The 72,089-nt window shown below is 37.2% G+C and overlaps 5 protein-coding genes across 7 annotated transcripts; 2 read left to right on the top strand and 3 right to left on the bottom strand.

The window, feature by feature from the left end:
• Positions 1-7,571: 7,571 nt before the first annotated feature.
• LOC138906577 (uncharacterized) lies at positions 7,572-7,991 on the top strand. The gene is made up of 2 exons (XM_070195671.1): positions 7,572-7,639; positions 7,742-7,991. Exons 1-2 carry the CDS (start codon positions 7,572-7,574, stop codon positions 7,989-7,991), a joined length of 318 nt encoding a protein of 105 aa, XP_070051772.1.
• An 800-nt stretch (positions 7,992-8,791) lies between these two features.
• Positions 8,792-9,256, top strand: LOC138906572 (uncharacterized). The gene has a single exon (XM_070195669.1). It carries the CDS (start codon positions 8,792-8,794, stop codon positions 9,254-9,256), a length of 465 nt encoding a protein of 154 aa, XP_070051770.1.
• Positions 9,257-15,849: 6,593 nt separating this feature from the next.
• On the bottom strand, positions 15,850-17,367 carry LOC138906570 (uncharacterized). The gene is made up of 4 exons (XM_070195664.1): positions 16,968-17,367; positions 16,796-16,853; positions 16,418-16,643; positions 15,850-16,098 (listed from the first exon to the last, which is right to left on the bottom strand). The coding sequence occupies exons 1-4, from the start codon at positions 17,365-17,367 to the stop codon at positions 15,850-15,852; spliced, it is 933 nt and encodes a 310-aa protein (XP_070051765.1).
• Positions 17,368-27,133: 9,766 nt separating this feature from the next.
• Positions 27,134-27,720, bottom strand: LOC104102744 (putative lipid-binding protein At4g00165). The gene has a single exon (XM_009610553.4). It carries the CDS (start codon positions 27,649-27,651, stop codon positions 27,250-27,252), a length of 402 nt encoding a protein of 133 aa, XP_009608848.1. The 5' UTR covers positions 27,652-27,720; the 3' UTR covers positions 27,134-27,249.
• Positions 27,721-63,328: 35,608 nt separating this feature from the next.
• On the bottom strand, positions 63,329-71,304 carry LOC104093465 (vesicle-associated protein 1-3). 3 transcript variants are annotated; one of them, XM_009599215.4, is made up of 8 exons: positions 70,922-71,304; positions 70,566-70,636; positions 70,392-70,473; positions 70,087-70,202; positions 69,852-70,013; positions 69,724-69,771; positions 66,248-66,325; positions 63,329-63,756 (listed from the first exon to the last, which is right to left on the bottom strand). In XM_009599215.4, the coding sequence occupies exons 1-8, from the start codon at positions 70,977-70,979 to the stop codon at positions 63,643-63,645; spliced, it is 729 nt and encodes a 242-aa protein (XP_009597510.1). In that variant the 5' UTR covers positions 70,980-71,304; the 3' UTR covers positions 63,329-63,642. The 3 variants fall into 3 exon arrangements, with proteins under 3 accessions (XP_009597510.1, XP_009597509.1, XP_009597511.1); XM_009599214.4 differs by having other exon boundaries at positions 70,338-70,473; positions 70,922-71,241; XM_009599216.4 differs by lacking the exon at positions 66,248-66,325 and having other exon boundaries at positions 70,338-70,473; positions 70,922-71,248.
• Positions 71,305-72,089: the final 785 nt, after the last annotated feature.

The following is a 72,089-nucleotide window of genomic DNA, read 5'->3' as shown; positions in this document are numbered from 1 at the left end:
GTGGGTCTTGGTTGCGTTCTTATGCAAGATGGAAAAGTTATTGCTTATGCTTCCAGGCAGTTAAAGAATCACGAAAAGAACTACCCCACTCACGACTTGGAACTTGCAGCAGTGGTGTTTGCATTAAAGATATGGCGACACTACCTTTATGGCAAGCATTCTGAAGTGTTTACAGATCACATAAGCCTCCAGTACATTTTCAAGCAAAAAGAATTAAATTTGAGACAAAGAAGGTGGCTCGAGCTATTGAAAGATTATGACATCAATATCCTTTATCACCTGGGAAAAGCTAATGTGGTAGCAGATGCACTTAGTAGGAAGTCAATGGGTGTCTTGGCCTATCTTGCAGTACAAAGGCGATCTTTGTGTTGAGAAATTCAAAAACTAGCAAATAATGGGATTAGATTGGATGAGACCGAAGAAGGAGGTATAAATGCTTATGCCTTAGCGCAATCCTACCTTGTTGCGCATGTTAAGGCTAAGCAAGACAAAGATCCGTACTTAGTGAAGTTAAAAGAAGGCGTCAAAATCAAAGAAATCATTGTTTTCACTCTAGGAAGTGACGGAGTGTTAAAGTTGAATGATCGGTTATGTGTGCCTGATGTAGATGGTCTTAGAAAGGCCATAATGGAAGAAGCTCACAGCTCGAGGTACTCTATCCACCCAGGTGCTACCAAAATGTATCTGGACTTGAAAGGGTTGTATTGGTGGAAAGGCATGAAGAAGCAAGTAGCAGATCATATGGCTAAATGTTTGAATTGCCAGCAAGTCAAAGCCGAGCATCAGAGGCCTGGTGGCCTAGCTCAAGATATAGAAATACCACAGTGGAAATGGAAGATGATTAATATGGATTTCGTAGTAGGTCTACCTCGCACGTTTCGTAAGCATGATTTAATTTGGGTTATTGTAGACCGACTGACAAAGTCCGCGCATTTCCTACCAGTAAAGACGACAGATTCCGCAGAGCAGTATGCGCAGTTGTACGTCAAAGAAATAGTCCGATTGTATGGTACTCTAGTTTCAATCATATCTGATAGAGGCCCTAAGTTCACGTCGTATTTTTGGAAGGCATTTCAGAAAAGATTAGGTACCAAGGTCAATTTGAGCACCGCTTTCCATCCACAGACCGATGGCCAGGCAGAAAGGACCATTCAGACACTCGAAGATATGATGCGGGCATGTGTTATAGATTTTGGAGGTAATTGGGATGATCAGTTGCCACTTATAGAATTTTCTTACAATAACAGCTATCAGGCCAGCATTGGTATGGCTCCTTATGAAGCGTTGTATGGGCGAAGATGTAGGTCTCCAGTGGGTTGGTTTGAACCAGTAGAGGTTCCATTGATTGGTCCAAAGTTTGTTTGTGAGGCCTTAGAGAAAGTCCAGCTAATCAGAGAAAGACTGAAAGCGGCTCAGAATCGTCAAAAGTCCTATTCTGACAAGAGACATCATGACTTAGAGTTCATGGTTGGTGACAAGGTATTTTTGAAAATTTCACCAATGAAAGGAGTTATGAGGTTTGGTAGGAAGGGGAAACTTAGTCCTAGATTTATTGGGCCTTATGAGATTATAGAAAAGAAGGGAAACGTGGCTTATGAGCTAGCGTTGCCCGTTGAGTTGTCCTATGTTCATCCTATTTTTCATGTGTCTATGCTTAGAAAGTACATTCATAATGAGTCGCATATAATACCTGCCGATACCATAGAAATTAACGAAGGCTTGACTTATGAAGAGGTACCTATAGAAATTCTCGATAGGCAAGTAAGAAAGTTGAGAACAAAAGATATAGCATCGATAAAAGTTTTGTGGAGTAATCATGATTCAAAAGAGGCTACGTGGGAGGTCGAGGAAGATATGAGGAAGAAATATCCATATATATTTGAGGAAAAAGGTATGTGAACCTAAGTTTGGCTTGGCATATATATTTTATTTATTAAATAAAAGTTAGCATGTGTTTATGTCCTTGCTAGATTACACTTAGTTGTTGAAGTAATTTAGTTTCTATCAGAGTATATTTAGTTATTTAATAATTTAGTGCCATGCCAGAGTATATTTAATTCATTAAAGTTATTTACTTTTTGCTGAAGTGTTAGTGCTTTATGTTTTGGTTGGTTATTGTGGTACCTCCTTGTCGGAGTGTGAGTAATTAGTTTATGAGCTGTGTATGGTGCTTACGAATGGCTTGTTATGGTATATTTGGTTGTTGTTGGTGTAGTCGTGGTATTGGTGACAAGGATATTTTTAGATAGTCCAATTTACAAGGGAAACTCTACCGAAATTTTTGAAAATTTAGGGAGTTAGCCAAAATTTTGAGTCCCTTGGAAGAGTGAGTAGTGCTAAGAAAAGTTAAAAAGTTCAAGGAGTTAAAGAATGATTGTTAGCTTAAGAATAGAGCCCTAGCAACATTCGAGGACGAATGTTTTTAAGGAGAAAAGATTGTAACACTTCTCAAATCTATAAAAGATTCAAGATCCGCTAAATATAGATTTTTATTTTTTTTTATCTTGCCTAAAGTGCATAAAAATTATACTTCTATTACAGATTTAAACCCTTGTGATTGATTTTTGAGTTTCTTCTCTATTTATAAAGAATTGAATATACAATTACGGGATTATTAATAATTTTAATGTTAGTAATTTTTAAAAGTGGGTATTATTAATTATTAGTTAAGGCAAAACAAAACAAAAAGAGAAAAATAATAAATAAATAAAAAAGGCTTAAAGCCTTGGAATGGTAAGAAACGTATTTCTTTTAAAAGGGGCAAAAGGCTTGAAAGCCTTAATCAAAACACAACAAAAAACTCTAAAGGTTGAAAAGCCTTATAGGAACAAGACAGAAAGCGTAAACTCACGCAAGCCTCATACGAAAAAGAGAAACAAAACGAGAAACAGAGGCAGCAAGACTATCTACGCAGGCAACAAAAATTTTAGGGTTCTTCACAAATCACTAATTCTTGAACTCAGGTATATAAAATTTTCTATTGTCAATTATCCTAAAGTAGTAGTAGGTAAGAATTGAATAGTTAATTACCTTCTTCCTCTGTATCAATAGTAAGTTCCATGTTTAGGTTAAAAAATTGAAATTAATTCAAATGCACTGGTTGTTGTAGAATCAATTATTTGACAGGTATAAATTGGACTGGGGCCTACGTATTGGCTCAAGGATTTTTGAGGTGAGTTGATATAACCCTTTACTAAAGTGGTTTAACTCACAAAAGCACGCATACAAGGTGTTTGATGAATTGCTTAAAAGAGTTTATATATACTTAATTGGAGCGAGTGAGTACCTATTAACTTAGAATTGTTCTAGCTAAAGTTTAGAATATTTATTATGATATATGTATATAATTTTTTAGATTTTTGTGTTATTCTTATATGCCATTTTCATGTTGAAAATTCTTGAAGGAGCAAGAATCTTTAGGTATACTTTTAAATATTTATTTCATTCTTATGCCATGCTTTACATTTAAGGATACCAATATGAGTATGTATAGGATATTTCAGAAAAGATTTAGACTTGAAAAGTCACAAGAAGAAGTTTTAGAAATAAAAGATTTTTGGGAGTATCCTCTATTCTAAGAAGGGGTCATCGTCCAGGCCGAGGGTCCTGATCAAGGCGTTGACTTCCTGAAACTACTTGTGCCAAAGTAGGGAGCACACGAGCCGAGGGACTCGTTGCTGAGAATTTGCGAAGCTAAGGTATGGTACATGAGCGCTGAGAACCATGAAACGAGTGGCACCTCGTGGATTGGTCCTATTCGATCAGGTTGGGATCGAACCCGTGCCGATCACACGGTGACTGAGACAGACTTAAGTCAGGATAGTTGGAACTCTCGAACTATAAAGTGAAGTATTTTTTTTTAAGAAAGAAAATGAAAAGAATTTGTTTTAGAATATTCATAAACTGCTATTATGCAATTATTTTAGAATTGTTCTTATAAGCTTTATGTTTTACATGCATTTAGAATCTTTGTTCGTAATGTATATGTTATTAAAGTTTCGTCCAGAGGCGGATCCAGAATTTAAATTTTATTGGTTCAACTTTTAAAGTTATGGGTTCATATCTATTATTTTTATAATTTTAATAAATTTTTACATATAAATTTTTACTCACCGTCAAAAGTTATGAGTTCAATTGAACCTGGTAGTAATATACTACATCCGCCCCTGGTTTCGTCCCCTGTCGTTGAGACTCACTGAGTACAATGGATGGTACTGACGTTCTCTTTTGGGAACCTACGTTGGTCTGCAGTACAACGTAGGAACCGATTTTTGCAGGCGAGCAGGCTACGGGTTAGGACTTCCCTCACTTCCAGTGCTATTGGTGAGCTCCGCTTTTGTTCGTGGAGTACTCCTTAGAGTCATCTTTATTTAGCTATTTCTTTGTTCACTTAGAGAACTGGCCAGGAAATCTCATGTCCCTGAGCAGTGCGTCAGTTTATCAGTAGAGGCTTCATAGACACAGTCGGTGGGTTAAGATTTAGATATTTTTGATAATAACTTAGCAGTATTTCAGTAGTTACTACGAATAAAATTTTGGAGTTGATTTATTTTAAATATTTAAATTAATCAAAAGTATTTGGTTAAAGTATTGCCTTGTTGCATATAAAGTTTGAAGTTATAACAGATTTGATAAGCACAGATGGTTCGCTCGGTCATGTTTAGTGATCGGGTGCAGTCACGGCTTGTTCAGAAAATGGGTCGTGACATTGCCCATAAACATTATTAAGAAATTTCATTGGTTGTTGGCTGTGTTTGACATTACCGATAGAGTTCTATATATTTATGATTCTATGGTCTCTTCACGTAATCACAAACTTATTGAATCTGTTGTCTTCAAGTTTGCTATTGTGATCCTCCTCTATGTAAAACTCCTCAAATCTATTAAAGTTTCAAGACTCGCTAAATATAGATTTTTTTTAATATTGCCTTAAGTGCATAAAAATTATACTTCTATTTTGGATTTAAACCCTTGTGATTGACTTTTGAGTTACTTCTCTATTTATAAATAATTGGATATACAAATAGGGGAATATTAATAATTTTAATATTATTAATTATTAAAAGTAGGTATAATTAAATACTAGTTAAGTCAAAACCAAAAAAAATAAAAGACAAAAAAAAAAAGCACGTGACAAGCCTTAGCCCATAAAGGGTTGTGGAAGGAAAAAGGATTAAACAAAGGGCTTATACAAAGAAACAGAATGTTGTTCTGTTCACGCAGCAAACACAAAGCTACGAAACTTATACACGTAGGCAACGAAAACAATTCTAGGGTTCTTTATGAATCCCTAATTCTTGAACTCAGGTATATAAATTCCCTATTGTCAATTACCCTACAGTAGTAGGTAAGAATTGGATAGTTAATTTCTTTTTTTCTTAGTATCAACAGTAAATTCCATGTTTAGGTGTGATACTTTAAAATTAATTAAAATGCACTGGTTGTTGTAGAATTGATTATTTGACGGGTATAAATTGAACTGAGGTCTACGTATTGGCTCGAAGAGTTTTGAGGTGAGTTGATATAACCCTTTACTAAAGTGGTTTAACTCACAAAAGCATGCATACAAGATGTTTGATGAATTGCTTGAAAGAGTTAATATGTATTTAATCGGAGCGAGTGAGTACTTATTAACTTAGAATTGTTCTAGCTAAAGTTTAGATGATTTATTATGATATATGTGTATAAATTTTCATATTTTTGTGCTATTCTTATATGCCATTTTCATGTTGAAAATTCATGAAGAAGCAAGAATCTTTAGAAATACTTTTGAATGTTTATTTCATTCTTATGCCATGCTTTACATGTAAGGACACTGGTATGAGTATGTATAGGATGTTCCAAAAAAGATTTAGACTTGAAAAGTCACAAGAAGAAGTTTTAGAAAAAAAAGATTTTGGGAGTATAATCTATTCTGAGAAGGGGTCATCCTCCAGGCTGAGGGTCCTGACCAAGGCGTTGACTTCCTGAAAGTACTTGTGCCAAAGTAGGGAGCACACGAGCTAAGGGTCTCGTTGTTGAGAATTTACTTACCCAGGCAAAGGTATGATACATGAGCGTTGAGAACCATGAAGCGAGTAGCACCTCGTGGATTGGACCTATTCGATCAGGTTGGGATCGAACCCGTGACGATCACACGGTGACTAAGACAGAAATAAGTCGGGATAGTTGGAGCTCCTGAAGTATAAAGTGAAGTATTATTTTTTTTTTATAAGAAAGAAAAAGAAAGGAATTTCTTTTAAAATATTCATAAACTGCTGCTATGCAATTATTTTAGAATTGTTCTTAGAAGCTTTATGTTTTTCATGCATTCAGAATCTTTATTGGTAATGTATATTTTATTAAAGTTTCGTCCCTTGTCGTCGAGACTCATTAAGTATAATGGATGGTACTGACATTCTCTTTTGGAAACCTACGTTGGTCTGCGGTACAACGTAGGAATCGGTTTTACAGGCAAGCAGGCTACAGGTTAGGACTTCCCTCTCTTCCAGTGCTATTGGTGACCTCCGCTTTTGTTCGTGGAGTATTCCTTTGAGTAATCTTTATTTAGTTATTTTCAAGTTTACTTGGAGAACTAGCCAGACAATCTCATGTCTTGAGCAGTGCATCAGTTTATCTGTAGAGACTTCATAGACATAGTCGGTGGGTTAAGATTCAGATATTTTTGATAATAACTTAGTAGTATTTCATTAGTTACTATGAACAAAGTTTGGGAGTTGGTTATTTTAGATATTCAAATTAATTAAAAGTATTTTGTTAAAATATTGCCTTGTTCCATATAAAGTTTGAGGTTATAATAATTTTAATAAGTGCAGATGGTTCGCTCAGTTAAATTTAGCGACCGGGTGCCGGTCACGGCTTGTCCACAAAAAGGGTCGTGATAAATTTGGTATCATAGTATCAGGTTTATGGAGTCCTAGGGGTCTATGAAGCCGTTTCAGTAGAGTCTTATTTATGGATATGAAGTGCGCCAGACTTATAAATAGGAGGCTACCAACATTTAGGAAAAGTCTCATTTTTTTCTTACTTTAGATCGTGCAGTAGAGCCTACCTCTAAGAAATTATCTAATATATTCGTTTCTCCAAAACTCGCAGAAATGGCTCGTACTCGCAACTCTAAAACTGACACTCAGGATGCTACTCAAGAAACTATTGCTACTATTATGGCTCAAGGTAGAACTAAGAAGGCTTCAACTCAGAAAAGGAAGGGTAAATCCACAAAGGGGGTTCAAGTACACCGGGTTGAACATGAAGAAGGGGTGGAGCATGATGAGCCAGTACCTCAGGATCCAGTGTCGCCCCCAACAGCAGCTCCGGCTTAGACAACTATATCTCCAGAGGTGGGTCAGATGTTTAATGCTGTCAACAGTGCTATGGAGATGTTTAAAGCCTTCATGGCCAACCAGAATGAGAGAAGAGATGAGATTCCACCTCAATCAAATAGACAGAACAATTCTGAGTTCTCAAGAGTGGATGAATTTTTAAAGCCGAGTCCTTCATTGTTCCGTGGTACTATAGTTGATGAAGATCCAATGTTGTGGCTGGAGGGTGTCAAGAAATCCCTCTGAGCGATGAAGGCATTTGATGATGAAGATGTGGAGCTGGTTGCTTACCAACTTAGAGATGTGGCCGGCGCTTGGTTTGAGATGTGGGAAAAGGAAGGAGATGAAGATAATGGCCCTCCTACTTGGGAATAATTTTAAGAGGCCTTCATGGCTAATTTTATTTCTGGATAGGATAGGGAAGCTAAGGCTACAGAGTTCGAGCATCTCAAGCAAGGGAATAAAAGTGTGCAAGAGTACTACATGGAATTCATAAGTTTGGCTAAGCATGCTCCTCACATGGTTAAGACAGAAAAAGCAAAGATTCACAGGTTTGTTGGCGGTTTGGCTTACCACATTAAGGATACGACATCAGCTGCAGCGGTAGGAATGACAGCTTTCTCCTCTGTTGTGGGATTTGCCAAGCACTTAGAAAAAGACAGACAATAAAGGAGAGAAGAAAAAGAGCATAACAAGAAAGCCAGGATAGCGAGCGGGTTTAATGGTACATCCAGTGGAGGTGGAAGGGGTTCCTCCAATAAGGAGTCATTAGCACCAGCTCAGTCTAGTTATCAGTCAGGTGGTGGACCTTCCTTCAGACGTACTCAGAGTTATGGAAACCAGTCTCACCAGAATCAAAATTTTAGGTCATCATCCTCACATAGCCAGAGTCATGCTGAGTAACATTCACAATAACAAGGTCTTTGTGGAATATGTAAGCGGCAACATTCAGGTCAGTGCAAGCTCGGGTTTCACAGTTGCTATCATTGTGGAGACAGTGGTTATATAAAGGCAAACTACCCAAAGTTGCGACGTAATTTCAGTGGGGGATCAGCTCATATTTCTAGTTCCTCAGCTACTACAGTTGCACCACCTCAGGCTTGTGGTTCTCATAATCAGGCCGGGCTAGGAGCAGGCAGAGGTGCAGATCGAGTTACTCAGGGAGGGGGGGACAACCCCGTTTGTTTGCTACACTTGATCGTTAGTGTGTAGAGGCATCTGCAGAAGTTATTACAGGTATACTTTTAGTCTGCTCACATAATGCTTATACCATAATTGATCCAGGCTCAACGTTTTCATACGTGACTCCATACTTTGCAATTAACCTCGGGCTAGAACCTGAATAACTTAGTGAGCCATTCCTAGTATCTACTCTAATTGGTGAGTCAGTGGAAGCCATAAGAGTCTATAGAAGTTGTATAGTTTCAGTCCAAGGTCGCAGCACCGAGGCCAATCTCATAGAGTTAGAAATGGTGGATTTCGATGTGATCATGGGTATGGATTGGTTGTCTTCCTGCTATGCCATGTTAGATTGTCGTGCCAAGATAGTCAGGTTCCAATTTCCAAATGAAGAAGTCTTAGAGTGGAAGGGTAGTTCAGCATCGCTTGTAGGTAAGTTTATTTCTTACCTTAAAGCACAACAAATGATTAGCAAGGGGTGTCTTGTCTATTTGGCTCACATCATTAATGCAGAATCAGAACCACCAGCTCTTCAGTCTGTGCCAGTTGTTAGAGAATTTCCAAAAGTTTTCCCAGATGACCTTTTCGGACTTCCTCCTGAAAGAATCATAGACTTTGGCATCGATCTCATGATAGGCACTCAGTCCACATCTATACCTCCTTATAGGATGGCTCCAATAGAACTTAATGAGTTGAGAGAGCAATTGAAAGACCTTCTTGATAAGGGCTTCATCAGGCTGAGTGTTTCACCGTAGGGTGCCCCAGTCCTGTTTGTCAAGAAAAAAGATGGGTCTCTCAGAATGTGCGTCGACTGTCGGCAGTTGAATAAAGTTACCATTAAGAACAAATACCCACTGCCAAGAATTGATGATTTATTTGATCAACTTCAGGGTGCAAAGTACTTTTCAAAGATAAACATGAGGTCAGGGTACCATCAGTTGAGAATCAGAGAAGAGGATATATCTAAAATAGCCTTTAGAACTCGCTACGGGCACTATGAATTTCTAGTAATGTCCTTCGGGTTGACAAATGCTCTAGCTGCTTTCATGGACCTCATGAACAGAGTTTTCAAGCCATTCCTTGATACCTTTATTATCGTGTTTATAGAAGATATTTTGGTATACTCTAAGAGCAAGGATGAGCATGCAGAACACCTCAGGATAGCCGTGCAGACCTTGAAGGAGAATGAGATTTATTCCAAGTTTTCAAAATATGAATTCTAGTTGTAGTCAGTGGCATTATTAGGCCACGTGGTATCTAGTAAAGGTATAAAAGTAGACCCTCAGAAGACATAAGCAGTCAAGAACTAGCCAAGGCCGACAACGCCAACCGAAATCAGGAGTTTTTTTAGATTAGCTGGCTACTATAGAAGGTTTGTAAAAGGATTTTCCTCACTGGCAGCTCCATTAACTAGGTTGACTCATAAAGCTGTTAAGTTCCAGTGGTGAGACGCTTATGAGCAAAGTTTTCAAGAGTTAAAGAAGAGGTTGACCATTGCACCTGTGCTAACCTTGCCGACAGGTTTGGATGGGTTCATAGTGTATTAGGATGTCTCTAGAGTTGGTCTTGGGTATGTTCTTATGCAAGATGGAAAAGTTATTGCTTATGCTTCCAGGCAGTTAAAGAATCATGAGAAGAACTACCTCACACATGACTTGGAGCTTACATCAGTGGTGTTTGCATTAAAGATATGGCGACACTACCTATATGGCGAGTATTGTGAAGTATTTATAGATCACAAAAGCCTCAGTACATTTTCAAGCATAAAGAGTTAAATCTGAGACTAAGAATGTGGCTCGAGCTATTGAAGGATTATTACATCAATATACTTTATCACCTAGGCAAAGCTAATTGGTAGAAGATGTACTTAGTAGGAAGTCAATGGGTGTCCTGGCCCATCCTGCAGTACAAAGGCAAACTTTGGGTCGAGAAATTCAAAAACTTACAAATGATGGAATTAGATTGGATGAGACCGAAGAAGGAGGTATAACTGCTTATGTCTTAGTGCAATCATCTCTTGTTGTGCATGTTAAGGTTAAGAAAGACCAAGATCCGTACTTAGTAAAGTTAAAAGAAGGAGTCAAAAACAAATAAATCACTACTTTCACTCTAGGAAGTGATGGAGTTTTGAAGTTGAATGATCGGTTATGTGTGCCTGATGTAGATGGGCTTAGGAAGGCCATAATGGAAGAAGCTCACAGTTCAAGGTACTCTATCCACTCAGGTGCTACCAAAATGTATCTGAACTTGAAAGAGTTATATTGGTGGAAAGGCATGAAGAAGCAAGTAGCAGATCATGTGGCCAAATGTTTGAATTGCCAGCAAGTCAAAGCTGAGTATTAGAGGCCTGGTGGCCTAGCTCAAGATATAGAGATACCACAGTGGAAATGGGAGATGATTAATAAGGATTTCGTAGTAGTTCTGCCTCGCACATACCATAAGCATGATTTAATTTGGGTTATTGTAGACCGACTGACAAAGTCCATGCATTTCCTACCATTAAAGACGACAGATTCCGCAGAGCAGTATGCGCAGTTGCACATCAAAGAAATAGTCCGATTGTATGGTACTCCAGTTTCAATCATATATGACCGAGGCCCTCAGTTCACGGCGCATTTTTGGCATGCATTTCAGAAAAGATTAGGTACTAAGGTCAATTTGAGCACCGCTTTCCATCCACAGACCGATGGTCAGGCAGAAAAGTCCATTCAGACTCTCGAAGATATGTTGCGAGCATGTGTTATAGATTTTGGAGGTAATTGGGATGATCACTTGCCATTGATAGAATTTGCTTACAATAATAGCTGTCAGGCCATCATTGGTATGGCTCCTTATGAAGCGTTGTATGGGCGAAGATGTAGGTCTCCAGTGGGTTGGTTTGAACCAGCAGAGGTGTCGTTGATTGGTTCAGAGTTTGTTTGTGAGGCCTTAGAGAAAGTCCAGCTAATCAGAGAAAAACTAAAAGCGGCTCAGAGTCGTCAAAAGTCTTATTCTGACAAAAGGCATCGTGACTTAGAGTTCATGGTTGGTGATAAGGTTTTTTTAAAAGTTTCACCAATGAAAGGAGTTATGAGGTTTGGTAATAAAGGGAAACTTAGTCCTAGATTTATCGTACCTTATGAACTTATAGAAAATAAGGGAAACGTGGCTTATGAGCTAGCGTTGCCCGTTGAGTTGTCCCATATTCATCCTGTCTTTCATGTGTCTATGCTTAGAAAACATATTCATGATGAGTCGTATATAATACGTACCGACGCCATAGAAATTAAAGAAGGCTTGACTTATGAAGAGGTACCTATAGAAATTCTCTATAGGCAAGTAAGAAAGTTGAGAACAAAGGTTACGTGGGAGGTCGAGGAAGATATGAGGAAGAAGTATCCCTATTTATTTGAGGAACAAGGTATGTGAACCTAGGTTTGGCATGACATTTATATTTTATTTATTAAGTTAGCAAGTATTTATGTCCTTACTAGATTATACTTAGTTGTTGAAGTAATTTAGTTTCTGTCAGAGTATATTTAGTTATTAAATAATTTAGTACCATGCTAGAGTACATTTAATTCATTAAAGTGATTTACTTTTGCTGAAGTTTTGTGCTTTAGATTTTGGTTGGTTATTGTAGTACCTCCTTACCAGAGTGTGAATAATTAGTTTATGAGCTGTTATGGTATATTTGGTTGATGTTGGTGTAGTTGTGGTATTGGTGACAAAGATAGTTTTTTGGATAGTTCAATTTACAGGGGAGACTTTGCCGAAAGTTTTGAAAATTTAGGGAGTTAGCCAAAATTTAGAGTCCCTTGGGAAAGTGAGTAGTGCTAAGAAAACTTAAGAAGCTCAAGGACTTAAAGAATGATTGTTAGCTTAAGAATAAGGCCCTAGCAACATTCAGAGTACGGATGTTTTTAAGGAGGGAAGATTGTAACACTCCTCAAATCTATAAAAGTTTAAAGACACGCTAAATATAGAATTTTATTTTTTAATCTTGCCTTAAGTGCATAAAAATTATACTTCTATTACGGATTTAAACCCTTATGATTGAATTTTGAATTACTTCTCTATTTATAAATAATTGGATATACAATTAGGGGAATATTAATAATTTTAATATTATTAATTATTAAAAGTGGATATAATTAAATGGTAGTTAAGTCAAAACCAAAAAAGAAAAGAAAAGGGGGGGGGGGGGTAAGAAAGCACGTGACAAGCCTTAACCCATAAAGGGTCGTGGAAGGCAAAAGGATTAAGCAAAGGGCTTATACAAAGAAACAGAACGTTGTTCTGTTCACGCAGCAAACACAAGGCTACAAAACTTACACACGCAGGCAACAAAAAAGATTCTAGGGTTCTTTACGAATCACTAATTCTTGAACTCAGGTATATAAATTCCCTATTGTCAATTATCCTATAGTAGTAATAGGTAAGATTTGAACAGTTAATTCCCTTCTTTCTTTGTATCAACAGTAAATTCCATGTTTACGTGTGAAACTTTAAAATTGATTAAAATGCACTGGTTGTTGTAGAATTGATTGTTTGACGGGTATAAATTGGACTGAGGTCTACGTATTGGCTCGAGGAGTTTTGAGGTGAGTTGATATAACCCTTTACTAAAGTGGTTTAACTCATAAAAGTACGCACACAAGGTCTTTGATGAATTGCTTAAAAGAGTTAATATGTACTTAATCGGAGCGAGTGAGTACTTATTAACTTAGAATTGTTCTAGCTAAAGTTTAGATGATTTATTATGATATATGTGCATAAAATTTTAGATTTTTGTGTTATTCTTATATGTCATTTTCATGTTAAAAATTCATAAAGAAGCAAGAATCTTTAGAAATACTTTTGAATGATTATTTCATTCTTATGCCAAGCTTTATATGTAAAGATATCAGTATGAGTATGTATAGGATATTTCAAAAAAGATTTAGACTTGAAAAGTCACAAGAAGAAGTTTTAGAAAGAAAAGAATTTGGGAGTATCCTCTATTCTGAGAAGGGGTCATCGTACATGCTGAGGGTCCTAACCAAGGCGTTGACTTCCTGAAACTACTTGTGCCAAAGTAGGGAGCACACAAGCTAAAGGTCTCGTTGCTGAGAATTTACTTAGCCAGGCTAAGGTATGATACATGAGCGCTGAGAACCATGAAGCGAGTGGCACCTCGTGGATTGGGCCTATTCGGTCAGCTTAGGATCGAACCCGTGCCGATCATACGGTGACTAAGACAGAAATAAGTCAGGATAGTTGGAACTACCGAAGTATAAAGTGAAGTATTATTTTTTTTTATAAGAAAGAAAAAGAAAAAAAATTCTTTTAGAATATTCATAAACTACTACTATGCAATTATTTTAGAATTGTTCTTAGAAGCTTTATATTTTTCATGCATTTAGAATCTTTATTGGTAATGTATATTTTATTAAAGTTTCGTCCCCTGTCGTCGAGACTCACTGAGTACAATGGATGGTACTGACGTTCTCTTTTGGGAACCTACGTTGGTTTGCGGTACAACGTAGGAACCGATTTTGCAGGCGAGCAGGCTATAGGTTAGTACTTTCCTCTCTTCCAGTGCTATTGGTGAGCTCCGCTTTTGTTCGTGGAGTATTCATTTGAGTCATCTTTATTTAGTTATTTTTTTGTTTACTTCGAGAACTAGCGTGCAATCTCATGTCCTGAGCAGTACGTCAGCTTATCAGTAGAGGCTTCATAGACACAATTAGTGGGTTAAGATTCAGATGTTTTTAATAATAACTTAGCAATATTTCAGTAGTTACTACGAACAAAGTTTAGGAGTTGGTTATTTTAGATATTTAAATTAATTAAAATTATTTGGTTAAAATATTGCCTTGTTGCATATAAAGTTTGAGGTTATAATAGTTTTAATAAGTGTAGATGGTTCGCTCGGTTAAATTTAGCGATCGGGTACCGGTCACGGCTTGTTCAGAAAATGGGTCGTGACGCTCTACTTGTCATCCACCGGATTCTATGGCAAGTGTCCAGACATCAACTACAAGAACACAACACAAAGGCATACATTGAAAAAGGTGCTATTGACCTTCTTGACATTTAGTGGTTGGTCGGTGAGATACCCCGGCAAAAAAAGGGATCACTGTATGTGCTGCTTTTCCTTCAATTTAACCAATTGAATTTTACATTGAATGCTAAAGATTTTCCCCTAATATTTATTGTAGTGATTGTGGTGTATATGTGACAGCATTTAAAGAATATGTCAACATTGGACAACTCTCGATTTCAAAGAAAGACTTTTCTGATATTGATCAACACCGTAGACGCTATAGAGCGCTCTTTTGGGATTATGCTAGGAAAAAGCAAGAACTTGATGCAATTAGTGAAAGTGAGGTGACTGAGAGATTAGCAAGAAGAAAAGGTGCACCAGCTGTGAGGGATAGAATAAGAGTCCGGACCAAAAAGAATTAGTTGCCCTTTTCAGTAGCTAAATTGTAGTGAAAGTGTTTAGTTGTAGCTGGATTGTATTAAAGTTGTAGAAAAATTATTTTTAGTAAGAACAATTCAGCTACAGTTTATTTGTATCATATTTGTGCTAAAGTTGTTTTAGCTTTTATTTTGTTATTTTGTCCAGAATTCTACTACTTACAAATAAAAATATCTGTAGCATGTTTTTTTGTTAAAAGTTAGTACTTGATCTCCATATTGGTACTCTATAATATATGTTTTCTTTTGTCTTCTTTTACCATATTAGTTTATACTTAACATATTATGTGAACATATTTTACTCTAAATGTAAGGTATCAAACGTTTAGCTTTACAATTAAAGGAAATTTCAAGCAACGATACACTAATACTCTCAGATAATAATTTCTTTACATCATAACTATAATTATATCTACAACTACTATACAAAAATACAGATGCATTCAAATTTAGCGGTATTATTAGAAAAAGCTTAAAATTAATAAATAAACCCAGTTATTGAACAAAACAACTACAAACCAATGACATTAAGAGTTAAAATCTGTTTACCAAACATTCATTATATGAGACAATCTTTATTCAAATTAGCAACACAATTACACCACAACTATAATTGTCCAGAACAAAACAAATACAATTGAATATGTCTTAAATGAGAGATTATCATCAACAATACTCAGTAAAAAAAAAAATCTTTATACTACATCAATTCTTATTTCCTTTTGGGAGCATTCCTACAAGATCTTTTGTTATGCCCTTCTTGTCCGCAGTTTCCACATGAAACTTTGTACTTCTTTGCATTTATTTCATTATAAGGTTTGTATCTTTATTTTTGAGGTCTCCCTGGCTGCCTTTTCCCAGTAGGTGACAGTACAACTTCTTCTGCTATATGTTGTGGCATATCTCATTTGCTTTCATCAGGTAGAGGGTCTATTGGTATTTCATAAGTCTGCAGAAGGCTATCCCTCGTGTAATAAGGAGAACAATAGTTTTTATAAGACTCGTTCCTGTGCCTCAAATCCAGCAAAGCATGTGGACAAGGAAGTTCATCAAGCTGAAATTGTCCACAACTACATCTCTTATTTTGAAGGCAAACAATGAAGTATTTCACACCATCTATCACAGTATGAATATAATCTGTTGAAGCCTTCACCTATATTTTTATTACAAACATACAACAAGTTGTCAGCACTTGATAAATGACAAAATAACTATAATTGTACAACAACATATCTACAATTATTAGTATATATTTAGTTTGATAAAATAAATTATATGACGTTATGGACCATAACTTACTCTCATTTTCTGCGATAATGTCATGTTGTCATCCAACTCTTTGTTGTATTTTTTCCAAGGTATGTGAACGTACCCTTTGCATTTAATAATTTTTTATTAGTCCAACGTTCAAGAAGAGTCCTCATGTACTCTAGTAGTTGAACTACAGGCAGCTCTCTTGCATCTTTGGTTACCGCATTCAAGGACTCTGTAATATTTGATGTCATCGTCCATGTTTTGTTCACCGTAGCATGTACCCGAGACCATTTGTAATAACCAATATCGTATAGGTATGCTTTAACACATGTGTCGATCTCTTTAATTTTCGATATTCTTTCATTAAATTCATTAAGCGTGTATAATCGTGTCGTGGCAAAGTATAATTCGCTTAACTCTAGATGACCTTTCTTGAACTTTGACCTTACATTTGTCCAAATATGCCATATGCAAGCATAATGTGACATGCCGGTATAAACCGTAGATGTTTCCTTCAATATACTCTCATTTCGTTCTAAAACAACACACATATTTGATTTTCACCATATGCATGTTTGAATTGCTTAAAAAAATACCTCCATGATGCATTATTTTCTGAATCAACAACGGCGTATGCTAGTGTTAATATGCCACCTATCACATATGTATCAAAAAGAAATTCAATTTCAGTAATAAAACTTGAAAATATCAAAAATACATTTTTAGAAACAACTTTAATACAATATTTTTATAATTAATGTATAATACGTGTTGCATCCATTGTGCTAGCTGTTAGCATGATTCCCCTATATGCCAACTTCAAGAAGGTGCCATCGACTACTACAACTGGACTACAACGCTCCCAACCATTAATGGATGTACTAAGAGCAACAAATGCATTTAAGAAACAGTCATCTTCAGTCTTCTGCAATTTTACTACCGACCTTGGATAAGTCTTCTCCAAAATATACAAATAACTCGGCAATCGACTGTAGGAATCAACAGGATGACCTCTCGAAAATTTTAAAGTCTTTTCCTTTGCTCTCCAAGCTTGCATGTATGTTAAGTTCATACCATGTTCCGATAACATGTCAGCTTGTATGTATTTTGGTGTGTATATTGTCTTAGGATCCGCATATTTTGGCATGACCATGCTGCCAACTACCATGGAAGTATCTTTACGTTGTATATATGTGTTATCCATCAACGAGCATGTGTGCAAGTTGTTGAATTTTCGAACCTTGAACAATACTGATTCATTTATGCTTGTGGACTTGAAGCGCCACGTACAATTATCACCAACACATACGAGGCAGTAGTTACACTTTAATTGTTTTAGAGACATAACAATTGAACTACATTTGTTATGTAGTATCGTTGTAGATAATTTTTAGTAAAATTGTAGAATACTTGGAATTGCAAAACATCAGGACTAAAAAAATAGAGCAAACCTGCAATTCTGCTCGTATTCGACATACTGCATTCCAGATCGAAATCCCTTATTGTTATACACAACGGATACATTCCTAAGTTTTTGTTTTTCTTTTTCGTCTCCATATATACTCGAACTTCCATATCGTTCTGAATTTCCATTGGAGGACAACGTTCGTTGACAGTGTATTTGATCTCGATGATTTTTACAGAAGTATCGATCATTAGATGCTCTGCAATTGCGACATTCAATTGACTATAATTTGAATCTTCATTGACTACAATTCCTTCAACATCAAAATCTATGTATCTCCCAAAGCTATCCTACCGACCATTGAGCTAAAGCATTATCGCCAATTTTGATATTATATCGCCAAATTCAATTCAATTATAGAGAAAATAATTATGCAATCCTATGAAAATTTTAGAATGTAGCTATATATTCAGAGCTGATTGTCATTACTTAATGTTAATCTGCAATTGCTTTCTTCATAAGCTTTTTTTTGAATCTCTTGCCTTGTTTATGGAAAACCAGAGAAAATCTGCGTAAAAGAAGGATTCTGCAGATTTGTTGCCTTGTTTATGGGGCGATGATTGCGCCTAAATTCCGTAACTGAAATATACGCTGTCCTAAAATCGCGCGTCTAAAAATGGAAGTCTACCGAAGAAAGGAGTCTATTTTAAACGAATGTATATTTTTTGTAGATAAAACGTGTTTAGGTCGGGTAAATTCCAAAACTCAAAAAATTTTGGTAATAAGGTTTCATATAGTATATAGGAAATAAAAAATCTCTATTTATTAAACATGCTCGTGATGATTTATGGGCTTGTTCGATGTGGCCCAACTTGATAGCTAGACCCATTACAAGAGAGTGCTCCACACACAAATATATATTTGAAAATATTTTTTTATATATATATTTAACATAATCTTATCATTTTCCCTCTAATAGTTATTATAGGAAAAGTTTACACCCCATAACTAACTTATACACTATATTTATCATACATAAGTACATTTTGAAAAAATTACCAATCATAACTACTATTTGTTTATAGCAAATTCATCCACATATCTCATCAAACTTTTTATTCTCTCTCCCCACGCCAATAATGCTAAGGCTCCCGATCTATAACCTTCATGTGTTATCGGCATTGGAGGTCCAAAATCCTATCGTTCTCCCTCTCCCTTGCTCCAACAAAACTTCGTCCTCTCCGACGAACGGCTATCACTAGCCATTTAGGATTGGAGGTCCAAAATTTTGCCATGCTCCCTCTCCCTTACTCTAGCAAAGCTTCGTCCTCTCTAGAGAACGATTATCACTGGCCAATGTTTGGCTACAATGAAGGATCTCTCAGATCTGGCTAGATTTTCGAATGATAAATACAAAGTCAATACAATATATTCTTAGATCTTGCCGGTTTTTCATTTGTCTCTAGTGACGCGAAGCCTGGAAGCCTCATTCTCTTATCTGACCGATTTTTTGTTCGTCGCTATTTTGTGTATATTACAGTACGTGCTTGGCCGGAAGACACAATTTCCAACGAGCTTTCTTCTTTTGTCTGCCTGTATACATTTAGAATGTAGCTGTATTTGAATGTACGTATTTGCCTTTATTTATCAATGTTGTTTCCTTTTGATACAATGTATGATTGAGCTATTTGATAATTGTATTATGATTTTCACACATTGAATGTATTTTTCTAGCCTATATCCAGTCTCTCATAGGTTGTATTAATGGTATCCAGTCTCTCATGGGTTGTACGTATCCCTCAATGTATGGATCATATATGTATTCTGGTTTCACATATGGAATGTATTTTTCATTGTTTATATTCTTGTACACGTCCCTGGATTTATGTATTTCGCCTTGGTTGTATTACTTGCGCGAACGAATACAGTTGATACATGTTGTATTAGTCGTGCGAACGAATACAATTGACACAGTCTGTATTCGTTGCGTGAACGAATACAGTGAATACAAACACTTGGCAAAGGAAAATTTGCTACGAATGATTAATATTGAAACATTAGCTACGAATTATAATTAGCTATTAAACTGTAGTGCTTTCCAAAAGCTCCTCCTATTATAGTTATGTCCTTAGCGACCGGCTTGTCGAAAAATTAATAATCATGTGTAATGTAGGCCTATAATTCGTGGTCTCTTAATTAGTCTAAATAATCGTCCATTTCATGGGGAAAAAAGAACATGCCACGTGTGAATTGCAGATATCAAGTTGATATCATGATATATGACAATCGTAAAATTTAGAAGGCCGAATATATTCCAAAAATCTAGTGACGTTCGAAAATGATCAATTAGCGCCCCCCTAAATTTTTTTGGGCACGTGTCACTAGTCCTACCCCCTCCCCACAAAAAAAAAAGAAAAAGAAATGATAAGAGTGGGAAAAAAACATGAGACTTAGGGTGTGTTTGGTACGAAGGAAAATATTTTCTTGGAAAATGAGTGATTTTATCACTTATTTTTTCCTTGTTTGTTTTTTGGGTGAACACTTTTTTCCGAAAAATACTCTTTTTGTTGCAATAAAAGAAAATACTTTTTGCTACATTATTTTGTTGAAATGAAAAAAAATATTTCTTCTATATCATGAAAAGAAAGTATTTTTTTTGTTTTAAAAAAAAAAAATCGTGAAAAAAAAATACGTATTTGTTGAAATTAAAAAAATACTATAAAAGAAAGTACTATTAATAATATTTTTATTTAGGGTGGGGGTGGGGTGGAGGTGGAGTTGGGGTGTAGGGGTGGTTTGGTAGGGGATGGGGAATGGTGGAATGTTGGAAAAAAGTTTTGGAAAATATTTTCCTCCAATTAAAAGAAAATGAGTTCACGAGAAAAATATTTTTCAAAGCATTTAAGCCAACCAAATATACAAAAATTAAAAAAAAATTTCTTTCCTTCGTACCAAACACACCCTCATATTAAAACACAGGAAGTTGCGCCAGTAAGATGCAATATCATATACTTAACTTCTCGTTAGGCCAAGCAAACACCTGCTATGATTTGTTTTTTTCCAGAAACTCCTAGTATGATCATCTTTTAGTCAAGTATAAATTTAGACATATATGCATGTAATTAATGTATGTGCGGTTGTTGCATATATATGAAGCGAACAGTTAGCTGGAATTGTACATGTTTAAATACTCCCTCCATTTCACAATAAATGATTTTTTGGTTGTTTTCATACTGATTAAGAAATTTATCTTTTAACATTAATTAATAATGAAATTGACCATATTAATCTTTACTATTTCTTTTCATAAACACTCCTAATACATACTCCAACACTATTTACTCTAAGGACAATATTAAAAAAAAATTTAATTCATTTTTGATATATAAAAAAATTAAATTTTTTGGACCACAGAAATCATTTATTGTTAACAAGAGCAAGTATGTTGGTAGTTGGTTCCAATGCACTTATAGTGGAAATGATGAAGATCGAGAGAAACAAATTCATCTAATCTAAAGCTAGCTCTACCAAATCCCAAGAAATGGCTTTGTCGCCAATCTTGTGGCTCTCTTCATCATCTCTTACTTTTTTCAAAGATTATATTGAACTTAGCCCGTATCATAAAAATCTCTAATATATAAAAGTAGTGAAGTTAAAAAACTCATTGCAGCATTCCAAGAACTACATATGATGAGCAAAAATTAATTTCATTTTGGTACTCATTAGTACCACCAACATTCTTTCACCAACCAAAGTAGCAATTGTACTATTGTTAGCGAGAAAAAGAGCATGCATCAATATTAGTACTAGTATTTGGTAGTATTTGCTTGGTCCACTTTAATTATTTTTTTAGCTATCTTTATGCATATTAAGAAATACAATTTTTAACATTAATTAATAATAAAATTAATTATATAAACCTTAATTTGTTCATTGAAAATATAACAAATACTTCGAGACTCTTTACTCTAAAAATAAATTTTGGAAAAAAATAATTAATTTCTTTTTTATATCTGAAAAAATTAAATATTATGGACCACAAAAAAATGACAAAAAATTAATTATAGTGGACGGAAGAAAATATTAAAGATGACGTGAAAATACTAAAAAAAGAAATTGAAGGGGTTGCCGTGGAGACAACGGAGTTTAGAAGACCAAGAATAATGCTTGGCTTTAACAAGACACACGAGTTTGAGCCTCTCTTGTCAACGCCTTAATTTTGTACCCATTTCCCCCATCCCTTAATTCCCCACACTCCTACTATTGTCCCGCCGTCGCTCTATTGAGTACCAACCAGCCACTAGGCCATCACCCCTCAAAATTCCTATTTATATACGCTCTCGTTTCAATTTAAAAAGAATGTCTTTATCCATTTTAAAAAGAATGTCTTTTTATTTTAAATAAGTTTTTAATTAAAACATTATCATTTTACTAGAGCAACAAATTTAAAGGGTATTTCTAATATGTTATACATATTTTTAATTTAAGGAAGTCTTCTTTACAGTCAAACTAAATTCAATAATTAAAATGAAACGGAAAGTGTAAGAATTTAAGCTGATACTCATACTCACCATGTTTTAAGCTCCTATGTAGTATGAAAAAACCACTTGTAACGTGTGTGTGTGTGAATTATGTGATTAAGAAGTTAGAAGAACACAAAAGAAAACAAACAAATAGATGAAACAAACATTTGGTGGTGGGGATCGATTTGTGGACTTGCGCGGTGAAGGGGTTTTGGAATGGCGGCCTAAGTGGGGCTGTGTACACGTGGCAAGTTGGGTCAGCAAATGTTGGTCCACGTGGGATGTTCGACCGTTAACGTTGGTTAGGGCACTCTCTTGTGTCCCTTCCAAGACTAACAATGGAGGTCTAGGACATGCAACAATGTCTCTCTTGTGTTACCCCCAACTCCCCTGCCCTCTCAATCAAAATTAAATACATATATAGAACAAAATGGTTCTTTGATGACAATCTCCAAAAGTATATATGTACGTATATTCGTTCAAAAAGATAATGAAATATGAGCGAGAAACATTGTGTTTCATATATATATATATATATATATATATATATATATATATATATATATATATATATATATGATGACTCAATAACTTTTGTTCAGACCTTATATATATACTTAATAATCTAATAAATATCTAAAGATATTTGACCGTTAAACTCAATTATTATAGTATATTAACTTGAAATCGGTGTAAAAATTAATAAACTTCAAATTGTGAATCTATTTATATACCTAAGTAGAATTGTTGTCCTGCTAAAATCTTGATGTCACAAAATACATCTCGATCAATATTCTAACATCCTTTCTAAGGCATGAACTTGGTGACACATATTTGTATAAAGGCGATATTGGTTAACATGCATGATGGTTGACTATCATCAATCTAAAAAGGTTTCTTACTTTTGGCCATTAACCTTTTAAATAGTAGAATAATATTTGGTAAGATTTTCAAGGTAAAAGATGGTGGAACCAAGCGAGAAACCAGGAGCCATTAACCATGTAAAAGAATCACAAAACCGTAGTTTTAACTTCACACGAGGACAAGGCCAATGAATTTACCTCGGTGGATACAAATTGGACAGGCTCTTGCTTTCTTGTATCTTTAGTTTTCTCAACTTTCTAGCTCATCGATCTCTTTCTTTAGGAGTATTTACTTTCCTTAATTAAATCTTTATTTATTATTACTTACATTTCTTTTATACAATTCAATGAAATATAAAATCTCTCTTTTGACTCTATTTCTTCCTTGATATATATAGTATAAATTCTTAGCTCAAGGTTCTGACTTTTGTTTCCTTTCCTTTAGTGGGAGGTTTTATGTCTTTGGATCCCAATTGATAGATATATGAAAGAGACATATTAGAGGCCACCCATATCTTTATTTTGCCATCTTACTCCTATCTCCCTTACATTTGCATGTTCTGCTATCAAATCCCTTTAATTTCTTCCAAAATCAGCATTTAATGCTCATTTGTCTTGCTTAAAGTATTTATATTATTACACAATCTTCATTCAGATCCAGCCAACAACAATTTTCATCTTCTTTGAATCAGTCTTTCAAATATTAAGAGCTGACGGGAAATTAAAGTTCATACATTCCTTTCAAATGTCAATTACCAAAGTCATTTTCCTCATAATTTTCCTTCTATTCCATGCATGTAATGCTCGCTCACTTGGTGTCCTGAACAAGGTTTGTTTTATTTCTATCTATTTTCATAATCTTTTTAACTTTCTTCTCTAAGACATATGCATTAATAACGATAACAACAACAACTACACGTCAATCGCGAAGAAGATGAGTTTCGATATATGAATTTTCACTGTCTATGTCCCTTTGTGGACATAGATGATTATTCTCTAAGACATTTGCGTATCATTTATATCTTGACAAAGTTGAAAATAAAATTGTTACTCAGGTTTTTTTATTTTTTTTAAAATTTTCTTGCAGAATGAGGAGAAATCAAGTGTTGCTAGGGTTTTCAATACTCCATCGGATGTAAAAGCAAAACCCTTAACAGCAGAGCCAAAAAGTAGTGTCAAGGAAAATGAAAAAGATCAACTGAAAGGCAGTATAAGTAGTAGTAAAAGTTATGGTGTTTCAGTTTCTTGGAGGGTTCATCATCAAAAAAGGGAAGATCCACCACCTGAGTTTAACTTGGATTATTTACCAGCAAGAACTCACCCTCCTGTTCACAATTAATTGAGTGGATGATCAACATTTTCTGAGTCTAACATATGAGTATGCATTTTGGAGGAAGTTTTATCTGAAAACCAGATGAGTATTAACTTGACAGCCTTTTCAAGTTCTTGGGTTCTCTTTATACAATTTGATGGCTGATATATAATTGTCCCCCTGAACTTTTATAACTATTCCATATTAATTAGAGTACCACTTTGCATGCAGACTATGTTCTATGTAATGTATATTCTCCTTATAATGCAAAATTCGAGCAGGACTTCAATTATCTCTTATTCAACTATATATGCTCCAATAGCTCCTTCTTGATTTCTTTTATTTTGTTTTTGGAACCCTTAAACTATAGGCTTTAACAGTCTTATCTATGATTTTAAAGTAATTTCACATAGTTTACCCAAGAAAAAACTAAGGAATTAATAGCGATAGTGTACATTATTTGATCATTTGCCCAGCCCTAGACATATTGAAATCATTATACGTCCCTTTGCCCTTTATTCTATCTTTCCTTTTTCTTTTGGGGTGTTCATGATGGATTTATTCATAAATTGCTAAGGAAAAAAAGAATGTGACATATTCTTCAATTCTTGATATGTCAAATATTTTACTACTGGAATATATTGTAATGCATGAATGACAGATATGGAGTGGAGGTTACAATTAATACAATTATAGTAATGCACTTTCAGTTGGAATATTCTAACTGCTGATCCTATATAGATTCTGCTGACACATTTAATTCAGAAGTATATATAAAATACTTCCATATTTAAGGGCTTTTGAGGTCAATGGATTATGCATGATTTACATTGATCTTCTTAAACCTCTTTAGTGATTTTCTTTCCATTAAAATCTACCATTTTGGGGGTTGGTCATAGATCTCTACCCGTGTATGGATCATCAAAAAAGAATATGTGAAGGAAGATATAAATCTTAGCCTTCAAAATGAAGTGAAGAATAATAAAGATTCATTCTTGTACAAAAGAGTGATCTCCACAAGACTAGCTAAGTAGTCTGTTACGGTTTGATTCCCTGAAGCAATGCTGGAAAACAAAAGTACGATGGTTTTTTAATTTAGTGATCTGATCTTCTCAATTTCTTGTCTAACACTTGCCATGTTTTTGAAACATCACCATTTAACATGCCTTTTAGTATTATGACCATTGAATCAGAAATTGCCTGAGGTTCAGCCACATATTACTATACATCACCCAAAATGAAGTGCATATGCCATAACAAGCTGATCCCTATACATATTACTATACATCACCCAAAATGAAGTGCATATGCCATAACAAGCTGATCCCTATCTCCTCTCAAAATGTCTCTACCACCCGTCAGTGGCGGAGGTAGAACCCCATATACGCGTTCGGCGAATTTAATAGCTTTTGTTCAAACAACCGTTTCTTAAAATTCATTAAATATGTACAAAATTATATTTAGAATCCAGTTATTAACACTTAAAGTCGTTCTAAAATCCAAAACCCATAAAGTTTAAATTTTGGCTCCGCCTCAGCCACCATCACTGCATAGATTGCTTTTGTTGCACCCATCAGGTTAAACTTGAAGTGAGAAAGAGCATGTTTATACCATCTTACCAGTTTGGACGGATCAGTTGTTAGTACTATATGATCCTTAGAGTTGCAGTTTGGATCAATTTCTTCTGTGCGTATAACAACTTATTACATGTTTGTTACAACACTTGTTCGACACAATATGTTAAGGCAAATAAATGAAGGGTCCATATAACTTGATGTAACCTCCAACATCCGTATGCAGAGAAACCCGTTGCGGTTTTTAGCGTATACATTTGCATATTCATGCATGAGAGTTAAGGAAAAAAATTATGAGATGAAGGAATCACATATTTTCATGTCTTGAATCCATCGCTAGCCATGAATATGCAGAGATTCTGTGTTTAGCTCAAAGAACAAGTAAAGGATGTTCCAATATTTATGAGGAGTCACTTTTTGAATACAGAGTACTGTACGTTGAGAGCATATCCTTAGCAAACATTCTCGTATATTTGTATCGACATCACTTTTCGTGTGTTAATTCGATTAACAGCGGGCAGAATGCGCTCTTAAACATGAATTGTTGCATAGTTTTTAACCAGTGAAGTGTGTTCTTGTTGAATTTGCTCTATGCGGAATGGTGCAATTTTTTTTGCTGATATGTCCAGGCCAATGGTGCAGACACTTATTCCACTACCAATTTCAAGTCAATGCCATCAAAATATTGTCACATGTCAGAGTAGTTCATAACTCTGATTATCTTGAATAAAAAGACGAAGGAGAACATCTTATGCGGGTTGGAGAAGCAGAGCGATCGATTGCTTATGCACTTGTTCTGAATAAGAATTTTAACTTATACGACGTGCTAACAGTTAATAACTTTTTACATATCAACATAACTTTACCTGTTTTGCTTGTATTTTGTTTTTTCCCTTTACACAGTAAGAGTACATTTTCCTTGTTTATCTCTGGCTTTCTCTTTCTCTTTAATGAATTGTTGTTTCTAGCTGTTGAGAAACCAAGATAAAAAAAGAAAGCAGTTTCGCGCACTAAGCTATCACTATGCGCATGGTTCGAGGAAGAGTCGTATCACAAGGGTCTATTATATTGTACACAATCACCCTGCACCTCCACTATGTTGATATACCTAGCTCCGCAAATGAAACTGAATCAGTTATCCGACGTCGTTTCATGAAAAGCATTCTTCATATGTTTAATTTAAAGGATTTATATATACGTTAGACTGATATTGCTTGGAAAAAAAATACCAAGTAAATAACATTTTAAGACAGAAAGTAAAGCCACAAGAACAACATAATTGATGCTAGATTCGAACCCATTTACAAGCTGAATTGTCACAATAGATAGGGTAGAGTGCTTGCGCAAAATTCTGCGTACGCCACTTTAAACCGTCAAGCACATTTAAAGCCTTTAGGCACTTTCTTTCCACAAGAATTAAGAACCAAACTGATGGCAATGGGAATTTTGAGGTTAAGGGCCCCCAAAGCATTGACCTTAATGGCAGTGCATAAGCACAAAGCAGCTTCAACATCTGCTATCCCTTCCAAAAGAGCACAACATTGACTACTTGGTTTTGCCCCAATTACCTCATGAATCAGCCCTAGCCAATCTCCACACACACCAAATTTTAGTGTATCTTTAGGGCACTTAGCTGGGGCTTTTGTTGGGGATGGAGTCACTGGCTTACTCTTTGGAGTTGGAGGGCATGGTACATTATGAGATGAAACACAAGTGAAAAACACTATTACATTCAACAAAATAAAAACAGAAAATGCCTTAGAACCTACTATCATTTTTTGAGTAACTAGCTTAGCTTGTACAAATATTTTGAAGAAATATTTATGTACCAGCTTTAGGTTCACTTGGGAATTTATAGAATTCAACTTGTAGGATAGGCCATCCTAACTAGTGGTCAGTTCTGGTTCTATGGATATTTTTATGAATTGAAGATAAGGAATGAATTGGAAGTGAATAAAGTTCACAATTATAGGTTGTTTGGTCATTTTTGGCCAATCATAGCCATGTGCATGTAGGATTACAACCTACAACTAGTCCCTCCACCTATCTTTGGTTTTATCCCTCTTAACTTAGCTTGTTAGTTGGTGGATGAAAGTGAAATCATTTGTACTTCACATGATAGAAATTTAGTCGCTAGCTAGTGCTACTATTGTGTGTTCTCTAAAGCGATTCAATGTAGAGAAGTTTTGTTGGCGAAAATTATCGAGAATTAGTGAATGCTATTAGGCTACAAGCTAGACTACAGTTTATTAATTAAATCATCTTGTGCTTAGATTCCAATATATATGTCTTGCCCCATCGCCAATGTGATTTAATGTGACTCTGCCTCTTTCATTTGGAATTGGTTAATAAGAAGGCAAAAGTATTTGAGTAATAGCTAGGGATGTTATCTTATAAATATCTTACAAGTGTAAGGTTCGATTCTTACCGGTCCTTCTCTTTACTTTTCTCCTAACTCAAACTTATCTAACCCTTAGAGAAAAAAAGAAGGGGATAAGTATAGAGGTAGACCTACATCCCGGGTTGGGTGCCCTGGCACTCGCCATCTCGGAAAATATTGCGCACGTGCATTTAGAAATGTTTTAAAACAAATAAGTGTTATAAAAGTTAAATGGGACACGCGTTCATAAGGTTTTTGCGGCTCTACTGGTTGAACAAAGCCTGCCAATGCTCTTCAATCTCTGTATTCTGGGTTGGAATCCGTAGGCTTCATCCTTATTTCTTTTTTTCATCTGTAATTTGATATTGTTATAAGGATTACATTGCTCCTATGACCTCAAAATGATTATTGTTTTTCAACTGTGCCATTTGTGTCATTTCTCTATCTAATATGGCTAAATTTTCATGACATTTGCCATAATATAATATCAATTATAACAAAATTTGTGGATCATGACATTTGTCATGACATAATATTCATTATTAGGCCAAAGATTTCTTGCTATAAATAGAGGAGTTTCTCTTCATTTGCAAACACACCAATTCAAGAGCTTTTCACTATTGTCTTTCTTTCTCCTCCTTTATTTCATTATAGAGTATTTTGTAAGAGAGTGATTGTTGGGAAACACTTGTGTGAACCCTTTCTTTGGAGTAATCTTGTGAGGTTATTCTCTTGGGGTATTTGGGATTAATTAGAGTATTAACTCTAATTTTGTACTCTCTTTTGTACTCTTGTTGGTATAGTGAAATTGCTCCTCTCCGTTTGTAGACGTAGGTCATCTTGACCGAACCACGTTAAATTTGTGTCTTCTTTATATTCTTTAATTGCTGTTATTATCAATTTTCATTGTCTTTGTTATTGTCATTATACCGTTGTTTGGCTAAATTTCGCACTACCCGGGTTCCCGATCCTAACAAATTGGTATTAGAGCCAGATCTAACCGGGTTAGTTTAAATAGCCAAAATGACTCTAACAAAGTCTTATGTTGAGAAATTTGACCGAAGTGCAAACTTCGGAATGTGGAAATTAAAGATGGAAGCTATCCTAATTCAAGATGGCTTAGATTTGGCACTGCAAGGAAAGAAGAAAATGCCAGATAAAATGGCGGACGAGGAGTTTGCCATCATAGACAAAAAGGCAAAAGCAAGTATTATTTTAAATCTTTCAAATGAGGTTTTGCGTGAAGTTGCAGCAGAAAGCTCAGCCAAAGGCATATGGAAAAAGCTTAAAACCCTATATATGAAAAGAACAGTAGAAAATAGACTTTACCTAAAGCAAAAACACTACACTTTTCGTATGGCTGAAGGTACCTCTATACTTACTCATCTTGATACTTTTGATTCTCTTCTTATGGATTTAAGTAATATAGATACTGAAATCAAAGATGATGATCAAGTTGTGTTATTGCTTATTTCCTTACCCCAGTCGTTTAAACATATAAGAGATACTATGCTTTATGGAAAAGATAATATCTCTTATAAAGATATCAAATCTATTTTGAAATTAAAAGAACAAATAGATAGAGATATTACTGGAAAAACTAGTGGGAACCAAGGGAAAGGCTTATTCATAAGAGGTAGATCCAATAAGAAAGATTCAAGCAGTGAGAAACCTAAATCAAGGTCAAAATCCAGATACAGAAATATCATGTGCAAATATTGTCATAAGAAATGTCACATTATTTTTGAATGCTTTAAATTGAAAAACAAAGAAAAACATACAGAAAAGAAAAATGAGCAATAAAATACTGACACTGTCGAAGCAAGTGTAGTTGTTGATGAGACTGAGAAAACTATTTTTTTAGCAACTAATAATAGTTTCAAATCTAACGATGAGTGAATTTTAGATTCGGGTTGTTCTTATCATATGTGTCCCAGTCAGGATTTATTTACCACATATGAATCTATTGGAGGTAGAGTTGTCTTGATGGGCAACAATACTGCCTGTAAAGTTATTGGAAAAGGTACAGTCCGAATCAAAATGCACGATGGTGTGGTGAGAACTCTCACCGATGTTAGACATGTTCCTGACTTGAAGAAAAATCTCATCTCTTTGGGCACTCTAGAATCTCTTGGGTGCAAGTACACAGGTGAATGTGGAGTTCTAAAAATTTCTCATGGTGTTCTTATGATCATGAAAGCAAACAGATCTGGTATGTTGTATACTCTTTTGGGATCTACTATTACAGGTGCTGCTGCAGTTTCAATATAAGATAAATCAGATTCTGACATCACTAAATTGTGGCATATGCGATTGGGGCAAATGAGTGAAAAAGGTCTTTCCATCCTCAGCAAAAGAGGTCTCTTATGTGGCCAAAGTACCGAAAATATGGAGTTCTGTGAACACTGTGTGTTCGGGAAGCATAAAAGAGTCAGCTTCAAATCTCTAGCAATTCATAGAACAAAAGGTACTTTCAATTACATTCATTCAGATCTTTGGGGTCTTTCACGTACCCCATCAAAAGGTGGTGCCAGATATGTGTTAACTTTCATTGATGATTATTCAAGAAAAGTTTGGATTTATTTCCTGAAAAATAAAAGTGATGTTTTCTTAAATTTCAAACATTGAAAAATTTTGATTGAGAAGCAAACAGGAAAACAGGTTAAGCGGCTTAGAAAAGATAATGGCTTGGAATTTTGTAATGATGAATTCAACAAATTTTACAAAAATGAAGAAATTGCTCGACATCGTACTGTGAGAAACACCTCGGCAAAATGGTGTGGTAGAAAGGATGAATAGAACTCTTTTGGAAAGAGCTCGTTGCATGATTTCAAATGCTGGGTTGACAAACGCCTTTTGGGCAGAAGCTATCTCTACAGCTTTTTATATTGTCAACCGAGCTCCTTCTGTACCTTTGAACTTTAAGACTCCAGAGGAAGTGTGATCAGGTACTCCTGCTAATTATTTTGATTTAAAGATATTTGGTTGCCCTGCATACATGCATGTAAATGATGGAAAATTAGAGCCAAGGGCTAAAAAGTGCATTTTCCTTGGGTATGCATCTGGGGTGAAAGGATACCGACTATGGTATTCTGATCCCATGGCACCAAAATTTATAATTAACAGAGATGTAACCTTTGATGAATCTTCTATGTTACATTCTAGAAAAGAGTCTTCTAGTTCTTGTGATACAGATAAAGGAAAGTGTACACAGAACCAGGTAGAGATTGAGATTGGCATTCCTTCTGAGCCAAGCTCATCAACTTTGGAGCAAAATACAGTTGAAACTCCTGAAGTTGAGACAGAAGCTGAAATTCCTAAAGTTGAGACTCCTGAAGTTGAACCAGAAGAAGAGGAGTATTCTATAGCCAAACATAGACCAAGAAGAGAAGATAAACAACCATTAAGGTTTGGAGATTATGTTACATTTGCTTTTTCAGTTGCACAGGAAACTGAAGAAATTAGAGAACCATCAAAATATTCAAAAGCAGTTTCTGGTGCTGACTTAGCCAAGTGGCTGATTGCAATGAATGAAGAAATTGAGTCTCTCCATAAGAATGGTACTTGGTCTCTTATGAATCCGCCATCAAGAAAACGAATTGTTGGTTGCAAATGGGTCTTCAAGAAAAAAGATGGCATTTCAGGGGTTGAAGATGCGAGGTATAAGGCACGATTAGTTGCAAAGGGCTATAGTTAGGTATAAGGAGTTGATTTTAATAATATTTTCTCATCTGTTGTTAAACATAGCTCTATTCGTGTCTTGCTTGCCTTCGTTGCCATGTATGATTTGGCATTAGAATAACTTGATGTTAAGACAGCTTTCTGACATGACGAACTTGAGAAACAAATATACATGCATCAACTCGAAGGATTTGAAATTGAAGGAAAAGAAGATCATATTTGCTTGTTGAAGAAATTCTTGTTCGGATTAAAGCAGTCTCCAAGACAATGGTATAAAAGATTTGATTCCTTTATGTTTAATCATGGTTATTCGAGAAGCATGTATGATAGTTGTGTTTACTTCCTGAAGTTAAATAATGGTTCATTTGTGTACCTATTATTATATATTGATGACATGCTCATTGCTGCTAAGGATTTAACAGAAATTCACAATTGAAAAAGTCAGCTGAAAAGTGAATTTGAGATGAAAGATTTGGGAGCAGCTAAGAAAATCCTTGGCATGGAGATCAAAAGAGATCGAAAAGCCAACAGGCTATTTCTGACCCAGAAGAAGTACTTGAAGAAAGTCTTGGAGAGGTTTGGCATGAAAGATGCTAAACCAGTTAGTACCCCTCTTGCTGCTCATTTTAAGTTATCAGCTGCTCAGTCCCCGCAGTCAGAGGAAGAAGAGAGGTACATGGCACAAGTTCCTTATTCCAGTGCAGTCGGCAGTATTATGTATATAATAGTTTGTACACGTCCAAATATTTCACAAACAATAAGCATGGTAAGCCGGTATATGGCTTGCCCTGGTAAATCACATTGGCATGCTGTGAAATGGATTCTCAGATACTTGCGAGGTACTTCAAATACATGTTTGGAGTTTGGGAGAAATACTAACACTTTGGTTGGTTTTGTAGACTCAGATTATGCAAGTGATTTTAACAAAAGAAGATCACTTACAGGCTATGTATTTTGCATCGGTGGTTGCGCTATTAGTTGGAAAGCTACATTACAACATGTAGTAGCTTTATCTACTACCGAAGCAGAATATATGGCAGTGACCGAGGCGATCAAAGAAGCTTTATGGTTGAAGGGTCTATTTGCGAAATTACTTTATACCAATGTGGTATTACTATTTTCTGTGATAGTCAAAGTGCCATTCACTTGACTAAAGATCAAATGTATCATGAGATTACGAAGCACATTGATATAAAATATTTTTTCATCCGAGAAACCATTGGTGAAGAAAAGTCTCTGTTCAGAAGATCAACACTAGAGACAATCCTGCTGACATGTTCACAAAACCTTTGCCTGAACTTGATTGACATTTACGAAGAATGATTTTGCCCATTGGGGTTTTTGTAGAGAAGGTGGAGCAAATTTACTACATATAAGCCGAAATTAGGCCAACGTGGAGATTTGTAATATGGCCAAATTTTCATGACATTTGCCATGACATAATATCCATTATAACAAAATTTATGGATCATGACATTTGTCATGACATAATATCCATTACTAGGCCAAGGATTTCTTACTATTAATAGAGGAGTTTCTCTTCATTTGCAAACATACCAATTCAAGAGCTTTTCACTCTTGTGTGAACCCTTTTTTTGGAGTGATCTTGTGAGGTTATTCTCTTGGGGTATTTGGGATTAATTAGAGTATTTTGTACTCTCTTTTGTACTCTTGTTGGTTTAGTGAAATTGCTCATCTCCGCTTGTGGACGTAGGTCACCTTGACCGAACCACGTTAAATTTGTGTCTTCTTTATATTCTTTAATTGCCGTTATTATCAACTTCCATTGTCTTTGTTATTGTCATTATACCGTTGTTTGGCTAAATTCCGTACTACCCGGGTACCCGATCCTAACACTCTAATATTTAGTACTCCCTAATGTTCTATACTAACATACATTACAGATTTTAATTTCTAAATTACTAATGTCTATATATTAATTACTGTTGCCAATGCTTATTTTTGGTTTTCCAATGTTGTCTGGACATATGAATGAAATAAAATAATGCTTACCAATCCACCGGCCACAAAGTAGAAATAAATAAATTATTTTTAATGCTAATCTTAATTTTAAAAAAAGCGTAAAAATAAAATTCGGAAAAAATTGATTTAAACTTTTCAACTCAACCTCATTATCACGGTGGCTTCAGCCCCTTTCTTATCTTATTACGTTAGTTATGAGTAAATCAACATATACATGTTGAAAAGTCAAACAATTCACTTCTTTAAGATACACGAAGAGTTGGAAAGTCTGAATCTTGGAGAAGGGGTTATAAGTGCCATTATATTATGGACAATAGTTTAATAAAATTTAAGAAAAATAACTTGGAAGGCAAGATATATACAACTTTGAAGCAGTTGCAGGTATCCTCAAAGGTTAAGCTCCATTCATAACCAGTAAAAGTCACATAGACAGCTGAAAAACTTTGGTTAATTTTTAAAAATGAAAAATGGGCTTTGGAAGAGGCTTTATATTCTTTCTGGGCTTTCTTTGTGGAGTTTATGTTGCCCAAAACTATAAAGTTCCGAGAATGTGTGAGTGGGTCCATTCCGGTTGTGTCAAAGGCCCGGGAGCTTGAGCCCGAGAATTGTAGTCCTAATGAAGGTGGCCCAGCCCATGAATGCTGGTTCAGGGCCACGGATCATGAGAGAACATATCATAGGCCCGAGAATTTCAGTCCTAATGAAGATGGCCCGGCCCATTATTAAAGAACCTATCATAGGCCCGAGAATTTCTATGGTAATGAAGCTGGCGAAGAACACAACAATGAAGAGTGATTCGTTATTTATGTCGGGGGAGTGAGAAATCTTTCTAATTTTTCTTTCCTTTTATTTGTTTTATCAGCAAAACTATTTGTTTGTAATTCAGTCAAAGATTTGTATATTAGTTTGTATTTAAGTGCTTGTAACTATATACGAAATACAAATATTGTTATCCTTCCTTAACGGATATTGGAATAATTGAGTGGTCAAATTAGCTTTTTAATGCTACTGTACTGTTCTCCTATATTTGCTAATTCTCTAATATAATGAAACGCTCAAAGAAAATCATGTTAAGCGGAATACTTTAATGTTTTGCAATGTTTGGTTACAATTTAAACTCTGCTCTCATTTTTGTGTTTGGGTTTACTAAATCACTTAGCTAACTATTATTGGCAAGTAAAATAAGACAGAAGGAGCAACTTCACCCGAAAAAATCATAGTTGTAGTTAATCAACTCTTAGCTGTGAAAGAACATATGGACACTATAATGTAGTAGCAATTTTTTTTTATCAAGTCAGAGTAATTCTTTTAATACAAAAAGTTAATTTAATATTTCCTATTTGAAATAAATAAAAAAAAAATCTAATATCTCCATCTTCATAGTGGTACGACTTGCTTGAAAAAAGGGAAGTTGACTCTTCTTGGAGAAGGGGTAAGTACTTACAATTATTTTGAGAACAATTTTTTAAAAAAAAAATTAAGAAAATTTAACTTGAAGGATAAGATATCCAACAAATTAATAGTTGCACACTATAAAAGTCGTCACCTCTTGCCCCTATCAAATCAAAAGAGAAGTCTTTTTTCAACATATTGTAAACTTTCTTATAGTACATATATATAGGAATTAGGAAGTAAGGCAGAAGTGGAGATGGGCCTTTTCGGATTCAAGTTCGGGTCTCTCTGCCCAAAATCGATGAGTGGGCCCAATCTGGATATGTTAGGGTTAGGGAGCTTGAGAGAGCCTACCGTAAGACACAGAATTTCGATCCAAACGAAGCCCATAAAGATTTCCAGCCCAACTAAACCAGACATCATTTTTTTCATTTGTTTTTTATTTTTATTGAATTTATTGTCAACAATCTCATAGCAGTATTTTACTTTTTCCTTATTTTTTTCTTTACCAGGTTCTCAAATGTGTTTTCTTTTATTTAGTCCATCACCGCAGATGTATTAAATTGTTTTTTTTTAATTTAATGATGAAGTGCTTACTCTCAATTTTGGAATATTGAGATGGAATATGTTTTCAAAAGCTATATTTTATTGATGTAACGTCCCAAATGGGGGGAAATAGTAGAATACGGAAAAAAAATCATTATTTTCCATTCAAGCATTTGACTAAAGTAAAAGTACAGTAGAAAACACATAAAAAAGGGAAAAGCGAGTAAATAACATAAGCAAGCAGGATACAAAAAGAGGGGACAAAGATTGGCAGCTAAAACTTTATTTAAATGGGTAAGTAATGGAGTTTTAAATAAATTGAGGGACGTCCCAAACAAAAGATACGAACTATAGTTAATTGAGGTGCCAAGCGAATAGTTAAACTTGTTCAAAGAATGATGTGCGTCCTTAAAAACTAAGAGACATATAAGAATTTAACATATATCTACCGACAATGGAAACGAATTTATATGATTAGTACAATTTAATATTGTATACGGTAAAAACCAGTTAGTCCTTCGTACGAACTGGTTTAACTGATAATACATTGGATCAGAGAAGCGTCTTCATAGTATCAGGTTGAGGTCCGAAGTTAGGTCTCGAAGCTTCGAGCCCGAAGGACCAATCAACGTCGAGCTCGATGTTATTATCAAGCTCGAATCCAAGTCGAACTATGATGCAAAGTAAAGTTATCGAGCTTATGATTCAGAGACCGACCAACACTGACCCCGAATCAATATAGGAATCCGAGTCAGAATCGAGCTCGAGTCAAGATCGAGAGCTCGAGTCAAGACCGAAAACTCAAGTCAATATCGAGCTCACAGACAAGAGCAGCTGCAATCCCACTAGAGGAGAGAATCCTGGCAGGAATTATGGAAAAACTAATTTATCATGGGTCTCACACTATATATTTTTAATTATATCTAAAAGTAGGATCCTCCACTATAAAGAGCATGGCTACATTTCTGTAAAAGATAGTCCTTTGCTTACATTGTAATTCAAGCACCATACTCTCTTATATTCAAGAGTTATTCTTTTAAACTTCATAAATTGATTCATCTTGCTTAGTCCTAAAATCATCTTCTTTCCAACCTTGTTTATTTTGCATTCTTTACAATCCATATTTGATATTTCTATTTATCCTTACGATTTGTATCAAGATATACCACATATCTTTAGAACTACGTACAAATTCAACTCTATCCGTTTTTCGGTAAAGCAAAAGAGAAAATCCCACTCCAAGGTAAAGCACGCATTCATAAAGGACGAGGTAACTAAACTTCTCAGAATAGGGTCCATTCGGGAGGTAAAATATCCCGAATGGTTAGCCAATGTAATTGTAGTCCCTAAAAAAAGGAACAAACTTAGAATGTGTGTAGATTACAGGGATTTAAACAAGGTATGCCCCCAAAGATTCTTTTCCACTACCTAACATCGATCGCATGATCGATGTCACGGCCGGCCACGAGATCCTTCTTTTCTCGATGCCTATTTCGGGTATAATCAAATCCAAATGAACCCGAAAGACCAGGAAGAGACTTCATTTGTCACCAAATATGGAACATATTGTAATAATGTGATGCCCTTCGGGCTAAAAAATGCAGGAGCTACTTACCAACGCCTAGTATCAAATCGGGGGATCGAGATTAACCCCGATAAAATCAAGGCCATCAAAGACATCGCCATCGTGGACAACGTAAAAGCCGTGCAGAGGCTAACGGGACGAATTGCTGCCTTAGGCTGATTCATTTCGAGGTCGTCAGATCGAAGTCATAAATTTTTCTCTCTACTAAAAAAGAAGAACGATTTCGCTTGGACCCTGGAATGCCAACAGGCATTAGAGGAATTAAAACGATATCTATCGGGCCCACCACTGCTTCATACTCCAAAAATAGACGAAAAACTTTGCTTGTACTTGGAAGTATCGAAAATCGCGATAAGTGGTGTCCTAGTTCGAGAAGAGCAAGGTACGCAATTTCCCATTTATTTTGTAAGTCGAACCTTAGGAGAAGCAGAAACTAGATATCCACACTTAGAAAAATTGGCACTTACACTGATAAGCGCCTCTAGAAAGTTAAGACCGTACTTTCAATGTCACCCCATATATGCGTATTGAACACTTACCCACTTCGTAATATTTTGCACAAGCCCGAACTATCAGGCCGATTGGCCAAATGGGCCGTCAAACTCAGTGGGTACGATATCGAATATCAACCCCGTACGGCCATCAAGTCTCAAATTTTAGCGAACTTCATGGCCTATTTCACGCCGACCCTCGTACCCGAAGTTGAAAAGAACTCTTATTGAAATCGGGTACATCATCGGGGGTATGGACCCTTTTCACAGACGGGGCTTCGAACGTGAAGGGGTCCGGGCTAGGCATCATTTTAAAGCCGCCCACGAGTAACACCATTAGGCAATCTATCAAAACTACTAGGTTGACTAACAACGAGGCCAAGTATGAGGCCATGATTGCAGATCTCGAGCTAGCTAAAAACTTGGGAGCAGAAGTCGTTGAAGCCAAATGTGTCTCTTTACTGGTGGTAAATCAAGTAAACAAAATCTTTAAAGTTCGAGAAGATAGAATGCAAAGGTATTTGGACAAACTGGAGGTCACTTTGCACCATTTCAAAGAATGGACTTTACAGCATGTTCCACGAGAACAAAACAGTGAGGCTGATGCACTTAAAAATTTTGGATCATCGATCGAGGAAGGCGAGATAAGCTCGGGGACTGTCATTCAACTCCCGAGATCTGTGATCGAAGAAGTTCATGCCGAGATAAATTCTACAAGCTTAACCTGGGATTGGAGGAATAAGTATATTGAATACTTAAAGAATGGAAAGCTCCCATCAGACCCTAAAATTTCGAGGGCCCTACGAATCAAAGTTGCTCGATACACATTAACTGCAGATGGAACGTTATACCGAAGGACATTCGATGGACCATTGGCAGTATGCTTAGGTCAGGAGACACCGACTACGTCCTACGTGAGCTGCACGAGGGCACTTATGAAAATCACTCTGGTGCCGATTCATTAGTCCAAAAAATAATCAGGGCAGAGTACTATTGGATCGATATGGACAAAGATGCAAAGGAGTTTGTTCGAAAATGTGACAAATGTCAAAGGTTTGCACCAATGATCCATCAACCCGGAGAGCAACTTCACTCAGTCATATCCCCATGGCCATTCATGAAATGGGGAATGGATATCGTCGGCCCTCTGCCATCGGCCCCAGGTAAAGCTAAATTTATTTTATTTATGATTGACTATTTCTCTAAATGGGTTGAAGCACAGGCGTTCGTGAAAGTAAGAGAGAAAGAGGTTATAGACTTTATCTGGGATCATATCATATATCGATTCGGGATACCCGCTGAAAGTGACGAAATTCCTCGAAGACCACAACAAAACTATCATTCAAAACCTTTGAGCCCATTTAGTCCTTCGTACGAACTAGTTTAAATGGTAATACATTGGATCGGAGAAGCGTCTTCATAGTATCAGGTTGAGGTCTGAAGTTAGGTCACCAAGCTTTAAGCCCGAAGGACCAATCAACGTCGAGCTCGATGTTATTATCAAGCTCGAATCCAAGTCGAACTATGATGAAAAGTAAAGTTATCGAGCTTATGATTCAGAGACCGACCAACACTGACCCGGAATCAATATAGGGATCCGAGTCAAAATCGAGCTCGAGTCAAGACCGAAAACTCGAGTCAATATCGAGCTCACAGACAAGAGCCGTTGCAATCCCACTAGAGGAGAGAATCCTGGCAGAATTATGAAAAAACTAATTTATCATGGGTCTCCCACTATGTATTTTTAATTATATCTAAAAGTAGGATCCTCCACTATAAATAGGATGGCTACATTTCTGTAAAGGACAATTATTTGCTTACATTGTAATTCAAGCACCATACTCTTCTATATTCAAGAGTTATTCTTTTAAGCTTCATAAATTGGTTCATCTTGCTTAGTCCGAAAAATCATCTTCTTCTAACCTTGTTTATTTTGCATTCTTTGCAATCCATATTTGATATTTCTATTTATCCTTACGATTTGTATCAAGATATACCACATATCCTTAGAACTACGTACAAATTCAACTCTATCCGATTTTTGGGTAAACAAATATATTGTATGATTAGTGAAATTTAACATGTTAAGTTTGCTTGTGTTATAATTTAAGTTATTAATTTCATTGTATGAATAGTTCATCTTTAATTATATTTTACAAGACATGCATGAAAGCGTAATAAATCTTACCATATATGATCTAATATAACTTAAATCCCATAACATAACCGGAATATAAGAGGATTGGAAGTGTTACATTAAATATCAATTTGATTAGACCGCCAACAAGAAATAACTTGAGCAGTTTCAGCTTTATGTATATATAGTTTAATTTGATACCTTGCTGATCTTTGAATAAATATTAATCATTCCAAGACTTGGTTGTACTGTGTTAATATATATTCTTTAAATGTAGAAGATTATACTTACTTCAGTAACAATATTCTTTTTTAAAATAGTTAATTGCACAAATCACGAAACAGTTTGATTCTCTAGACCCATCTGCCGCCTTGAAGATCGAAGGGCATGATGGTAGGCAAGAAACTCGTGTTTTAGCCGTAGTATTGCACTCTAATTACTGTATTTTATGCGTGTTTGAACTTAAATGATAGTGAATTATACTTATTACGTGTTTTATGCCTTGTAGGAAATGATTCTGAGCTATTTAGGTAATTTGGAGCGAAATCGAACAAGTTGGAGCTTTGAAGTCTGAGTAGAAGCCCAAGAAATTAAGCCGGAATCACGTCGAGGGTTGAGGACCAAGTCCGGATATCAAAAAGTGAACAACTGAATTTACTCTGAGAATAAGACACTACCGCGCCGCATGGGGCGCGGCGAGGCGAGGCGCGGCAGTGCAAAAGTGGTCTGCGAGTAAAGTGCAAGCTCTCTGGATTTCCTCACTAGAGCGCCGCATGGGGCGGCGCGGCATGTGCCGCGGCTGTACAAAATTGTCAGAGTGATTTCCAAGTTCGGCTAGGAAAGGGTAGTTTTGTCCGGACTTGTTTCTATACGGTATAAATACACTAAAAATACGATTTTAAAGGGAATTTTGACCTACGAAAGATTGGAGAACCAACCAAGGCAAGAAGACTCAAGAATTCATCAATATTACAACCTGCAATCGGTGCAATACAGGAGTTTGTATCGAAATCATTAGAATTGATGTTTTCTTTGTTCTTAAACTTATTTGAGATGTATTACTCCATTGTTATGGAGTAATTTTCTTTAGGGTGTTGACAAATACGATGTTCGACAACTTGATCAGGAATTCGATTCTTGATAATTGTTAGAATTAATTGATGGAGCTTTAATTTGTATTGTGAGTTATTTATTATTTTGCTTAATCAAAAGAGTATTGAGCAATAATTTTATATTGTGTTTTGCGCTCGTCAGGGCGCAGTCGAATTTTCTACTTCTGACTATGGTGAAAATTAATCTCGAGTTGAGCTTTATTAATGGTCAAAGGCAAAAATACGACTTCCCCTTAATGTAGAGAGCATAATAATATATCAAAAATCTAACATCCTACAAAGTTACTTAATTTCGAATAATACATGACAAATTTAACATGTGTTTACCCGTAAAATGGTACAGTTTAATTTATATGTGGTTTCTAGACAAGTGAACTAATTTGATCCTGAAATAATGCAATAATTGAAGAAATTTATAATACTTAGTCTTAAAATGTAGGTAAAACAGCAGAGATGACAGTTCCGGAAATAAGATTTTCGGGCACAGCAATGATGAGATCAAAAAGAGAAAAAGTAAGATTGTATTAAGCTTTGTATATGTTAGTTTACAGATATGTATAGTGCAGTCTTGTCCCACATTCGAAGATGAGTAATATCTCCTTGTAGTGTATAGTTATAAATAGGGACCTCTTGTATTGTGTTTATTATCCAATATCAATAACATATTTTCTCTCGTGCCTTCTCACATGGTATCAGAGCATTAGTGAGAAAAGATCGATGCGCGTCATTCCAGCGTTAACCGGGAAAAAATAACTTAGTCATCGTGTAATTTTTCCGGCGACCTAAGGCTTGTCTAAGTGAAAGTCACTTTCTGTCGGTGTTGTGCTAAAACCAACACCACCACGAGGTAGATCACCCTCTGACGACCAACCCTTGAAATTTTATCCGGCAGAAAAGCCGCCACGCTCCTTTACGCACCGGCAACAACAAATTTGCTGACGAGGGTTCCGGCCATTTTTCACAAAGCTTCTTCAGGACATTGCGCTCTCCTCAAAATTCCAAGCCTAACCATATAATTCAAATCAAATTCCGATCACTTTTATATTTTTCCAGCGTGAACAGTGACCTTTCCGGCCATTTTTTTTGAAAACATTTCTTCAGGACAGCTTGCTCGCAAAGGAATTCCAAGTCTATCCATCCTGGTTACGACAAATTCCGACAACTTTGAAATTTTCTGGCGAGCTATAGTGTTTCAGGCGTGAAAAGTGTTTCCGACGCAGAACAGTGTTCTGTTTTCCTGCTGTAAACAGTGTTTTTTAAGCTATTTCTTCAGTTTTCTCACATGAGTTAACCCTACTACTACAAATTATAGCGACATGGGAACCGATGCTTTGAATAGTCGGATGGTTTCTTTAGTAGATTATATTGAGTTCCTTCAGTATAAAGCATGTAAGCAGACATCTTCTGAGATAGCTTCTATTGTTCAAACAAGTAATAGCGTGACTTGTTTCTCCCAATCTTCATCTTCTGAGTCTTGGGTCATTGATTCAGGTGTATCAGATCATATTTCTGGTAACAAATCTCTTTTCACTACTATTTCGTATTCTCAATCTCTTTCAAAAGTCACAATGGCCAATGGGTCTCAAATTATGGCAACTGCAATAGGTCAAGAAAGCCCACTTCCTTCCTTACCTTTAGATTCAGTCCTTTATGTTCCCAATAGTCCTTTTAATCTTATAGTTGTTAGTCGTTTAGCCAAATCACTTAAATGCATTGTTTTATTTCTTGATGACCATGTTTTTATACAGGAACGCAGTACGGGACGGATCATTGGTACCAGGCGTGAATCAAACGGACTTTATTACCTTATCCTTGCTAAATCACATGGACTCACATCTTGTCTTCCTTCTACAACTTGTCATGTTACTGATTCACCAGATTTATTACATAAACGGTTGGGACATCCCAGTTTGTCAAAACTTCAGAAAATGGTATCTGGTTTATCTCACTTGTCAGCTCTAGAGTGTGAGTCATGTCAGCTCGGTAAGCATACCCGCTCCCATTTCCCTCGGCGTCTTGATAATCGAGCAGAGTCACCTTTTACTTTAGTCCATTCAGATGTTTGGGGTCCTAGTCGGGTCAGTTCCACCTTGGGATTCTGCTACTTTGTCAGTTTCATTGATGATTATTCCAGATGCACTTGGATATTTTTGATAAAAATTTGATCTGAGCTATTTTCTATTTTCCAGACCTTCCACGCTGAAATTAAAATCAATTTGGGGTTTCTATTTACACATTTCGTAGTGATAATGCCCGAAAGTATTTGTCTTTCCTATTTCAGCAGTTTATGAAATTTTATGGGATTATTCATCAAACATCTTGTCCGTACACATCTCAACAAAATGGGGTAGCTGAAAGAAAGAATAAACATCTTATTGAAACTGCTCATACCCTACTCATACAATCTCATGCTCCGTTGCGTTTTTGGGGGGATGCAGTTCTTACATCTTGCTATCTTATTAATCGTATGTCATCTTCAGCTATCCAGAACCAAGTTTCATTCTCTGTCATGTTTCCCCACTTACCTTTGTTCTCTCTTCCACCCCGTATCTTTGAAAGCACTTGTTTTGTCCATAACCTTATTCCAGGAACAGATAAGTCAGCTCATCGTGCTCTTAAGTGCGAATTTTTGGGTTTCTCGAGAACGCAAAAGGGGTATCGATGCTACTCTCCTGACCTCCAGTGGTACCTTATGTCCGCTGATGTTACCTTCGTTGAAACCTAATCGTACTTCACAGGTTCAGGTCATCACTTAGATATTTCTGAGGTACTACCAGTTTCATCTTTTGGAGATTCAGTCACTCCAGCTCCACCACCTACAGCTCCAGTATAGCTCCACCACCTATAGCTCCAGTTCCACCACCTACAACTCCAGTTGTAGCTCCACCACCTATAGCTCCAGTTCCTCCGCATAATCCAGTTCAACCTTCTGCAGCTCCACTACTCTTGACTTATCATCATCGTCCACATCCAGCATCAGGCCTAGGTGATTCACGCCCCGCATCATATTCTGCACCTACTATGGACTTGTCTCCTCTTAGTCAACAAATTGCACTCTGGAAAGGTGTAAGATCCACACTTAATCCTAATACCCGCTATGTTGGTTTAAGTTATCATCATCTGTCGTCACTTCATTATGTATTTATATCTTTTTTGTCCACTATTTCTATCCCTAAGTCTACAGGTGAGGCACTATCTCATCCAGGATGGCGACATGCTATGATTGACGAGATATCTGCTTTACATGCGAGTGGCACTTGGGAGCTTATTCCTCTTCCTGCAGGTAAGTCTACTGTTGGTTGTCGTCGGGTTTATGCAATCAAAGTCGGCTCGGATGGCCAGGTTGATCGACTTAAGGCTTGTCTTATTGCAAAAGGATATACTCAGATTTTTGGGCTTGATTATAGTGATACTTTCTCTCCCGTGGCTAAAGTAGCATCTGTTCGTCTCTTTTTATCCATGGTTGTTGTACGTCATTGGCCTCTTTATCAATTGGACATTAAGAATGATTTTCTCCATGGTGATCTTGAGGAATAAGCTTATATGGAGCAACCACCTGGTTTTGTTGCTCAGGGGGATTTTAATAGTTGTGTGTGCAAATTGCGCATGTCACTATATGGTTTGAAATATCCCCCCCCTTCCCCTCGAGCTTGATTTGGTAAGTTCAGCACAATTATTCGGGAATTCGGCATGACTCATAGTGAGGCTGATCACTCTGTGTTTTATCGGCATTCTGCTCCTAATCTGTGTATTTATCTAGTGGTTTATGTTGATGATATTGTTATTACTGGTAATGATTAGGATGGTATTACTAATCTAAAGCAACATCTCTTTCAGCACTTCCAAAATAAGGATATGGGAAGATTGAAGTATTTTCTAGGTATTGAGGTCGCTCAGTCTAGCTCATGTATTGTTATTTCACAGTGGAAATATGCCTTAGACATTCTTGAGTAGATTGGAATGATGGGTTGCAGACCTATTGACTCTCCTATGGATTCGAATGCTAAGCTTCTGCCTGGACAGGGGGAGCCTCTTAAAGACCCTACGAGATATAGAAGGTTGGTTGACAAATTGAATTACCTCATAGTGACTAGACCTGACATTTCTTTTCCGGTGAGTGTTGTAAGTCAGTTTATGAATTCTCCCTGTGATAGTTACTAGGATGCAGTTGTTCGCATTTTTCGATATATAAAGTCAGCTCCAGGCAAAGGATTACTATTCGAGGATCGAGGCCACGAGCATATTGTTGGGTACACAGATGCTGATTGGGCAGGATCACCTTTTGATAGACGTTCTACGTCTGGATATTATGTTTTAGTAGGAGGTAATTTGGTCTCGTGGAAGAGCAAGAAACAGAATATAGTTTCTCGATCTAGCGCCGAAGCCGAATATCGGGCCAGGGCTATGGCGACATTTGAGTTAGTTTGGGTTAAGCAGTTGCTTAAGGAGTTAAAGTTCGGAGAAATCAGCAAGATGGAAGTGTTAACCAAGCTGCTCTTCATATTGCGTCAAATCCGGTGTTCCATGAGAGGACTAAATACATTGAGATCGACTGTCACTTTGTCAGAGAAAAAAATACTTTCAGGAGATATTGTTACAAAGTTTGTAAAGTCGAATGATCAACTAGCAGATATTTTCACTAAGTCTCTTACTGGTTCTTGTATTAGTTACATATGTAACAAGCTCGGTACATATGATGTGTATGCACCGGCTTGAGGGGGAGTGTTAGTTTACAGATATGTATAGTGTAGTCTTGTCCCACATTGGAAGAGGAGAAATATATCCTTGTAGTGTATAACTATAAATAGGGACCTCTTGTATTGTATTTATTATCCAATATCAGTAACATATTTTCTCCCGTGCCTTCTCACAGTATCGAATGTGGTGTAAGTTTTGCCAGAAAATTTTGTATCCTTTACAATGATAATTGGGCTCACTATTTATAGTTGTGTCTAGGGAAGGAGGTCCTGGGATCGTGCCCTCCTTTAATATCAATTATGAGGGTCATTGATGAAGATATAACGGTGAATATAAATATTAAATTCTCTGTAACGGGTCGTTGCTCTTAATGCTGGAGAATATTTCTTATTAAATGCTACCGGGCGCAGAGCATTTAATATGCCTTTATGAACGTTATCCCTTCCGATGATAAGCGGAATGGCTGCGTTCGGTCTTTGGCCATCCCCATCTAGGGTTCCACGTGTCTTTCCTTTAGATGACTACGTGTCATATCATATTTCACCCTATACAGGTAGTCCCCCTACTTTCTGGTGACATAACTTTATGTTACCGGAAAGTTAGTAGAAACACTCTTTTGGCGGGAATTACTATAACTCCCTCTAAAGGCTTCTGATGGTTGATTAGACGCACGTCTCTCCACATTTAATGCCCCGAACATACATCATCCTACGATTCAGCACAACTTTTGCCGATTATTGAGGTAATCATGGTCATGAATTTAGCCGCCAAAATTTTACTTAAAACGCATCATTCTTTTCCTTTGCACTTCATAATTTCTCGAACTTCTAATTTGCATCTTTGTTCTCCATCCTTTCTCTAATTCTCTTCAAACAAAAACCTTTTCCTTCTTCTTACACCATTGATTGGGATTGTGAAGCGGACGATGCAATTATAATTACCCAATGTGAGTCGGGGTCGATTTCACAGAGAGCTTATATATATCTACACTAGGTGTATGACGTGCCCAAATTGCACTTCCACATAATTGGTTTCTTCTTCCTACTTCTAAAAAGTATACTATTGTTTGTAAATGAAAAGCTAAGGAACGATATTTTTGGTATTGTTGTTTTTCAAGTTGATAAAAGATCTAGGGTCGTGACTTCCACCTAGGTGGTTACCTAACGGATTGTGGGCTTTAGGGCATGTTTGATTGATCGGGGTGTAATATAGCAATCACACGCAATTACCCACTCTATACCTGTCGATACTTTGAGTGGTTTTGCCCAATTTGGCTTTCTCAAGTCCAAATGGGTAATTCACAAAATTAATGATAGATGCTCAAGTCGGGTCTTACTATCTCTAGATTTGACCCCTTAATTGGGGCCATCAATTTCTTGAGTTCACCCCAATTTCTTGTCAGCCAAGTTTTCCTAGACTTAGTCTTTCTTTCTTAAGTAGAGACTAGGTCAATTAGGCCTGAATCAATGTCTGCAACCATTAATTCTTAAATTCAAGCAAGAACTAGGCTAAATATCATACACCCAATCACAAACAAGTCCCAAATTAAACACTCATTAGGTACCCACACTAGGGTTGGATCACAACCCTAGCTAAGAATTTAGCTACTCATAAGCAAAATTGAAGAAACTAAAGAATAAACTAAGATTAAACTCATAATAGATGATTAAGGGAAGAAAATCTAATGTTAAAATGATAAATTATTACAAAGTTACCCAAAACAGTAATGAAAAAATGGCTATCTACTTTTAGGTGTTCAAACTTGACCTAAATTTGACAAAAAGATCTATTTATACCCAGCTAAAATTATCAGACAAAATTGCCCCTGCGAAGGTTGTGCGGCCGCACAATTCTATGTGTGGTCCACACTTTGAAGCTGGCTTGACAAGATGGATTTCTGCAGCCGCACAATTCTAGGGTGCGGCCGCACTTCTTCAGATTTTGCGGACCGCACATTTATGAGTGAGGCCGCACTTTTGCATTCTGTGGCCGCACAATAATAGTGCAGTCTGCACTTCTTCAGGGATCCAAAACACCATCTCTATGAACTTCTTCTTCTGCGGCCGCACAATAATTGTGCGGTCCGCACTTTGCGAAGGGAATTTGTCAGTGGTTCTTCATAGTTTGCGGACAAACACAGTATTGTGCGGTCCGCACAGTGCTATTTTCTGCTTTATTTTGGTCCTTGTCCAATTTTACTCCTTCTTGAGTTGATTTTCATCTCTTTGGCTCATTTCCCAATATTCCCGCAAGAAAGCACATTTTATTAGTTCTCGGGAATACCTTTAAGCATTTTTTAGCTAAAACGAAAGTAAAAGAGTGCAAATAAGTGGTCAAAATCCCTACTTATCAACTCCCCCAAACTTAAGCTTTTGCTTGTCCTCAAGCAATTAAGGTAATTCCCACCCCCACAAGGAAAGAGCTATTTCAGCTAGCCTAAGTTGAATCAAACACACATCAATTGGGACCAACGATTACCCACACACTCATGAATCATCAACAAGCCTATGCTTTGAATGTTAAAGCACAAATATCTCTAATGTGACGCTTGAGCATCAAGAGTTGACTTTATTCATCAAGGAAGTTCGCACTATCATGTAGGTCATTATGGATCCCAAACCCCTCCTCCTATACTCTCTGTAAGCTCATCTCACTCAAGAATGAAGCACTCAATGCAATGATTCGAGAAAGGTTCGCTCATCACTCTCAAAAGAATGTCACAAGTCCGGCTCTAAGTACCATATGTTTTCCCCTCATGTAGATCACCACTAATGTAAGCTTACTCAACCTGAAATCATGTAGGGCTTTTTCGGTATGTAATGAAGGCTTTTGGACTAAGGAGGGAAATATTGTAATCTTTGAGTCATTTTCTTTTTCCTTAGGGGAACTAGAGAGACTTGACATCACTCTTTCTTGGTCATGCTATTCATATTCTCCTTCTTTGTTTTCTCCACGCTTTGCACTTTTGCTTTCTTTTGAATCTTTTTAACCATTTCACATTATTCACTTTCTTTTTGTGTTTTTCTTTTGTTCTTTCTTTCTTTTTCTTTGCCTTTCCTCTTCTTCATTTACTTTCTCTTTTTGTGCATTGATACCTTCTTCAAACTCCTCGTCTCTCCCCCAAACTTATGTTTTTGCCATTTGTTTCTCATGAGTGCTAAAGAAAGCTCGGATGCCAAGAGAGGGTCACTATAAAATGGGTACAAGCTTGTAACATGGTTATAGAATGAAAAGGCTTTAGGCTCAAAAGGGTTGACTAAGAATAATATCATTGGTGGGTCATGGAAGGTTTCAAAATGAGTCAAGGAGAGCCTACAATCACTTCTCAAGCCAAGCTAACTTAGAATTCCGCCTAAAAACATATTCGGGGCAAGTTCTAGACCATTCGCACGGGTACTTGAACTTTTAACAAAATACCTCACCTCTCACACAACCGGTTTGTTAAAGAGAATAGAGTCGAGGTCCCACAACAACCGCATTCAAGATTGAAAATCACTAATGGTTTAACTAAACCTCCCGATGATTGCCTAAGTCAAAAAAAGAGTCACAAGGTCACTAACTAGAGCCTTTTTCTTTCCAAAAACTTATTTTTAACCATAAGCGTGTAGTTAAGTGTGTTGGTACCAAGTGAATCATGCTTGATCATTATTTATTCATTAATACTATTGTTTCTACCTAAACATCAAGAACGGACTCGATCCCTTAAGAAGGCTGTCACGCCATCCATCGTTGGGAAGAGCCACCCGGTTCACACAAAACCCAGCTTTGGAAAGAACCGTGGCATTAAGAAAACCAAAGGCTTATAGTTCACTTAAACATATAAAGAAGCTAACAAATCAAAAAGAAACTATTAAAGTAAATAAGAAGCTATACTATTAAGAAAACAAAATGAAGAAGCTATGAAATAAACTACTGAAAGTAAGGCAAATGAATATACAAACCGAGGGGAATAGAATATATATACATCAAAAGAGAAGGAGGAATATATACATAATGAAAGAGAAGAGAAAGATAAAAGAAAAAGAGTATTAAATTTATTACAAGCCAATGTCATCAAATCAGACCATAATAGACCAACAAAAATTGATGTCGCCCAAATTCACACCACTGATTGGGATTGTGAAGCGGTCGATGCAATTATAATTACCCAACGTGAGTCGGGTCGATTCCACAGAGAGCTTATATTGGATTAGGTGTATATATAGACAAGGTGTATGACGTGCCCAAATTGTACTTCCACATAATTGGTTGTTTCTTCCTACTACTAAAAAGTATACTATTGTTTGTAAATGAAAACCTAAGGAATGATATTTTTGGTATTGTTGTTTTTCAAGTTGATAAAAGATCTAGGGTCGTGACTTCCACCTAGGTGGTTACCTAACGGATTGTGGAATTTAGGTCATGTTTGATTGATCGGGGTGTAATAAAGCAATCACACGCAATTACCCACTCTATACCTGTCGATACTTTGAGTGGTTTTACCCAATTTGGCTTTCTCAAGTCCACATGGGTAATTCACAAAACTAATGATAGATGCTCAAGTCGGGTCGTACTATCTCTAGATTTGACCCTTTAATTGGGGCTATCAATTTCTTGAGTTCACCCCAATTTCTTTTTAGCCAAGTTTTTCTAGACTTAGTTTCTCTTTCTCAAGTAGAGACTAGGTCAATTAGGCCTGAATCAATGTTTGCAACTATTAATTATTAAATTCAAGCAAGAACTAGGCTAAATATCATACACCCAATCATAAACAAGTCCCAAATTAAACACCCATTAGGTACCCACACTAGGGTTGGGTCAATACCCTGGCTAAGAATTTAGCTACTCATAGGAAAAATTGAAGAAACTAAAGAAGAAACTAAGATTAAACTCATAATAGATGATTAAGGGAAGAAAATCTAATGTTAAAATGAAAAAATATTACAAAATTACCCAAAACAGTAAGGAACAAACGGCTATCTACTTTCAGTTGTTCAAACTTGACCTAAATTTGACAAAAAGTTCCATTTATACCCAGCTGAAATTATCGAAGAAAATTGCTCCTGCAGAGGTTGTGCGACCACGCAATTCTGTCTGCGGTCCGCACTTTGAAGCTAGCTTGACAGGATAGACTTCTGCGGCCGCACAATTCTTGGGTGCGGCCGCACTTCTTCAGATTTTGTGGACCGCACATTTCTGAGTGCGACCGCACTCTTAGACTTGAGCTGGACATGGGAGATTTCTGTGGACCACACATTTATGAGTGCGGCCATACTTTTGTATTCTGTGGCCGCACAATAATAGTGCGATACGCACTTCTTCAGGGACCCAAAACACCATCTCTCTGAACCTCGTCTTCTGCGGCCACACAATAATTGTGCGGTCCGCACTTTGCGAAGAGAATTTGTCAGTGGTTCTTCATAGTCTGCGGCCACACACAGTATTGTGTGGTCCGCACTTTGCTATTTTATGCTTTGTTTTGGTCATTGTCCAATTTTACTCCTTCTTGAGTTGATTTTCATCTCTTTGGCTCATTTCCCAATATTCCTGCAAGAAAGCACATTTCATTAGTTCTCGGGAATATATTTAAGTATTTTTGAGCTAAAACGAAAGTAAAAGAGTATAAATAAGTGGTCAAAATCCCTACTTATCAGTGGAGAGCTTGATTCCGTGATTGTAGAGTTTTGCCTTCACTACCGGGTGTGTTTGGCATAGGTAAGTCCTTCAGTGTGGAGGATGGTCGCCTGCCTTCGACGCTTGTGCCAGGAGACTAGAGAGAAGCTCATATGATGAATCTCTATTCTGCCATAATCTTCCGCGGGGGAATGATAAACCTCTACAAGTGTGGCCACCATGTTTTGCTGTCTAGCATGGATGATGACAACGATCGTGGGTGGATGGAACGGTTCGTTGCAATCGCCACCAACGACATCATTTTAGCAACGGCCTCATCCTTTCCAGCTACTTGGAGCCACACTCATAAGCTATTTGTTTAGTATTTCCTTTTACTAAATAATTTTCTATAGCCATATTAATCCTCCATCCTTCGTTTATTTCAGAAACTCGATGGATCCCACTGGTGATGGAAGGCTTTGACTGGTGGGTTCAAAAGATCTTGACGTCATGACATCTGAAACTCGTTTATGGAAAGAACTGGCCCTTAAATACGGGTGGAAGGCCAAAAATCATGGTGACTTTAACTTACCTTGCTTTCATTTTTTTTGTATATGGAGAACTTGGCTGAACCCTTCTAACTTGTTCACGAAATTAGGTCTACCTGCGGGCTCTGTTGTTGTCCCCGAGGAGGACGTCTTGGCTGATCCTGCTGATGCAGCGAGGCTATTTCAAGAGGCACTTACTCGAACAGGTATTTCCGAGCCTGTTTCGGGCACAAACACTTCTTTACGGAGTCCCCGGCCGGAGGATAAATAACCTAAGAGAAAACGTTCCTCTGCGGCTGGAGAAAAGAATAAGAGGGCAAAGATTTAGCCCCCGAGGCATCTCCGGCGACGATGGTGACTGGTCCTCCTTCCGGGCCGATCATAGTCATAGACACCGTGATGATTGATGATGATGAAGAAACTAGTGATGAGGGAGCATCTCTACATAGAAGACAACTATCCTCATCATCTCAACAGGATGCTCGACCTGTTGAGAGAGTTACACTAACCAAGGACGATGCCTCGGCACTTTGGGGAGAGTTTGATTTGGTAGATAATGTAAACTTCCATTTTTGGGCCTCAATTTTTGTGCTCGGTACTGCGGGGCTGAGTATCGGGTCCTTGTCATCTTTGGTTGGCGAGCATGTAACAACCAGCACTGTATTTGATGCAGCTGCTTCTCACTTTTCCACTCCATCAGCTTCATCTACATCTTCACCAATACCAGCAACTGCTACGTCACTTCCATCTTCATCCACTCTTACACCAGCAGTTCCTACATCGCCTCCACCGGTCGTACCTGATCATGAAGAGGGTGTTCCTCTTCCACAGTCCCCAGTTCATGGGAATTTGGGGGGAAATTATGCTACCCCTTCTGAAGATCCACAAAGGAGGAGGAACGTTACTCTTTCGATCTCTACCGGATGCAACTTGCTATGCCGGCCGGTGGAGCTTGCTAATTATCTTAAGCCTTTGGCTTCAGAGAAAGTCTGGAAAAAGATTCAGGCACTCTCGGGAGAGTGTTTGTTGAACAATGCCTTGCATAACGCCGCAGCGGTACGTTCCTTTCTTCCTTTGTTATTTCTTCTACTTTTGTATGAATGTATTCTAAGTTTTACTTTTTCTTGTTTTGTAGGCCAACTTTCTTGCTTCTGAGGGCCTTCAGAGGTTGATTCGTGAGAAGGATGAACTTACTCCTGAACGGAATCAGCTTTTAGTGGAACGGGAACAAACTGTTCTCCGCCTCTCAGAACTAAAAACCAAAGATACTGAGGTCGTTGTTTTGAAGGCTTGTTTGCAGCAAAGCGAGCAAGAAGTGGTAGCCCTTAGCCAAGAAATTGGCCCGCTGAGGGTTGGATTTGATGAAGCCAAGGCCAAATGGAATAAAGTCCAGGACGTTGTTCATGCTGCAACCGAGCACAAGGCTGCCTCCGCTGAAAGAGTGATTAACTTAGAGGCAGCCTTAAACTCCAAAAATGGAAGAGCTTGCTGCTTTGGGGGCGAAACACGCCCAACTAGAAGAGAAGTACAGGAAAACTATCGAGCATAATAGGCTCTTTAGTTTAACTGTCCGCGACCTTGATGTCAGCCTCAAATTTTCTAGGTCCGCCCGGGAAAACATTTCTGCCGAGGTAACCCAACTCAAAGAAGAACTCAAGCGCCGAGAGGCTTCCCTCGTTTTTGAAAAAACTTACACCATATACAACATGAGGAGAAAACCCTTGAAAGAGGCCAAAGCTGGATTCATTGACTTTGATGCCGAAATTGCTAAGGCACGCGAGCTTGAGTTAGCTGCTAAAAGTGGACTCCCATCGAGGTCTGATGTACCTGGCCTTTCTGGTTCTGGTTCTGAGTTTTCAGGAACTGAAGAAGAATCGGAAGATGATGATGTCGAAGTCCAAACTCATGAAAATGTTGAGCCACCGGTGGACCCACCTTCTTCTCCCGGGGATGCGGACACTTCTCTTTCTCTTGGTTTCGGAGGCACTGCAGTTTAGCTTTTATTTTCTTTTTCCCTTTTTGTACTTTTACCGTTTTGGCACGTTCTTGTAAATAAAGACATATTTTTGCTCAAGTATTGTTTGATTCTTAATTTCATTTGAATATCCATACAAGTCTTTAACCTTTGCATTTGCTTAAGAATTCTGTGCACGTTTTTCTGTTTGCATTTTTCTATGTATAGTCTCGGATGCATTTTCCTTGAATCACTTTGGTTCTGAGCATTATCCCTTTTACGTGAGGGTTTTTATAAGTATTTGCGCAAGTTTACTTTTGCGTCTTTTCATGTATGTCTTCGAGTGCATTTTTCCTCGAAGGCTTTTTGATTTTGGGCATAAATTCTTCTGAAACCAATCCTTTAACGTGAGGGTTTTCATAAGAGAAGTCCCTCTTATGTTTATGGTACTCTTGAAGAGAATATCTCTTGTTCATTATGGCCTTAACATTTGAAGTACTTGTTTTACTTTCAAATGACAAAGTTAGTTCATCGTTCACACAAGAAACAAGATAAAAGTAAAAGGATTTCTTTTCATATAATTCCTTCTATTTTCAAAAGTACACAAGCATTTATTATGCTAAAAAATTGCCATTACTTGTGGCTAGCATTTATTATGCTAAAAAATGCCATTAATTATGGCTAGCATTTATTATGCTAAAAAGAAATTGCCATTACTTGTGGCTATCTTGTACTACTTGTTTCTACAGGGCTGGTTTCGCAGTCCCTAGTCTCGATGATGCATTTGATTTTCGAATTTTTGTTTCCCGGTTGACATGGAAGTCAATGTTGTCGTATCCTCATATCATTCCCCCTCCCCCCCTCCCCCCAGTGTTCGAATGCGAAGAATGTGAATTGGAATACTGGAAGTCTTGTGTCTTCAAAGATCACACCAATGAATAGCTAGATAATCCTTAACTTGGAAACATACCTAACTTCCCCTTAGGAATCCATGCTATCGAGTGAAAGAATATCTAACAATCCTCTAGCGGTTTGTGCTCGTGAATGGTCGAGTAACCTCTGTTCGATAGCAAACTTAACTTTTCAGTGGAAATTTGCTATCGAACCAAAGATTATCTAACCGTCCCCGAGTGGAAGCTTGTTTGTTTGTATTGCTATCAAAGGTCTTATTGTTATTGTCTTCGTAGTATGCTTTCTATCGCTACCTCATTAAAACCTTGCCAGAAAAATCCAATTGGGACAAAAACTGAATGAAGGGAAAAAGAGTGCAACACATACTTTCCGCTTGAGTAATGTTCATCAGCAATAATATCTTTAGAGGTGTGTCGCGTTCCAGTTGCTAGGCAACTTGTCTCCATTCTGGTTCTCCAACTCGTATGAACCTTTCCCAGTGATAGCTGAAATCCGATAGGGACCTTTCAACGTTGGACCTAGCTTCCCCGCATTGAGATCCCGGGTATTTTGGGTTACTTTCCTTAGAACCAAATCTCCTACTTTGAAATAATGGAGGTTGGCTCATCGATTATAATATCGCTCCATTCTCTTCTTTTGAGCTTCCATTCTTACACGCGCCAAGTCCCTGCATTCCTCGAGTAGTTCCAAGTTGATTAACATTGCTTCATTGTTAGATTCTTCATCTGCCCGAAAATATCTCAAAGTGGGTTCGCCCACTTCCACCGGGATTAGGGCTTCAGCATCGTATACAAGATAAAAAGGAGTTTCTCATGTGCTCGATTTGGCCGTTGTTTGGTAGGCCCATAGAACTTCGGACAATTCTTCGGGCCATTTGCCTTTTGCTGCTTCCAACCTTTTCTTGAGATCTTGAATAATCACTTTGTTTGTTGACTCCTCTTGACCGTTTGCGCTCGGATGATAAGGAGAAGATGTGATCCTCTTTATCTTCAAAACTTCGAGGAACTTTGTAACTTTTGCACCGATAAACTATGGCCCATTGTCGCATGCTATATCTTTTGGTATTCTAAACCTGCAAATTATATTTTACCACAGGAAATCCACCATTTCGTGTTCCACCATCTTCTGATAAGGACCTGCTTTCACCCATTTAGAAAAATAGTCAGTCAGAATTAAAATAAACCTTACCTTTCCGGGAGCCGATGGCAGCGGTCCGATAATGTCCATCCCCTATTTCATGAACAGCCATGGGGACAGAATCGAATGTAAGGGTTATGCCGGTTGGTGTACTAGTGGTGCGTAGCGTTGGCACTTATCACATTTTCGTACAAAGTCTTTAGCGTCTTGTTCCATGCGAGGCTAGTAATATCCAGCCCGTACCAACTTCAGCACCAAAGAATCTGCGCCCGAGTGATTGTCGCATATCCCTTAGTGGACTTCTCTTATGACATAGTTAGATTCTGATGCTCCTAAGCACCGGGCCAGCGGGCCTTGGAAGGATTTTTTATACAATTGGCCTATCTTGAAGCTATAACATGCAGCTTTGGCGTGTAACGCCCGTGATGCTTTAGGGTCTTCTGGCAACTTCCCGTGCTCGAGATAGTCGATTGTTTCATTTTCTCATGTCCCAGACCAGACTAGTCAAATTTACCTCATAGTAACCATCTGTATCTAGGACTGAGTTCATCAGTTGCACTACCATCCCGGACTCCAATCCCTTTATTTCCGTCGATGATCCTAAGTTAGCTAATGCATCCGCTTCTGCGTTATCCTCCCTCGGGATATGAGTAATTGACCATTCCTAGAATTGTACCAAAAGGGCCTGGACCTTTACCATGTACTATTGTATACGTTCTTCTTTGGTATCAAAGATCCCGTAGACCTGATTTACCACTATCTGCGAGTCACATTTGATTTCGATAACCTCAGAATCAAGTCCTCGGGCTAATTCGAGCCCTGTAATCAAATCTTCGTACTCTACTTCATTGTTAGTTAAATGGATCGTTTTGATGGCTTGCCTTATGGTTTCCCCCGAAAGCTTGATTAAGATTATTCCGAGTCCGGGCCTTTTTACGTTGGAAGTTACGTCCGTAAATAAGGTCCAAACCCTCGATGTCGATTCTGACACCATTACTATCTCCATGGTTGCTAGAGGTGGTATTTCCGTACTAAAATCGACCACGAATTCAGCCAAGAATTGTGACTTAATTGCAGTCCTTGGTTTATATTTTGTGTCGAACTCACTCATTTTAATGGCCCATTTGGCCAATCTTCCTGAGAGCTCAGGCTTATGGAGGATGTTCTGCAAAGGGAAAGTAGTCACCACAGTTATCGGGTGGCATTGGAAGTAGTGCCACAGCTTCCGAGCGGCGACTACGAGAGCTAAGGCCAGTTTTTCCAAATGTGGGTAGCGAATTTCTGCTCACGTTAAAATTTTGCTAATGTAATAGTAAATGAGAAATTGCGTACCTTCGTCCTCCCGGACTAAAACTGCAATTACCGCAACTTATGAAACCGCGAGGTAGACTAGCAATATTTCATCTTATTTTAGTTTTGAGAGCAATGGAGGGCTTGATAAGTACTTCTTCAGGTCCCTCAGAGCCTGATGGCACTCCGGTGTCCATTCGAATTTTTTTTTCTTTTTGAGCAGTGTGAAGAAATGATGACATTTTTTCGACCACCGGGAAATGAACCTGCTCAAAGCTGCTAATCTTACTGAGAGCCTTTGGACTTCTTTTACGTTCAACAATTGTTCTGGGATATCCTATATGGACTTGATTTTGTCGGGGTTTACCTCAATTCCCCTTTGTGAGACCAGAAATCCCAGAAACTTACCAGAACTGACCCCGAACGCGCACTTCTAGGGATTAAGTTGCATGCTATGCTTCCTCAGGATGTTGAATGTTTCTTGCAAATGCTTAAGGTGGTCACCTGCATTCAAAGACTTAACGAGCATATCGTCTATATAAACTTTCATATTCTTTCCTATTTACTTTTCAAACATCTTATTTACGATCCGTTGATAAGTGGATCTAGTGTTTTTCAACCCGAAGGGCATCACATTGTAACAATATGTACCGAAATTCGTTATAAACGAAGTCTTTTCCTGATCTTCCGGGTTCATTTTCATTTGGTTGTACCCAGAATAAGCATCAAGGAAACTCATTAACTCGTGCTCGGCCATGGCATCAATCATTTGATAGATATTTGGCAGTGGGAACGAGTCTTTCGGGCATGCCTTATTAAGGTCTTTATAGTCTACACACATGCAAAATTTATTGTTCTTCTTCGGAACTACTACTACATTGGCTAGACAGTACGGATACCTTACCTCTCGGATCGAACCGATATTAAGCAAGCGGGTTACCTCTTCTTTGACAAATTTATTCTTGGCCTCGGCAATAGGGCGTTTCTTTTGTCTTACAGGAGGTACGTTAGGGTCCAAGCTCAGCTTGTGCATGGCTACTTCCGTCGGGATACCTGTCATATCCTCGTGCGACCATGCAAAACAACTGACATTAAATTTAAAGAATTTAATAAAACCAGACCTGAGCTCTGGGTGTAGTCCTGTCCCCAAATAGAAATTTCTTTGTAGGAATTCTTTGAACAGTGCAACTTGCTCCAATTCTTCCGCCGTGGACTTTGTTGCGTCCATCTCTTATGGAACTTGGAAATATCTCGGCACCTGATAATGTTTTGACGACTCTGCTCCCGGGCTAACTTCTTCTAGCTCGGAAATATGTGTCAGTTCCTATAATTTCTATGTCGTGTGATCTTTCCCATTGCTACTAGAAACCAAAATTGCATCCATCTCTCTTGTTGCCGGTTGATCACCTCTTATCTTCTTGATTCCTTTGGGCGTTGGAAACTTCAGCAATTGGTGATATGTTTAGGGCACAACTTTCATCTCGTATAACCATGGCCTTCTCAGGATGATATTGTATCCCATGTCACCATCTACTACTTTGAAGAGAGTTGTTTTCATTACTTCTTCAGCATTCGTAAGCAGCAAAATCTCTTCTCGGGTCGTCACGCTCGCAAGGTTGAATCCAGCGAGGAGCTTTGTTGCCGGAATAATGCTTCTGGTGAGTTTAGCTTGCTCCAATACTCTCTATTGACGTTTAATCTTAAAATCCAACATATTTAAAGAAATTACCAGTGCATCGTTGTGTGGTAACATCAATCTGTCTGTGTCCTCCTCCGTGAAAGTGATATCGTCTTCCCGGAGTCTTTTACTATGAGTTTTGATACTTTCGTCCTCTTTGTTGCCGAAAAGGTGACCCCGTTAATCTCATTCCCTCCGAAGATCATATTGATCGTTTGGCGTGGGGTTTCTTCTTCTGCTTTTGAAGGTTCTGTGTTGTCTCTGTTATGACCATAATTGTTTTTATCTCAGTCATTCAAGAATTCTCTAAGGTGACCATTCTTCAATAGTGTTGCCACCTCTTCCCGAAGGTGTCGGCAGTCCCCTGTTCAGTGGTCGTTCGTCCCATGGTATTCACACCATAAGTTGGGATCCCTATGGCCGGAATCGAATCTCATAGGTCTCGGGAATTGTGCCTCTTTAATGTTTCTCATGGCTGACACCAACTCCACTATACTGACGTTGAAGTTATATTTCGTTAACTTGGGGTAAGAAGGATCCCGAGACCCCGATATCTCTTTATCCTGAAGTGATCTATTGTTTCGAGCACGATCGGTCCCTCTGTCAACGGTGAACTTGTTTACTGCTCGGAAGTTTCTTCCATGGCCTTGGGTCCGCTCGTAAGGCAAAAACCGGCCCCTCAAAGTTCGTTTGTCTGCGTCATAGTCATCCTTTGATTTTTCTCTGCTCTTCTCTCGTCCCTTGGCCGATGATGTAGAACCGACCTGGTCATCTTCGATCCTTATCTTTGACTCATACCGATTGTGGACATCTGGCCAAGTTGTTGCTTGAAACTCAAGCATGCTCTTCTTTAGCTTTCGGGAAGCATCTGAGCTTCTCGGATTCAATCCTTTGGTAAATGCTTCAGCTTCCCATTCATCCGGGACAGCCGGGAGCAACATTCTTTCTTTCTGGAATCGGGTAACGAACTCTCATAATAATTCGAATTCTCCCTGTGCGATCCTGAATATGTCGGCCTTCCGGGCTTGTACTTTTCTAGCCCCGGCATGAGCCTTGATGAAAGAATCTGCGAGCATCTCAAAGGAATCTATGGAATGCTCGGTGATAATGAATACCACGTTAGAGCTCCCCTCATGAGAGTTTCTCCAAATTTCGTTAACAACACAGATTCAATTTCGTGAGGACCTAAATGGCTCCCTTTTACCGCCATTTTGTAAGTGGTAATATGCTCTTGTGGGTTTGAAGTCCCATCATACATTGGTATTTTAGGTATTTTGAACCGCTTTAGGATTAGTTCTGGTGCCGCACTCAGCTTGTACGGCAATTGAGTATACTTCTTCGAGTTCGGGCCTTTCAATATTGGTGGCGCGCCCGGGATCTAGTCCATGCGGGCATTTACATGCCTCATAAACCGTAAAAGTTTATTCTTGAATGGGTCGTTCTCGTTGTTGAGACTGGGTCCATTTCCCTAGCCCTATCGGAGCCAACTTCACCCTTGGGGGTGTTGTTGTCAACTCTCTGCGTTGTTTGGTTTGCGGGAACACCAGGAGGAATTGGATCTCGTCTGTTTGCATTATTCGAAGCCCCCGGTAATGCCTGCTTCAGCTCCGTCATAACCTTATCATGTCGCGTGAGATGGCTTAGAATAATCGATTATTGCTCTTGCAGGACCCTCACCGCATCCACGACATGCTGCTCACTAGCATCATCAAGAGTTGTCTCCCGAACCTATCAAGGGTTCTGTCTGCCATGCACCGGCGTGGCGTCATTTCCCTCATTGCGGGTGTCGCTGATTGAATCCTCAAAATATGGTTGATCCCCTCGAATTTCAGGGTTGTACGTGTTGTTAACAGTGTTATCTGCCATTTTTTATGATTTTTTCTAAGACAAAATAATCAATTCATGTTAGTAAAAAAGGCAAGGATCAATTTAATTGCACGGCTGTCTAGGCCCTACGGTGAGCGCCAAACTATTTACCTGTAAAACGGTACAGTTGAATTTATACGTGGTTTTTAGACAAGTGGACTAATTTGATCCTGAAAAAATACAATAATTGAAGAAATATACAATACTTAGCCTTAAAATGTAGATGAAACAGCAGAGATGACAGTTCCGGAAATAAAGTTTTCGGGCACAGCAATGATGAGATCAAAAAGCGAAAAAGTAAGACTGTATTAAGCTTTGTATAGAATGTGGTGTAAGTTTTGCGAGAAAATTTTGTGGTCTTTACAATGATAATTGGGCTCACTATTTATAATTGTGTCTAGGGAAGGAGGTCCTGGGATCGTGCCCTCCTTTAATGTCAATTATGAGGTTCATTGATGAAGATGTAACGGTGAATATAAATGTCAAATTCTCTGTAACGGGTCATTGCTCTTAATGCTACAGAATATTCCTTATTAAATGCTACCGGACGCAAAGCATTTAATACATCTTTATGAACAATATCCCTTCCGGTGACAAGCGGAATGGGTGCGTTCGGTTTTCGGTCATCCCCGTCTAGGGTTCCACGTGTCTTTCCTTTAGAAGACCACGTGTCATGTCATATTTCACCTTATACAACATGGTTCTTTGAAAATTCTTATAGTATTGTATCTAAAAAAATTCACGATTTTGCCACTAAGTAGACCTCCAATAATTTCATAGATTTAAATAATTCAAATTTATTCTTAAGTGGAAAAATGGTCTGGTCCAATTGAAACCTTCGATATCTTGGGGCTTAATTGAAAAATAAGAGTTCAACTTACTATAAACTAGTATTTTCGTCAATTAAAAAAAAAGCATGGAAATAAAATAACATCTCCTAATACGTCAATTACTGGGATCGGAATTATAATCTTGGAGAAGAGCCAAGAATAAAACTTGGAGAGCAAGACAGTGGTAGTATTCCAACTCCTATAAATACATAATAAGCAACAAAAGAGGTAGTATCTTGTTCAACAATTCAATAATAGAGAAGAAGAAGAAGAATGGGTTTAATAGGAACGACGGTGACATTCATGGCAGGCACTGCCTTCGGAGTTTACTTATGTCAAAATTATGAAGTTCCAACCCTAACCCAACTCAAAGAAGCTGCCATTGTCAAGGCCAAAAATCTTGAACAGACCTATAATACATATGGCAAATCCAAGCAGGTGGTTACTCAACAAGATCAAGTGATCTATGAAGAAAAAAAACTTTAATTAATCTATTGGGAGAATATCTAATAATCTCTTCTTTTGTTTTTCCTTTTTTTCTGGTTAGGGGAGGGGTAGTTTTTGGTTTTATTCGAATTATTATTCTACAATCAACGGGGTTTCTTCTTTTTAATATGTCCTAGTACAGTACATATTTAATATTTCTTCTTGTTTTGACTTCGTCAATTATCAATTCAGTTTTTTTAGTAGCGAACTATTATTAGGTATTTCTTTGTCTTGATTTTTCTGATTTTTTGTATCCTTGTTAGTGAAATGAGGATGCACATGGAGCATGATTGAATATGGATTTCTGCTAAATTTATGATTGAGAAATCAGATAATTTTGATATGCTGCTAATAGTATATAGGATGCAAAATTCATACTCTACAGAACGTAAAATTCATTGTATAATTTCTCAGATTAATACAATAGAGAGGTGTAGGGAATCTTTTGTTATTATTTTGTGAGTTTTGATTGTCGTTAAGAGTTCAGCTTCTGTTGTTGTTGTTATTATTATTATTATATATTTTCAATTTCTGTATAAACACTGTGCCTTGTTTGTATGAAGACAGCAGCTCCCTTTTGGTGATACATGACCCGCCATTGGCACCACCTAAGGCATTCTCTGATGCGAAAGCACATATTTATCTTTAGTTCTGATTTTTAATACTATTCACTATGTTTTTCCTAAAATTACTCAAAATTTGGTCAGATTGATTAACAAACAAAAGTTGCATACATGATTATCATAAACAAAGTACTAACGTGCTGTAATTAATAATACAGCTAGGAATCCTAGCATCACTGTGATTTTGGCAAAGCCATTGCCTATATTTTAGACTTGGAACTTGACAATCAATTGGTGACCCTAATCAAATTCTGAACAAAAAGTAATAAAAGAGAAGAAATAGCAATATGGAGTACAGAGCTTTTCAATTTCACGAAAAAAGCAGAGAAACACACATACGAGGCACAAACTTGAGTAATTTACGTCCAAAAAGAGGCACAACCAACAGACTGCAAAGAATATAAACTTTATAATTCAAGAAAACTGAAAAAGAAAAGGCATTGGAAAGATCATTCAACATGCAAAGCCAGGATTATTTCCGTCGAAAAGGTCATACTGAAAATGCACAAGTCGGAACCAATCACATGACGCTATTGATAATGAGAAACTTCAATTTCAAAATTTATCTCATTCTGAAATTCTACCAAATCTTGGCAACAGCTACTTGCTCACTTGAATCAAATAAGAAGGTTTGATCCTTCCCAAGGAAATCCATTTCCTACCCTAGTTCAAATTGAATCAAGTCTTTAAATGCCCATAATACATAAAAGACTATAACATTTTTACACACTTGATGACTGCAAACATTCTACTTCTAACGCACAAGTCTGTAAAGAAAAAGGGGAAAGATAAAATTCTAGAATGCCATCAACTTTTCCTGGGCACCCAAACTAATCTCCTTCCAACTACGTCTTCTTGATCAGATACCCAACCAAAAGACCTATAAGACCAACCAGCACGACGAATAACATTGAGAAGCCGCCAGCATTGCTTTTGCTGATTTCTTTTCTTATAAGCTCCTGCAAAATGGTAAAGTGAGAAGAATTAGCAGAAAAATGCTGGAACAAGTGATCATTCCGGATGCTGTTTGAGGAACAGAATAATCACATCTAGAGGTCACTCTCCTCTTTTGCATCTTTCCTAAACCAACACTAGAAAATACTAAGGTTTCTTAAGGCACTTATTGTTTTCTGTTCTCCAGCCACAATTCTTGATTTTTGGAATCTTTGTGAATCTCTTCCTTTCACTCATTTATGCAAGACAAAAGGTACAAACAGTAATATATAAAAAAACTCTTGGACGTGCTTTAGAACATTGCACCATTTGAGCAGCAGGTACCAAAGGACCATAAACTTATGTACAGTATAAAACAACTAATTATACAGCCATGAATTTCGCATGGGTTAACATTCTTTGAAGGTCTTAACTACTTTCTTCTGTAGAGAATAGGAACTCTGTAGGCACCCTTCATCCAAATATAAGATCACACCATCTTATTTTGATAATTAAATATCACAGAATCTAAATGAAATCGATGTGCAGTTAGCAAAGGAAATATCATATTTCAACCTACAGCATGGACCATGCAACTCAATCTAAGAGATGATAAGATTTTCGTAGAACTGGAAAGCCAATGCAGCAAAGAGAAAAGTCGAATACTTATGTTCTTCCTAATCACATTGCACTAACAAATACACATGCTATATAATATCTAACTGCTAGCATGTGCTTCCAAGTTGATAATTATAGTATTTATTAAAGCACATAAAACTTCCCAAAAGCACTCCTGAGAACAACTCGTTTTTCAGTGTGTATATGATGTCACGATAATCACTAACAAATGAAACCACTCGGTCCTCTGGTTCTTTCTCCTCGTTTAAATCCGTATTGACTAGGAACTCAAATCTATACCGATGCATATATGGTCAAGAAAAAGGCTACATATAGGTATCAACCACTAACAACCGCTTCAATCAGACTTTTATTGTTCCATATGTGAACAACTAAAGGTTGGAGGTTTAGAGACAGACCTTGGAGTCTAAAGGTTTCAAATTGAGTAGAACCAAAACAAAATACTTGGAGTGCAAATTCTGTGACGGGACCCATGAAGCAGACGTAGAGGTAAAGCATGATGCTCAAGTTATCCCCAAGAGAGCGAGTTTTAAGTATCTCGGGTCTATTATCCAAGGTAACGGGAAAATTGACGAAGATGTCGCACATCGCATCGGAGCGGAATGGATGAAGTGGAGGCTCGCTTCCGGTGTTTTATGTGATAAGAACATGCCGCTAAGACTTAAGAGCAAGTTTTATAGAGTGGTGGTTCGACCGGTTATGCTGTATGGAGCTGAGTGTTGGCCAGTCAAGAACTCCCACGTCCAGAAGATGAAAGTAGCAGAGATGAGTATGTTGAGATGGATGTGTGGGCATACCAGGAGAGATAAGATTAAGAATGAAGTTATCCGAGACAGAGTGGGAGTACCCTCCGTGGAGGACAAGATGCGGGAATCGAGGCTGAGATGGTTCGGACATGTTAAGAGAAGAAGCATTGATGCCCCTGTTAGGAGGTGTGAGAGATTGGCCATGGCGAGTTTGAGAAGAGGTCGAGGTAGGCCTAAGAAGTACTGGGGAGAGGTGATTAGACAGGACATGGCGCTGCTTCAGCTTACTAAGGACATGACCCTTGATAGGAGGGTGTGGAGGTCGAGGATTAAGGTAGAAGATTAGTGGGTAGTGTTTAGTTGCTCACCGATAGTCTTAGTAGCACGCTTGTCCCTTCATATTCTTAGATTTTTATTACGTTATGTAGTTTTGTTCGCCTCAGGTATTGTATCTCTTGTTGCTAGTATTTGGTACTACTTATCCTTTATATCTCCCTTTTTCTTTTCTCTTCCCCCTTTCTTCCTTTCTTGCTATCCACTTCTTCTTATTACCCTTCCTAATCCGAGAATCTATTGGAAACAGTATCTCTACCTTTTAGGTAGGGGTAAGGTCTGCGTACAGACTACCCTCCCCAGACCCCACCTTGTGGGAACATACTGGGTTTGTTATTGTTGTGTTGTTGTATATGTGAACAACTAAGGAGATTTCAGATTAATATCTTCCAAGGTTCTGCCAATTTATTACTTCCAACTAGGGTAACCAAGTAAAATTTACCAACCAGAGTGCACTAGCACCCCAATATGTCTTCACATCAAAGAAGCAACAGGAATTCCCTCCCATCATTTCAAACCAGTATGTTTTGAAGAGAGAACCTCACCATCATAAGGAATAAAGTAGTAAAGTAGAAGCTGATTGAAGCGTCATCACCATTATAGTATTATTCACTAAAAGTTTGTTATTGCTTTCATCATATTTACCAAACCAAAGATGATTTCTCCCAACCACTAGCAGGCATGTATTTTATGAATTTTGCCAATAGATGGGGAAAGAGTAGAATTCTATAAAGCAAAGTCAAAAAGTGACACATCAACAACCCGAAGATTCAAAAGCTCACACAGTCACTAAACGTACCAATTCCTGACGTAATTTCTGATTTTGTTGAAGAGCAGAAGCTTTCTCTTCAGTCAACCTCGAGATCAAAGACCAAGCCTGAAGTGAAAGTATTTGTTAAAGATTGCTCAAAAACTAACTTGGCAAAACAGTCTTCAGTTGAAAATAGATCTGTCAAGCAGCAGTTATGGGAAGTAAGGATATTCAATCATCCAGGCGAAATCAGCAGCAGAAAACTGTGCAAGCTGCTAATACAGGTCAGACGAGTTCAGCTTCAATTTTGAAAAAAATGTGAACATCAATATGTCCCTGACGATCAATGAGATCAAATCAGGGGAAACAGGAAGCACCAGACTCATTAACTCACGTTAGGGCTCACGTGAAACCTAAAGAAAATGTCAAAAATTACACAATGCAGACACAGTACTTCTCCCAAATATGAGAGTGACTAAACTGAAAAGACATCGTTTTGGTTTAAAATTCCAACAATCACTCAATCGGATGGTTCGAGTCTCTCATTTCTGTACTAATGTCAATGACGCTTTAAGTTTTAACTAGTTACTTGACTACTTTTATAAGAGACAAAGTTGATTATCTCCTGCAGTTTCCTTTTGATTATTCACGCGAATATCTCATTGTTACCTGGTTAATTTCAGCTTCTTCCTCTACAAGCATCATTTTTGTTAAATTTCTTCTGTAGATTCTGCCGTCAAATTTAAAAATAGATTGCCTTCTTCAACATATCAATAACTGCCCATGATGTGTCGAATATTTAATCATATTACGTAAAGAGCTCCCAAAGTGTTTGATGATTTAAGAAAATCTGATAAGGTAAAGAGAAAGAAAAAACAAAGAGAAAGAGCACTCAGGATATACTAATTAGAATAACCTGAAACTAACACACAAACAGACCATTCTACTCGTTATCAGCACAACTTACCTGGAAAATCAGCAAGTTCTTTCTAAGAAACCAACTCCACAACATGATAAATCAGGATCTTATCCTCCCAGCACCAATATGATCTTATTATCTTCGTTTTATAGAATAAACAGAAGAGGAAGTGGGAAGACAAGATTCTTAAATGCTTACCCATTTTCCTAACATTTAGGTAAAATTATTCATTGCAGCGGGAACAACATAAATCCTGTGGTCCCACAATTTGTTAACCTTACTCCTTACTTTTTTCTAACATATCATCTCAGCCTTTTCTGCCCTCATAAATAAAGGCCCTTCTCGAAATGTCCAACAACATATAAGCAACCCATTAGCCATCATCACAGACACCATGAACAAGGCAACAGTACTATCACACATCAACAACTCCACAAGTAAGACTTCCCAGAGAACCGTGTCAACTCTTGAAGACTTGAACATCCAAGTAGACCATTGAAGTGTGGACAAACCTCTGTAGAGTTTTATTTACACATCAAAGAAAGATATCCAACAAACATATACCTGACCTGATTTATGAAAATTGATTATTTCTGTATTACTATATGATATACTCAATCACAGACATATAGCTATTTATAACACCCAAATCGTTCTATTATGGTTCAGAGATTGGAATGTAGGAAATTAAAGAGTCCATCTGACTCACTTGTGTCTCGGTTTCGGAAATTGACCTGTGGACATGCTATGTCAACATTTGGGTGGTAGTTGTAATGACAATTGTCGGAGTTAGAGCTGGAATCTGTATTAAAGTCCTTGGTTAAAGTTATCCATCTTGGAAATTTTCCATAAGGGGTCCCAATGAAAAGCAAAGAAGGGGTATCAAAATAAGAGGGAAGTTCAAAGGAAAGGAGAAAGATTGCGATGTAATGATGAGCGGATACTAAACTGTAAGGAGCTATAACAGGAAGGGCAGAATTACTTAGACATCGCTTCTAATCCGAATAGTCCTTTAAGATACATCACTTAACTCATACGCCATCCTTTAAACCACAATAATGTCAGCACAGACTATAAATTTCATTTCAATTCTACGCTACCATATATTTGGCTTTGCTTAGATCTTAAGACAAGAAAGATAAAGAAAACAAAAGGTTGTTGGTTTCAACCTTTAGGGGGTTGACCCTACCCATTCATATCTCTAGGTGGAACCACTACCCTTCTTCTGCCGCAGCCCTCATGCACCAGTGAAGTCCCTTTTCCCTGCTAAGCTGATGCCCCAGCAAACCCTTCCATCCCCAACCTCGCCATCCCTTCTCTTAACCATATTCAGCCCTGCCATCAACCTCCACTTCTTCCACTCTTACCCAACAAACCCCAGCCGTCTCCCTCCCAAACACGCAACCCCCTCTGCCCACTTTTCCAACTCACAGCTTGCCGGTTCCCGAAGAGTGCAACCTCCACCACCACCATGTCTATCATGATCAAGCATTCAAGTAAATTCTCAACTTGCCGTCCAGTTCAAGCAAAATAATACAAATTTGCAGTTGCAAAATTAATTTATTTTGGAATGAAAAGGTATTCTCTCTTTGAGCTCACGTACCGGAAGCGGGAGAGGTTCAGAAATGATGCTGAAATGGCACATAAGGAATAGTAAAATCCTGTGTTGAAATAGAGAAGAAACTGTGGGGGGTTTTGAAACCATCCAAGAAAGATCCGAGACAGCTGTGAGTTCAACAAGCAGATGAACTTTACAACTATCGGGTAAGGGAAAAGAAGAACCCTGTCTAATTAGACCAATTCTAGAGACCATTCACCTTTAACTATCAGGAGGACGAGAGGAGGCATTTGGCCTTTCAAAAACTAGAGGAGAAAGTCCATTTAGTTTTGCTAAATTTAAGGGGAATTGATTCACCTAAACTTCAATAGAAAAACCCATGTTATCACCCCATTCCGCTAGCAATCAAGCTGCTAATAAGAGCATTATGACAAGAACATTTTTAGTGGGCGTTTGGACATAAGAATTGTAAAATTCCAAAAAAAAAGTGAAAAAAAATTCAAGCGAAAATGGTATTTGAAAATTAGAGTTGTATTTGGACATGAATATAATTTTGGGTTGTTTTTGAAGTTTTGTGAGTGATTTGAGTAAAAATTTTGAAAAACAGCTTTTTGGAGTTTTTCAAATTTTCGAAAAATTCCAAAATGCATCTTCGAGCGAAAAATTGGAAAATTTATGACCAAACGCTGATTTCAAAAAAAATGAAAATTTTTCGAAAAAAAGTGAAATATTTCTTATGTCCAAACGGGCTCTTAATTGCAGTGTGAGATCGGGACCATTTCCTTTCCAAGATAATTAATAGAATGCCACTTCAAAGGGAGTAATTATATGAGAATAACATTCGAATGACGGTTAAAAAGATCCGTCCAAAAGCGAATAGTTAGCTCGCCTAAACCTTGTTTCCTAGAGCCAAATTAAAGAATTAGGCACACTTAACAGTGCAAGAAAACCTTAAATTGATTATTCCTAAGACAATACTGAACCATTAGTCTGCACCGTGATGCACAGATTGAAGCAATGTCTTTATATATTAGCAATAAGTTTCACCTCAGAAGGGGATGATTTTGCTTTAGGCTCCTCCAAAGATCGTGACACCTGATATTAAGGTCAAGAAGAGAACTTTAGCCCAGAGTTGATGAAGAATCACAGAAAAACTACAAATTATAGACACCAACCGCTTCTGGAAGGGACGAGCTTTTACTCTCATCTTCAGTCAACGAGGCCCTGGGGGAACCACCTTCTTCAGACCCTTCAGGAACTGGAGAGGGAGGATTTGCGGGAACATAAACAACCCTCAATTTAAATTCATCAATAACTTTCCCATCCTCCTTATTGAACTACAGGCAGATGTATACCAATTTTAGTAAACCATAATACTAAAAGAGACTGAAAGAATTATTGTAAGCTCACCATTTCTGTCGTAATCTCTTTATTACTTGTACCACTGGGTGCTAGAACACTCTGAATTAGAAACTTATCCTTACACTGCATATCAGGAGGTGCCTCTTTCTGTGCTTGCATTGTAACTACAAAATCCACACAATTTATTTAGTAAAGACTCAATTCAACCATAATTTGTTGTTTGCATCTAAGACAGTCTCCGTCAAATTCTTGAAAGTAATGGATTAAAAGGCTTGACAAATAGAAGGAAATGCCGTTACCTGTGACATTGCATGAAGAACCAGGCAAAAACAAATAGAAGGAAATGCCGTTACCTGTGACATTGCATGAAGAACCAGGCAAAACAACACCAGCATTAGGCCTAACACAGTACTTCTTGGGGTTGGTCGTCTTAACCTTTCCAACACAGAATACAATAAGTACACAATTAACATAACACGGGTTCATTAAAAAATTAAAAAAAATTACTTGTTAAAATAGTTAGTCACCTTGAATGCAATGTATTGATCAGTCTTGTTACTTAATTGCAAAGAACATGCACTCTGCTTCCTCAGCTCAACTTTACAATACAAAATCAAACAAACCCACGAAAGAATTACTCAATACCCAAATTAATCAAAACTCAGCTAAATAAACAGCCGAAGAATAGAAAAAGGCAGGACTCTCCTCTTCCCAATGGTTAACGTTTGCCAAGAAATCAAAAAGAACAGAAACCAATTTCGATAATCAATTAAATAAGCAAACCCATCAAATGAAAAACGATAAATTGAATAATGGAATTGATAAATCTGAAATTAAAATAAATATGATAGCAGATAACAAAAAAAAAAAAGTATGGGCTTACATGGGAATTTGAGTTCTGTGGGATAAATATTGATGAAATCACCGCTGCTCATAGTCATGGCTATATGTCTCAAACCAAATTTGAATGGAAGATTGGGAATTTTTTTTTAAGAAATAGAAGATTTTCTAGGGTTGTTTTTTGGTTCGCACTTAAGAATGATCGGAATTTTTAGTCAGCGCATGAACAATTAGAAACCTGACAATGAAAAAAAAAGATATTTTTAATTATTTTCTTATCTGGGCTTGTTTTAGTAGATTTGAATTTGAATATTAATTTTTTCGAGAATTTGGTGGATGGAAATCTTCGCAAGTTTTTTACTTTTTTTTAGTTTCACTATCAAAGAGATGAAGGAGATGTGCAACTTGAGGGTATAAATGTAAATGGAAGCAGGTTGGGTTGGACACACACTACGCTGTTATTTGGTGTTTGAGTTGGCAAAACTCCTTTGCATGTGCTACCAACCCAAACGGATGGTTTTTTTTTTTCAAATTTATTTTTTGGTTTAGTTTTAATGAAATTAAACATAGGATAAGATAACTATTACTCCTAGGGAACAGATTGAAGAGATACTTACTATTTTTATTAAGTAGGGAAAAAGGAAAAGATGGTTTTAATAAAACTATTTCCTTTGTTTGATTTTGCATAGACAGCTCACGTACAAGGAGAGAGCCCAGTCTTTGCACCGAGACTCGAACGAAAGACTAATAAATATGGATGCGGGTAAGTTTTATTTCTTCTAAAATTGTAAATCATCAATTTGAGGTAGGTAAAACGTAAAATAGTGATGGGTTATGACTGAACCTTTGTTAAGCAACTTATTACAATTTGTCCCAAAAATACATAGAAGACTTTATTTGGACAAAGAAAATGATGGAGGAAATGTTTACTCCGAATCTAAATGGTAAGAAGGTTAGTCTTTCCGTTTCAATTTATATAACATATTTTTTATTATTTAGTTTAAAAAATAAGATATTTTTATATTTAAAAATAATTTAGCTTAAATTTTTTATTTTACACATTTACCCTTATTGAAAAGTATTTATAATAGTCACACACATATTATGGGCATCATAAAGTTTTTGCGGAAAAGGGTCAAATATATCCCTTTACTATTGAATATTGTTTAAAGTTATCATCCGTTATACTATTCGATCGAATATACCCCTAC

This window comes from Nicotiana tomentosiformis, chromosome 1, assembly GCF_000390325.3.
Source record: "Nicotiana tomentosiformis chromosome 1, ASM39032v3, whole genome shotgun sequence".
Classification (NCBI taxonomy): domain Eukaryota; kingdom Viridiplantae; phylum Streptophyta; class Magnoliopsida; order Solanales; family Solanaceae; genus Nicotiana; species Nicotiana tomentosiformis.
Note: the sequence above shows the minus strand (reverse complement) of the source record. Positions and strands in the feature narration are given on the sequence as shown.

Bases quoted from the DNA above. Each gene is read 5' to 3' on its own strand.
- LOC138906577 (XM_070195671.1), top strand. From the start codon at position 7,572: ATGAAGGCATTTGATGATGAAGATGTGGAGCTGGTTGCTTACCAACTT. The intron at 7,640-7,741 runs GTTTGAGATGTG...TGGATAGGATAG, and splicing joins AGAGATGTGGCCGGCGCTTG to GGAAGCTAAGGCTACAGAGT.
- LOC138906572 (XM_070195669.1), top strand. From the start codon at position 8,792: ATGGTGGATTTCGATGTGATCATGGGTATGGATTGGTTGTCTTCCTGC.
- LOC138906570 (XM_070195664.1), bottom strand. From the start codon at position 17,367: ATGGTAGTTGGCAGCATGGTCATGCCAAAATATGCGGATCCTAAGACA. The intron at 16,854-16,967 runs GTATTATACATT...CATATGTGATAG, and splicing joins TAGCACAATGGATGCAACAC to GTGGCATATTAACACTAGCA. The intron at 16,099-16,417 runs GTAACCAAAGAT...ATAAAAATATAG, and splicing joins TTACAGAGTCCTTGAATGCG to GTGAAGGCTTCAACAGATTA.
- LOC104102744 (XM_009610553.4), bottom strand. From the start codon at position 27,651: ATGATAGTAGGTTCTAAGGCATTTTCTGTTTTTATTTTGTTGAATGTA.
- LOC104093465 (XM_009599214.4), bottom strand. From the start codon at position 70,979: ATGACTATGAGCAGCGGTGATTTCATCAATATTTATCCCACAGAACTC. The intron at 66,326-69,723 runs GTGAAACTTATT...CTTTCACTTCAG, and splicing joins CAAAATCATCCCCTTCTGAG to GCTTGGTCTTTGATCTCGAG. The intron at 63,757-66,247 runs GTACGTTTAGTG...ACCATTTTGCAG, and splicing joins AGAAATTACGTCAGGAATTG to GAGCTTATAAGAAAAGAAAT.